The sequence below is a fragment of the Cajanus cajan genome, chromosome 9, assembly GCF_000230855.2.
Source record: "Cajanus cajan strain Asha chromosome 9, NIPB_CcT2T_4, whole genome shotgun sequence".
Taxonomy (NCBI): Eukaryota; Viridiplantae; Streptophyta; class Magnoliopsida; order Fabales; family Fabaceae; genus Cajanus; species Cajanus cajan.
The window spans coordinates 5,267,702-5,328,649 of NC_138525.1; the positions used below are offsets into that span (position 1 = coordinate 5,267,702).

The 60,948-nt window shown below is 31.9% G+C and overlaps 5 protein-coding genes across 12 annotated transcripts; 1 reads left to right on the forward strand and 4 right to left on the reverse strand.

Moving 5' to 3' along the window:
• Positions 1 to 9,423: 9,423 nt before the first annotated feature.
• Positions 9,424 to 11,534, reverse strand: LOC109789950 (uncharacterized). Of its 6 annotated transcripts, none has more exons than XM_083063877.1 (6): positions 11,376 to 11,534; positions 11,233 to 11,303; positions 11,070 to 11,147; positions 10,951 to 10,994; positions 10,244 to 10,283; positions 9,424 to 9,723 (listed from the first exon to the last, which is right to left on the reverse strand). In XM_083063877.1, the coding sequence occupies exons 1-5, from the start codon at positions 11,419 to 11,421 to the stop codon at positions 10,247 to 10,249; spliced, it is 276 nt and encodes a 91-aa protein (XP_082920003.1). In that variant the 5' UTR covers positions 11,422 to 11,534; the 3' UTR covers positions 9,424 to 9,723; positions 10,244 to 10,246. The 6 variants fall into 6 exon arrangements, 5 of the variants coding, with proteins under 5 accessions (XP_082920003.1, XP_082920001.1, XP_020204617.1 ...); XM_083063875.1 differs by having other exon boundaries at positions 11,067 to 11,147; XR_014429737.1 differs by having other exon boundaries at positions 9,629 to 9,979; positions 10,131 to 10,283; positions 11,067 to 11,147.
• A 1,906-nt stretch (positions 11,535 to 13,440) lies between these two features.
• On the reverse strand, positions 13,441 to 17,506 carry MAG1 (Calcineurin-like metallo-phosphoesterase superfamily protein). The gene is made up of 4 exons (XM_020354880.3): positions 17,384 to 17,506; positions 15,728 to 15,896; positions 14,636 to 14,773; positions 13,441 to 13,955 (listed from the first exon to the last, which is right to left on the reverse strand). Exons 2-4 carry the CDS (start codon positions 15,857 to 15,859, stop codon positions 13,653 to 13,655), a joined length of 573 nt encoding a protein of 190 aa, XP_020210469.1. The 5' UTR covers positions 15,860 to 15,896; positions 17,384 to 17,506; the 3' UTR covers positions 13,441 to 13,652.
• Positions 17,507 to 34,153: 16,647 nt separating this feature from the next.
• Positions 34,154 to 41,447, reverse strand: LOC109810384 (protein ACCELERATED CELL DEATH 6). 2 transcript variants are annotated; one of them, XM_083063253.1, is made up of 5 exons: positions 41,206 to 41,447; positions 39,973 to 40,090; positions 35,874 to 36,512; positions 35,225 to 35,778; positions 34,154 to 34,591 (listed from the first exon to the last, which is right to left on the reverse strand). In XM_083063253.1, the coding sequence occupies exons 1-5, from the start codon at positions 41,242 to 41,244 to the stop codon at positions 34,154 to 34,156; spliced, it is 1,788 nt and encodes a 595-aa protein (XP_082919379.1). In that variant the 5' UTR covers positions 41,245 to 41,447. The 2 variants fall into 2 exon arrangements, with proteins under 2 accessions (XP_082919379.1, XP_082919378.1); XM_083063252.1 differs by having other exon boundaries at positions 35,874 to 36,610; positions 41,206 to 41,443.
• Positions 41,448 to 47,161: 5,714 nt separating this feature from the next.
• Positions 47,162 to 55,479, forward strand: LOC109817071 (1-aminocyclopropane-1-carboxylate oxidase 4). 2 transcript variants are annotated; one of them, XM_083063146.1, is made up of 6 exons: positions 47,162 to 47,518; positions 47,600 to 47,826; positions 48,174 to 48,236; positions 49,274 to 49,391; positions 54,036 to 54,188; positions 54,259 to 55,478. In XM_083063146.1, the coding sequence occupies exons 1-6, from the start codon at positions 47,363 to 47,365 to the stop codon at positions 54,523 to 54,525; spliced, it is 984 nt and encodes a 327-aa protein (XP_082919272.1). In that variant the 5' UTR covers positions 47,162 to 47,362; the 3' UTR covers positions 54,526 to 55,478. The 2 variants fall into 2 exon arrangements, with proteins under 2 accessions (XP_082919272.1, XP_082919273.1); XM_083063147.1 differs by having other exon boundaries at positions 47,169 to 47,486; positions 54,259 to 55,479.
• Positions 55,480 to 55,651: 172 nt separating this feature from the next.
• LOC109795180 (uncharacterized) lies at positions 55,652 to 60,548 on the reverse strand. Its single transcript, XM_020354611.3, has 7 exons — positions 59,643 to 60,548; positions 59,397 to 59,546; positions 59,144 to 59,299; positions 57,598 to 57,768; positions 57,319 to 57,483; positions 56,632 to 57,074; positions 55,652 to 56,530 (listed from the first exon to the last, which is right to left on the reverse strand). The coding sequence occupies exons 1-7, from the start codon at positions 60,202 to 60,204 to the stop codon at positions 55,922 to 55,924; spliced, it is 2,256 nt and encodes a 751-aa protein (XP_020210200.1). The 5' UTR covers positions 60,205 to 60,548; the 3' UTR covers positions 55,652 to 55,921.
• Positions 60,549 to 60,948: the final 400 nt, after the last annotated feature.

Consider the following 60,948-nt stretch of genomic DNA (forward strand, 5'->3'; position numbering starts at 1 on the left):
ACAGCTACAGCTTTCCGATTCAGGATCTCCCAGTCTTTATCAGTTTTCCCCTCTGGCTTACTTTGCTGGGTGATTGGCTCATACAAATCCTTGCAATATAAATGGTCTTCCATCATCGGCTTCCAATATGAGAAATTATCAGCAGTTAGCTTGAACATATCTCAATCATGAGTGGTGGTACTCTCCATCTTGAATTATACAGGCTGAATAGTGTCCAACCACAAGAATAATCTTTTCTGATGTGGAAGATCAGATAAAACTGCAACCACAGAGCATACTAAGAATTTTCTTATGAGAATGACACCTTAGTCTTCAAGAGCTCTGAGAGCTCTGATACCACTGTTGGGAAATGGCATCATAATTTCCCTTCTCTGTTAACTCAAAATGGGCACTGAGCGGAAACGTAAAATTATCACACCAGAAATTTTAGCGTGGAAAACTTTTCTCAAGAAAAATCACGGGACCAGTAGGCCACTTAATCTTCCACTATAAAAATAATGGGAATACAAAATACAATAATATTGTATCCTCAATTTGTGGATGACACTCACAAATTGGCTCACTATTTTTCTCTCTTAGAGAAACTCTCTCTAAGGCTCTCTCTCTATTTCTTCAAACTATGAGTGGAAATGCTTCACTCTTGGATGATCAAGCCTCCTCTCAAGCCTCCTATATATAGGCTTCAAGAATGCATCATGGCCATTGGATATATGTGGCTAGAAAACACCACAACCATTGATTTGATACTTGGTCATTATTAAGCCACACCTACCACACCTACCACACTTATCACACCTACCACAATATTTTTCTATGGCTGGACCCATCAAAAAACAGTATTAAATGATGGATACAATTTCATACTTTGATGTACAGACGTGACAAAATAAAAATATAGGTATATAAAAAGTAACAATACAGTATTATTCTCTTATTTATTAAGACACAGTTTAAAACGAAATAATTTGATTGTCTAAACATTTTTTTAAATAAGTAGATTTTGTTTTTTTTTTTTTAAGAAGTAATTTCTATCAGTAAAAAAAAAGTAATTTCTATCTACTTTTTATAGAATTATTTAAAAAAAAAAAAAAGACGCTCGTTAAGAAATACTTGTATTTTTTTAGTTTAAACAATCAGACACAATGATCCTTTTTGTAAAGCACTACAATTTCTATAAAATATTATTTTATTTTCAAGTTTTGTTCTTATTAAAGATTATTAGAATGTGTGTTTTTGTTGTTGTTGGATATTCGAGAAGAAAATTTGTTGTAAATAAATTTCTCTTTCTCCTCTTAAACTCACCAATTGTTATTTATTTATTAATTTTATTAGTATTGATGCATAAGCTTTTATATGGTAAACTATGATTTTATTTTATAAATCCAATAAAATCAATTAACATGACTACTTATATTAATTTGTGTAACTTAATTAAAAATTTCATATAATAAGAATAAGAAGAAATGTAATTATTTACTTATGATTTAACATATAACATATATATAGAAATAAAATAAATTTGAAAATAAATATTAATATAGTATTCAATGTTTTGATTTATAATGTATATTAATAAACATATATATTTCTCAGATAATATTAATTATTGTATTTATTCAATAAAATTTAATAATAGTACTAAATATGATTTAAATTTAATATATTAATATTATATATTTATTAAACTTAATTATGAGTTTATAAATATATGAATAGCCATATTTTTTCTTTATACAATATTAATTATTTTATTTATTCAATATAATACAAAATAAAAGTTAATAATATTAATTATGATAATGTGAGCGTTTTCCTTTATGTGTATTGTCTTACTTATTTATGTTTACAATTATATATATTACATCATGATTCATGACTATTCGTAATATATAGAATAACTTAAGACACTAATATTATAATATTTTTAAAGACGACAAATTCTTAAATTAATGAGTATTTAATTTAGTTATATATATATATATATATATATATATATTATATATATATAACACTTTTTCAATGTCAATGATTTTTAAAGGAATGTCTGTTAATATAAAACTATTTTTTTTAAAAAAATTAAAGTTGAAATATATATGAATTAAACATGTTTAATTAGTAAGGAAAATCACTATAAGAAAAACGTAAATTTCCAACAGACATAATCTATCGGTAAAAAAGAATATTTATCAGCAAAAGGGGTGTCAAAAAAAATCTGTCGAGGCATTAAGTTGAAATATATATGAATTAAACCTTAGTTGATGTAGTATGTGGGTCATGTCGAGGCATACCGACTACAAGCGATCATTGTTGACCTGTATGTAGACAAAGTCAAGATATATGTGTATATAAAACGACTAAATTAGAGTAAGGTAAAAGGTTGGAGGTTAGAATCCCTAACTAAGTACTAGAAGGGCGTAGTATTTAGAGGATAATCAGAGGGATAATCCCATAAGTGACTTAGTTAAGTTATCCAATGTCATGGTAGGCTCACACCTAAGTTATTCTACTATAGCAAGGATACTAGACTTCCTAGTTTAAGTGGTGACATCCAAGAAACCATGTTATTAGGGATTGGTATCCCATTTAGTTGTTAATCTAGCTAGATTGAAAAGATTAAGTTGTTGGTTCGATAGGATCATCAAACCACTTAAACTGTTTACCTATGTTTTAGGAGATCTTCTAATTAAAATGTGTGACGAAACATATAGTTGTTTTGTTGTATATATGATATATTGATTAAGTTATGTTATCCATATGCAATGTTGACTTGTGATGAGTTGTGGTCGTGTTGAAAATGTTAGGTGTTGATATTGTGTTGAATTAAGTTGAGTTGTTGGTCATGTTGATTCTTTGATTACTAGTTTACCCTTGTATGTTTTTCATGTGATTGAAGTGCAATGGTCATACTTGATATGGGAGAAGAGCATGGATAGGTTATTCACTAGTGGAAAAAAGACTTTTAAAATCGGTTATTTTTTACTTTTAAAATCGGTTCTGTAACCGATTTTGAAAGAGTCGATTTTAAAAGTTAGACTTTTAAAATCGATTAAGCAACCGATTTTAAAAGTCAACTTTTAAGATCGGTTATTTTATAACCGATCTTAAAAGTCTGGTTGTGAAAAAAAATTAAACTGGAACGGGCCGTTCCAAAACTGGAACGGGCCGTTCCAGTCGGATTAAAAGGCCAAAAAAAATCACTTGGAGAACGCCCGTTCTCCTTGGAGTACGGCCCGTTCTCCAAGGAGTACGGGCCGTTCCAGCTTCAAAATTTTCCCAAACTGCACCTGCAACGAAAATTGAAACGAGAAAAGAATGAGACACAAAAAGAACATAAGCAGACGAAAATGAAAATGAAATTTACCTGGAGATTTTAGAAAATGAGAAAGATTAAAGAAAATGAGAATGAAGGGAAATATAAAAGATTTCTGACGATAATTTTAAAATCGGTTAATTAAGAACCGATTTTGTATACCACATTATAAAAGAACCGATCTTAAAAGTACTTTTAAGATCGGTTCTTTTATAACCGATCTTAAAAGTGCCACTTTTAAGATCGGTTCTCTCATAACCGATCTTAAAAGTGCTTTTAAGATCGGTTCTTTTGTAACCGATCTTAAAAGTACCACTTTTAAGATCGGTTCTTTTATAACCGATCTTAAAAGTATTTTTAAGATCGGTTAAATTTTAACCGATCTTAAAAGTGTTCATGTTATTTACGAAATTGCCACCGCATCACTTTTAAGATCGGTTACCTTATAACCGATCTGAAAACTTCGATTTTAAATCCAATTTTTGCACTAGTGATTGTTGGTTTTTTTAGGCCATATTGGGTGATGGCAGTTCTTTAGAGCTACTCAAGTGTAGTTGATTGTTAGTAGTCTCCCTTGACCAACAACTAGGACTTACTTGTTATACTATAGCCAAGATTACTGTGTATGTATATATATATATATATATATGTATATACACTTGTTGATAAACTTTTATTGTGTGTGTATATATATATGTATGTATGTATATATGTATGTATGTATATATGTATGTTAATTCAAAAGATAATCTTGGATCCTTTGAGTTTAGAGTTTTAATGCTAACAAACAAAACGTTTTTATAAGAGAAAATGTCTTCAAAAATATCTTCAAAAATACCTATCAGACAAAGTGTAAGATGCAAATTGTCTATAAGACAATGTAAATCAAATGAAGCATATAGTTTGTCTCAAATACATTAAATGCTTATTATTTATTAAGACTAACAATAAAGTTTGTATTACATGCTTCATTTCATAACAAATCAAAACTAGAAAGCCATGTTGGAACTCATAAATCTATTAAAGAGAAGAATCATGCTTTCCATTAGAACTAAGATCCCTGGAATCACAGATAAAAGTAGATAAGGTCACTGTTATAGCTACTTTATAGTGACATTGCTTCTACAAGCGCTATTTGGTATGGAAAGTTTGCTAAGTAGCCTCCTTAATCGAATAAGAAGTACCATTTGGTGAAATGTATTTCATGCTCGCAATCAATGAGTCAAATGGTTACCTATCATTACAACGAAAGATGATGAAGATAGATGAAACAAACTTGTGAGCTGAATTCAAAGTGTTGTAACGATCATCTTTTTCAAGCTACTATATTAGAATATTCAAAGCTCAAGAAAGAAGAGAGAACATATATATAGATACACTTGTACAAAAACATATACTCTTTGAAAATTACACTTGTGTATAAACTTTATTCTTTATTGTAAAAGCTTATTGTTCTAGATTGGTTGTATAACACCTATCTGAGAACATATACTCTTTGAAAATTACACTTGTGTATAAACTTTATTCTTTATTGTAAAAGCTTATTGTTCTAGATTGGTTGTATAACACCTATCTGAGATGAACACAATATTTGTGTAACCTTCATAATCATTGTTATAAGATTGAGCTTAGAGAGGCTTGTTTGAAAAAGAATACTTGTTTTGAGCTTGGAGAGACTTGTTTAAAAAAGAATCTTTGTTTTGAGTTTGAAGATGCTTGAAAAGAAAACTTGGTTGTTAAGCTTGAAAAGGCTTATTGTTAAAAGAATACTTGAGTAGTTACTTGAAGAGACAAGTCAAAGAAAACTTTGAGTTGAGCTAGAAGTGACTTATTGAAAGAATATTTGTATCTTTGTTTAAAAATAGTAGAACTCAATCTAGTTTAATTAAGAATTAGATATAATTTTGGTGGTTGAGACAAACTAATATAAAAATATCTAGTGTTTCATTTGACTGCTCGCCGCACTTCATGTGACTAGTATTATTATTTCACTATAAAAAACATGCGAGTTTTTTTATACACATTATTGAACCTCTTTCTAGTATTTATCTTTTTTCTACAATAAATATATATATATATATATATATATATTAACATATATATTTAGATTATGTAATTATGTGAATCTGTTAAATATAAATATCATGACGAGTCATTACATAAAGAATTATTAAAATGATCGATATTAAGCTTAAACAATATCAATAAAAATAACTAATGATATTACCATTATTTTGCCATGCATAATTAATTATATGTTTTAAGAGTTATATTATTGAAAGAGATGTGATTCTTAATTTCTTATTACAGTAGAAAATAAAAAATATTAAAACCAAATTAAAATTTAGTCTACAAAAAATGTCTCTGATAAATTATTTAAATAAATTATAATATTTGATTTTTTTTTTACTTTTCAATCATAATCTCAGTAAAACATTATCTCAGTTACTTACAATTGACTATATTTAATAAACAATACTTTCATTAAAAAATATTTTTAACATATTTTTACACTTTTAAAATATATTTTTTTTCATATTTGAATTATCTCGTGCAATCCACATGTATTAGGATATAACATTAAATCTAACATGCATGGTGCATGAGAAAAAAAATGCATGGTGCAACTACAAGTAAAATTATTATTATTTATTTAGAAGAAAAGGTTAAAAATTCACTTTCGTTCTCTCCACTTTTTTTTATTATAAACAAAAAATTTAATATTCCATCTTTGCGTGCTTGAAGTCAATTTTAATATAGTTTCTTTAAGTATATAAGTCTAACGTGTTTTCACAAAGAATATATTCAAGTATTCACGTTGTTTATTTTGTTGGGTACAGGAAATATATTCGTACTTCGTTTTTTGGTAAAGAATATATGCACACTATGAATGGTGATATTTAAATTAACAGAATCATCAAAAGCAAGAATAACATCTAGAAGTTGTAATGGATAACTTTATTGATGACTTTAAATTTTTTTTTTTATTGTTATGTGACTTTTAAAATAATTATTTTAAACATATATAAATTTATCATACATAACAATTTATAATTAAATAAAAATATATAAAAAAAATATTTTTAGTACATGTATTATTTATTCGTTGTTAAATAATCAGTGTGAATACTTAATTTTATCCAAACTACTCAATAAATAAAAGCATATAGTAAAATATTATGTATTATAGTATGGAAGAAATTATTTATTATTTATTGTAACACTGTAAATTTTTTTTATAATTATTGTTTTTTTGAAAATAATTATGTATGATGTTTTAAGGTGTGGTTGAGAGATTTTGGAAGTTAAAGAACTCTTGAAGAATTTTTAGGTATTTTAAAGGATTTTTTTAGGTAGAGGTTTAGTTTGACCTTGAGAGAAGAAATATATATAAATTTTTTTTGAAATTTGAGTCTCATAAACTCGTTTATCAATAAACCTATAAAGATAAATTAGAGAGAGAAACTTTGAAGTTCTGACTTCCTCATCTTCTACTTTCTAGACTTTTGGGGTGTATAGGATCATCATTGATCAATTGAGTTAGTGATTCAAGGATGTTGAAGCTAAGAATAAGTGATGGTGTAGAGTCTTAGTGTTCTTGTAGTTTGATTTAATTAAAATCCATGGGTAATATTCGTCAGAATTGTTTATGTTTCAGACGGACACATTCATAAATAAAAAAAACTGTCAGTAATGTCATTTTTCATACGGATATTTATCTGTGGAAAAAAGTTCATCGGTAATGAGTGTTTTTTTTTGTAGTGTTAACTGACGACATTTGAAAAACCAAAAGATAGGATTGATATCCCAATTTAGCTGTCAATCTAGCAAACGTGTAAGGCATGAAAATGATCGAATTGGTTCAATAGAGTCAGGCCACTTTGACTGTTCATCTTGGTGTATGAGATCTTCATAAGTGAAAGTATAATGACTCATTAGTTAAGGTGTATTCATATGATATGGTGTGATGTGTTTGTTGTTCATATGTTTTGGTGATTATGTTGTTAAATAACATGGTTGCAATGTAAGTTTAAATTGCTAGAGTTGTTTGCCTTTCAAACTTTGTTGATGTCATATTGAGTGTTTATGATGTGAACCATGGGATGCATGTTAGGTGGTTTGCATTTTGGCGTTTGTAGTATAGTGTATTTCATCTATACTTGTTTTATGTTGATTCTTTTGAAATCTAGCTAATCCTTACATGTTTCATGGTGATTGGATTGCAATGGTCATATTTACATGGAGGCAAAGCAAGGTTAGCTGGAGGTGGGCGAGAGCTTTGGTGAACCATGTTGTTGGTATTGTAACCCTTGGCTACTTCTATTTATTTTGTTGTTGCTACTTGACTAGCACCTTGGGTCATATAATATAGTTTTGGATTATTATATATACATATGTACTTGTTCATATTTTTAGTCTCTTTCACAAAACTCCATTTTGTGTGTATATATATGTGTGTGTATGTGTGTATAATTTATTACAATATTTTTCAGAATCTATAACTATGTGAACCTTAAGTAAGAATAGTATTTTTTGTTACTAGTAAATGATTCCGTTAAGTTTAAGGATCATGACATATTACATTTATCAAAATTATTTCTCTTGTATGGAAGAAGCAAAACAAACCAGGCAAGCAAGAGTTCAAATAATTTATAACTTGATTTTACCAAACACAATGTTAACTGTAATACATGTAAGATTTTAATTTTTTTTAGCCTAATTCATTAATCAATATATTTATCCTAAAAATTTCACTAAATTGACTATAACCATTCAAGATTCTCAAAACGTGACAAACGATACACACATATCCGCACCTGTAAAGATTATCCGTCGCACGCCAAACAGCACCCAACTCACCAAGTTCATTTTCCTTTCCATTGTGTGCTTTCTTTTCCTAGCGACAATAACAACACACTACTATAATCTCTTGCTGATATTCATAAGTAATGATATTTCTTTATATAAGATTCTCCTATTATTTCTTAATGAAGGTATCTATATATGATCAGAAATCCTATACTCACATGTGACAATCTATATAACGAAAAATTCATGTTCAATTTCTATCACGTAAAAACTTTTGAACTAGCTACGATCACAGTATGAAGAGTAGAATCAACCTCTAGTCTGTTGGGATAGGGAATATCCATAATACAACAAAAAAAAAAAATCCTTATAATAAGTTTCCTTATTTGAAATCACAATTTCAAAATTATATTAAAAATATACTTAAATATACCATAAGCTCCTAAAATATTACAAATTAATATTTGAAAAATAAATTTCAAATAAAATTATAATAAATTTTGTAACTTTTTAAAAAAAAAATCCATCTTAAAAATCCAGAAACCGCATTACAATTTTATAAAATACAAGAATCCTTGGTAAAATATAGATTTTGAAACAAACATATTAGTAGCTTTCCCACTAGAACAATAGTAAGATTAGAAGTATTTATTCATGCACTACCATAATCTAAACTTTTATGCAACCTAAAAAGAAGAGTGGACTTATATCTTATTTAAACTTATAACATAAACACTTGTGTAAGTATTTGAAGAAACTTGTAACATAAGTTGCAACATATCAATTTATCCATAAGTTATTTCCAATTTATCTCAATAATTTCTTTAAACTAATTTATGAAAATAACTTACAAGTTATATAAAAAGTGAATACAATTTAATTGCATTTGTTATTTGTTATATGATGATTACAAAAATAACTTCTAAGTAAGGGTTTGCATGATAAACATTTATTCAATAAGCGCTTAAATTGTTTACCCATATGTAAATCCTAGCACCCGTAAGGAGCCGAAGTCACAACTGAAATGCTAAATTCATTTTCCGGTCTTATGAGCAATTAGTATTAGGTAAATCTATACAAGTCTTTTCTAGTTTATTACTTTATTAATTTTCTTTTTGGGACAGGAGAAGGAGAGAACTTTACATACTGTGTATATTTGGATTATAGATTCAAAACGAATTCTTTATCTGGAAATCAAATATGTGAAAACTTGCTTAAAAACACATTAATTGGTATTTCAACATGATGTGGAGAATCCAACGTAAAACCAAATAAATATAAACTAAGCTTCAACAACCAACAGAAAACTTTCAATCTGCTTGGAACATCATTGGATAAAACATAATCTGCTACATTTGTTACAAGTCTGAAATACATAGCTAGATTCACAAATATAAAGTAGCTGGGCCGAGTGATTGTTGATTCAATTATTATAGTATAATTGTTAAGTAACAAACTTAGAATAGATGTTGTAAAAGCACAAACAAAAGTAGAGTCGAAGCCATCAGAAAAACAAGCTAGCCCAAGCTGCTATAAATGCAAAGCCGCCAAACGGAGCCAAGGTTGAATATTTTCTGTCTTCAAGCAACGCGACAGTATAACACCTAAAAATTCAACATTTCCTTCAATATCATAAAGATGAATACAGCTTAATGATCATACTAATTTTGACCAATATTTCCTAGCAAAAACCAGAGCATGCAGCTACACAATATTGTTACAGGCTAGTTTAGTTTATTGGACAAAGGTTGTATTATATGCAACAGCTGCAAATAACAAAGACCACATTGAACCATCTGACACCAGATACTTCAAAATTTGACACACCATGAAAAACCTCAGTATCATGTTTTTGGTCTCCTACAAAAATTCAAAGCATAAATTATTCTTCTGCTCAAGAATGAACAAGTTAAAAACCATCCAATCTGTTTATCAAATAAGAACACAAGCTACACAACTATTGAATACAAAGCATGAAATTAAATGCTTCAAACAATGGGAATTGGATTACCTCCCAAGAGGATATTGAAAGTCAGATTACAGATAATTATGCTAATATTTTTCCAAACTTCAATCCACAAATAATTCTCACACTGATCTGTGTATTTCTTGACTGAGACTCACCAATCACAAATAGGGAGCGGAGCATTGAAATCTCCTAGACCTGTTTTGCAAACAGCATTACCAATTCCATTCTTCAGTATGGGCAGTCAAAAACCCAGATTGCTAGTTTTGCATTTTTCTTTTCCCACTAAATTGACATGCCTTAAGAATCTAAGAACATACAACCATCACCAACATAACTTTGTTGAGGTTTATAGGTTCCTAAGTTCCTGTCATAATATTTAGCCCTGAGGTTAACCATCGCTTGATTAGCATCCCTAACTCTGAAATTGGCAATTTAATTTTCAGAGTTTGGACCAAGGTCTTGATTCAGTAAAGAGCAGTTATATCTGATTCCATCATTAACATGAATAACTTAGTTCTCCCTTCAGTTTCGAGGACAAAATTATGCAGCAGTACCCTTCCCATGTTGACCTATGGAAACAAGTCATTTGGTATCTTAACCAACCCCAAGATGCATAATTTTTTTCCAATGGAGGATTCCTTGAACTAATACTTCAGCCAATATCCATGATACCTAATTAGCTTTTATTTATGCCACCAAGATAATGAAATAAACTCTTCATCTTCATCATAAATGTTGCAATTGATATTATATATGCCCACATTTTTTAATTTTTCAATCCGCCCTCGCTCAAAAATAAATAAATAAAACTTTGGAATTAGTTCCAAAATAAGCATGACAAATAGTTAGAGATAGCACTTACGTCCCAGAGAAAGCCAAGATCCCAGTTGTTAGAAGGCCTCCAAACTGGGAAAAAAAGAAAATGACTTGAGTGAGCATATAACAATAAGAGGAGCAAAAAGGGGAATGGGAACTTACAACATTGGGGTTCTTTGTAATTGGGGCGGCGACTAAGGCAGCGGTGTGAACCAAATGGTAAAGCGATGCTGTGTGCCAAACCTTAAATAATAAAAGAAGGTTAATTTATGATATGAATTATGAAGTGAGAAGAGAAGGCATTAAAAATTAAGCTGGAGAAGGGTACATCTTTGTAAGCAGGGTTTTGGGGCTTGAAGACGTGGGCACCATAGGTTCCCAATCCAAGTGCTGCCACTCCTGTTCAAGTTTCAAGACAAGTGTATGAATTAAGATGAAAGAGTGAAGACAACTGCGACTAAGGGATTGTACCTGAAATCGCTGCAACTTTGTGCCAAACCTGAGGATTCATCCACATTTTCGGCTTTACACTGCAAACCAAACCCAACCAAACCAAACTACAGTTATGTACAAGGAAATAGATATCTTGATCTCTAAGAATGGTTGGTTAGTGCAAATTAATCTATCAAATTAAAGAATATTAAATAAGTACATAAATTTATCTTTTAATTTTTTTGTTATTAGTTAATAACAACGTAATATACTTCTAGAAATATCGTACTAGCAATAAATGATTTGTAAAACTATATCACTTCATTAATAAATGATGATATCAATTACTAGTATTTGTAAAACTTTAAATTTATAAACACTGAAATTTTGATCCTATAAATGAAAAAGAAAAATATTAGTTACACTCTTTCTAGCATTTTTCTTTTTATAAATGACTGAAAATTATTAAAAATAATCTATTTATCAATCAATAATAAATAGATTATTAGAAAATATGGCAAGAATTTCTCAAACGAAAGTATAAGGATTGAAAAAGGAAAGGGAAAAAAAGGTGGAAGAAACATCTATCTCACATTTGGTTGTTTACTGTGTGTTCGGTGTAGATAATTCAGGGGTGGGAGAGAAGTGAAGAGACAAGAGGTTACCGTTGTTAGTAAAAGGCAATTTTTTTGTTTTTCTACATAAGCAATTTGAAAAGAGAATAATAAAAAAAAATTAGACAAATTTTTTATAAATTAAAATTAACTTATTACATAAGTCATTTTTATAGAATGTTCTCTCAAATTAATTTATTTAAACTTTTTATTTCTAATTCATGTATATGCTAATTTTACTTTATAAAAAAGTTTATTTCAACATTTTTTCTCATTTTCTTACTTATAAGTATTTCTTGAAAAACTTATTATAGCACGTGCTTAAAAATGGATTTTTTAAATTTTAAATAAGGTCCACATTAAAATTCCTAAAAGAATTGAGAAACAAATTCAGTTTTCCTATTTCATTTCATTAATTTAAATTAATATATAAAATAATTTTATAATTATCTGACAATTTAAATTAATGAAACAAAGTATTAAATGATTATTAAATTTTTTAAAAAATTTACAAATAATTTAATAGTTTTTTTTGAAGCAAATATAATTTAATAGTTAGATAATTAAAATTTAGTATAAAACATAAGTTATTAAACAAAATAAATCTAAATAATTACTTCTAAAGTAAACGGATTCCTTCTTATTCATACACACACACACATATATAGGAGGGTTTAAACGATACCGTTGTAACTTTTACTAAGTGTTACACTGCTTAATAACTTTATATTAAATATGAATTTTGTAAATCCAACCGTTAGATTGAAAGTTCTTTACTCTTAGATCATATATACAAAATTTTATATTAATCTAAAATAATTTGATACTTCATTCTTATAAAACAAAATTGACGTAATATATTTATTTCAAAATATAGTCAAATATGAATACTTTGATTGCCCTCAAGTTGTTATTCGATTTTAACAAAATTTGATATACACATATAAAGTGATATGAATTTTCAATCTAACGGTTGGATTTACAAAATTCACATTTATATTGAACAGTGTAACACTTAATAAAAATTACATCAGTATCGTTTGAACCCTCCTTATATATATATATATATATATATGTATATTCACTTACTCAAAATAATTTTTGATAAAATTTCTTTATTAAATAATTTATTATCTATGTTAAATTAACAATTCAATTGATAAATTAAGAATTCTTATTAAATAAATTAAGGCAACAAATTCTTACAAAACTTAATAACTATTTAATATTTCGTTAATTATTTGATACTTTGAAAAGTCTTCATGTATTTCAGAACTGTTTCTTTACGAGATATATACCTTAACCATTGTTTAATACTTTTTTCTAACTTCAAAATTATAGATTATTATCAATTTTTCTTGTAATGTTAAAATTTTCCTTCTCTCTCTAAAGTTTAGTAACTTAATTACCAAATTAATTCCTTCCATATTACCATTTAACGTTATAATTTTCTCTTTGCTGCATATCATCGCCAATCAAGCAATCACTGGTAAATGGAATCCACAGCCGTTGCTGATCAATCAGTCATTAAGTTTGGCTCAGATCACATATTAACCAAATCTAAGAATCCTATGATATGGCCAAATACAAGTGTACAAAGCAAAATAAAACTAAAAACAGTACACCCTCGACAAAGTTTGAGGAAAAAAACTAAACAACCAAATAAGAGAAAGACAAGATACCAGGACCAAAACCCTAGTGTTTAATGAGCAGAGTGGCTTGTGGTTGTTTTCTTAAAATCAATCTTGTCAACCTTAACCTCTCCATCAATGAGTTCATATACATAAACCACAACACGCAGACCATCGATGTCCATGAGGACAAAACTTGGGTTCACGTCATAGGTGATGCTGCTGTAGGCACCTGTTGCAGAACCTGGATTTATAACCACACCCCCCTCGTGTTTGTAAGCTGTAAATTGATGGGTGTGACCTGTGACAAGGATGTCTACATCAAGCTGCCTCTGTAGCATTGCCAGTGAGTCTAGGTCTCCCCATGGAATAACCTTCACAATCATTATCACATATCAACGCATAATATAGCACAACCAATAACTGATCCATAAAAATCCAATCATTGGAGGAATATGGTTGAATGGAAAAAGTTGCAGCTGGAACAATAAAATAAAACAGATGAAAATTGCAGCGGTTAAACACCATCAAGCAAGATGAGAAAGAGAATTAAAAAACCTATACAAGCGCAACCTGAAGTAGCAAAATGAAATAAAACATTCAGCTCGGATTAAAGCTGTTAGCTGTAGCAAGGTAATGTACAGGAATGACTTGCTAATTCAATTCAACCCACAAACTTTTTATTGTTGCCTAAAATCATAGACCTTTGATTAGAAAACCCGAAGTGCAGCACCCAATAACTGCCAAGAAAATCCTAAACTGTTAATATCTAGAACTAGAAGGGGTCAGGGATATGGCCTTTGGTGGCATGTTGTAAGGTAATTAACTTCGTGTGACAGATTTTGATGGTGTGTGAAACTTTTTTGTGGGTTGTAACTGAAATTTAAAAACCTTCTAATTAATCCCAAATAAGTACCTAGTCATTGATCTTAGCCATTCATTTTTCTACTAATATATCAAAAGTAATTTCCTTACGATCCATCCATGTTTCCAGTTTTCTTAGGTCCATTTAAGAAAAAGCAGGGCAACTAATATCAAAGAATCAAAATCTGACCTGATGACCATGGCACAGTCCCAGCTTAAATTGGCCAATGGTTAGTGTTTTGGTCTCCGGATATTTGGTCTCTTCATCATACTCACCACGAGTTATATGCAAGTCTGGACAAAGAGTCTTTAAGTAGTCATGAATTTCCTGAACATAAATGATAAATGAAGTAAAATTTGGTTATACATTCAACCATTAAATACATATCTAATTGCATATCATGCAAGTTAAAGAGAATAAAATATACAACATGTAAAAAAATAGAACCATAACAAATGTACAGAATTACTTTTAGTAGATGCAGATAGATTATTGATGCAATAAAAAGGGGTAAATAATGCATGAACAGAAATTGTGCTACAGGAATGTGGCAGTATCCATGCCACCAATGGAAGAATATTAAAGCAACATAAATCATTATTTGATCCCCCTTCAGTTGTCATCAATAACACAGTTTCACTGATCTTAATGGACTTGGTATCTGGTTTTATATGCATACAAAAATGTTTTTGGTTACAGAAAAATAAAAAAAGTTTCTTAATATCAACAAGAAAACTGGGTGGGGGGAGACATAGAACAGTCTTTTGACTTGCCCTTTGGAAATGGTAAATAATGCATGTTGCACAAGAATTAAGGAGCATCCCACCAGACTCCAGCATGGCTTCACCACTGGCCACAGGAACCATGACAAACCTTCCATACAGGCACCAAGGATTACCCAATTTTACTAATTGTTCAATAGTCATCGATTTTCTACCTAAGAAACATGTACAATGACAAAGACACAGGACACAATACAGACACAATGACAAAATAAAATTTGATGTGCCCTACAGCTAATTGTTCTAATACACACTGATGAGAGATAACCTTTCTGAATAAACTCAAATCTTACAACTACAAGATTTGAAGAGAAAAACATTTCATTTGTCAAAAGATAAAGAGAAAGATAAAAAAATTCAGACCTTCATATCTGTCCCCTGTTCCTTCATAATATAGAAATTGAAAACTATAAAGTAGAGACAACTGATTTTATTCCAATGCGGCATGGCAACAGTCAAAACTTAATCAGAAATAATTATTTCAATGAGATGGACATACCTTGATACATAAATTTCCAGTACAAATTATGTGCTGGATCTTGCCAGGGACAAGCATGGATTTAAACTTTGCAGGAAGATCTGGTGCCCTGTGGGGTATGTGCAAATCCCCCAGGGCCAAAACCAGCACCATCCTCAACAATCAAAAACTGAAAGTTGACTTAGGGAACCTGCAGAAACAATGTATTGCCCATAAACAAAAGAACAGTGACAAACAGCTAAAACAATTTGTCCAAAATAATTTATATAAAAATGTATAAAACAGGATATATAGTTATATACAGTAACATGTTCTATGATCAGATAAAAGTGAGTTTGTCAACATATAACTTGCTTAGAAAAGGGGATGAAAATTACATTCATAACTCTCTCAAATCTCCTATAAATCAACAATCCTGTTTGTATTATTATATTTCATTATTATGACCCAATTACCAACCACTTGACCTATGTCTAGGGCACTAGGTATCCCATCTTTCATGGAAAAATAAAATTTACTGAAGAGAAGAGGAACATGTACAAGAACAGAGGATAAGATATCATCTTAAAAGAGAACAAAAGCAAACAGGCCTATAACAACCCCCCAAGAAGGTAATTAACAAAGCAAAGCTCACGGGTCTGCATGCATATAATGGAACCACTAGAGAATATCCACTAGCTGAACACCATAAAGCAGCTAAGAAGAATACTTTATCCCAAAGTTGAGGTAGTATCAAAGAATTATCTTTGAAAATTCTGGCACTCCTCTCAGCCTTAAGAACCAAATAACAACACACTGTGCACCCGCAAAAAAAGTCCTCGTTTTACTACTCTCAAAACCTCCAAAGCAACACGAGTACCCGATCCCTGGCCCCAAATTTTGCAAATTGTTATTTTATAATGCCAAAATGTTGAATTGCAACTTAATATCATTCAAGTCTTGCATATCATGTTCTGAAAAAATAGGGATTCTTAATGTGAGAAGTATTTACTACCTTAATCTTAAAAGGTATTTGCAGCTTTTTATGTATGATTTACATGATAGAAATTTTTAATCCAAATATAGAATTAGTGAGAAAATTATCCAATAAAAACGTAATCTGTGAAAGATTACTAGTGTTAATTATCCCTATTCCATAATATACACATACACCATTAATATTAGGATTCCCGGTCACTACCACTTTCTTGCTTGAAAAGAAAAAAGAATCTGACCCTCAGCATGCTTTCGTTGGAAAGAGCAAGGCAGTTGGTGATTTCTGAAAAGTCTGACAGTGTATTACTTGTACAGCAAGAAGCTGAACTTGAGAGACGAGATAGAAAACATTTCCCCCAATTTTACAATATTTCCGTTTGACCAATTTTCCATTCACCTATGAAACCCGTATATGATACTCACAAATCCACCTTCGTTTACACAGCAGCTATGTCTCAATTTGATTTCACTCCCAATTTCATTTTGTAACGAAAAGCGAGGAGCAAACCAATTACACCCAAACAAGCTGGACAGCTATTATTCATTTCTGGGGTTAGATTTATGAAGAATCTCCATGATCCAAAAAATAATAATAATAATTATGTCAATGAAACGCAGGTAAGTGTGAAAAATGGATCGGAGTAAAAGAAAGGCATGAGATCCAGAGTCATAGGAAGCGAAGAGGTGATTGAGAGAGAGAACCTGAGAAGAAGACGCCACGGTGAGATCGAGAGAGAGAGAGAGAGAGGACTCCACCCAAGTTGGCCGCTACAATCAAAAGGGGAACCCCAACTCCAACACCCACTCCTGCACCAAAATACACAATTTCAACGTATTAATTATTAATTTAATTATAATAATCTCTCTCATCATTATATAAATAACATATCCTTTATTATAAGCACTTTTAAATTTTAACTTAAATAAATTATTTTCTTCCATATTTTTTCTTCTACAACTTCTTAAAACTACATTTTTTTTACTAATAACTTTTCATTTTTTATTTTGAAATTATAATAATTATTCATAAAAATAATTATGAAACAAGTCATGTAGCAGTAGGAATTTTTAAAAAAATCTAAATTTTAGAGAAAAAAATAAGTTACTATTGTAACGTCTAAAATATACATATTAATCTTAGTGTTTATAGATAGTTATATATATATATATATATATATATATATAGATTGAGAACACAAATGAGTAATAAGAGAAATTTTCAGACTTACATACACATAACTAACTTTCAAAGATCTTAAAATATTTACGATAAATATGTACATAATTATAAACTACTCATATATTATATATTATTATTCTACTATTATTGGGAGTACACACATTACCTATTACATATATATATATATATATATATATATATATATATATATATATATTGTTATTTTACATTGTTACTACGATAGTATTTATATTGGTGGTGGAAATAAGTTCACAATAAGATTTATATGATTTGCTGGTGGTAAAAAGAAAGTCACTAGAATAGGTCCATCTATGATGGTAGGATTTTCTTGATCGGGAAAGAAAAAGAACGAAGACAGACTGATGCCTTGGAACGTGACAGAGTTGGAAATAGCATCTATTCCCCAATTGCCCCCGGGAAAGGCGGCAATGATCACTACTGTAAAAGGACCTGGAATTGTTGGGAGATCTATCTATTTTATGATATATTAAATTTTTCAAAACAAGAAATAAGGAGTGAGAACACTTATTAAATAAATATAATTAATTAAATAAGGAACAAGATTATTTATATAAAAAAATTAAATAATAAAATTTGAATCATTTTAGTAGTGACTAGTCAGGATAAATGAGCATTATTGTAATATCAATCAAATATCAACAGAATATTTTTTTCATTAATGCTTACTCATTTAAATCTCCAAGGTTAAACCTCCAGCTACAAATAATTCAAATTTTATCTTCTATGACCATAGAACAATATTTATTTTCATAAGTCCATGAAAAATAACAAGACAAGTCCAAGATATCACAATTATATCATAGTAGATTATAAATATATTTATAATAATTATATTTACGTGAAAAGAGTATATTAAGAATACCAATAATATAAATAAATATAACAATCATTATAAAATAATTCAACAATATAAAATATAAACACATTAACAATTATTATAGATAAAAATAAAGAAACAAAGTTCTCCTCCCCTTACCTTAAAGTTGTTTTTATCTTTCTTTCTCTTCTTTCTTTCACCTTTCTCTTTATCTCTCTTTCTCCATATGACTGTTCCACTCTAATTTGTTTTTCCGTTTCTGTTGAGCTGTTGAGGGCGCTATTTATAGGCGTGTTTTTGGTTCCGTAAGTGATTGCATAATTTTATCTTGTTGCCTATGTGTAGATACATACTGACGTGGACGTGGCCATTGACCCACGTTTCTTTGCTGGCCCATATACGCGACTCAGTGTACTATAGAAAAGATATATATATATTTTTTCCTCAAAAAGAATATAAGGCCGGAGTTGAACCCAGGACCCAGTACACGAAATCCTTAAGCACAAGGAGTTAAACCACTAAACCATTTTATAGTGTTTACTGTAATGATTACTTTAGTTAGAATGAAATGGTAATTTAATTGTAATTAACCAAGTTTCACCTTCGTTGCACAATTTGGTTGCTTATAGATAGATCTGAATTCAATTTTTCCTTTAGAGAAGATTCTTGAATTGATATGCCTTATCCGTGCATTTATTGCATTGGATTTTTTTTTTTGAAAACCATTATAAATTTCGGGAAAAATAAAAATTTTGTAATATACATATGAATTTATGTTTTTATATATATATAATCCAAATGTTTATTAAATATATATATATATAATTTATAATTAGAATATTAAAATAACATAATTTGTTGAATATAATTAAATATTGATTATTTTCATTTTAATTTCTGAAAATTTTGATAATAAAATTTTAATGTATTAAAATTATAAAATATCAAACTTATTTTCTATTTGTTCTTAAAAAAAAATTGACTACTATTTTAAGAATAAAATATCATATTCAAATTTTAAGATGTTACAATTCTCCCCTACTTACAGAAATTTCGTCATTGAAATTTTTATTGCTTAAAATAGAAAAAGATAATTTTTCCTAATTTTTTCTTCCAGTTCTCAAGTAGCGTCTCCAGTAATATCATTCCAAATGACATTTACTAGTGAAATCTGTTTGCCTCTCAACTGCTTGATCCTCCTGTCTGTGATCTGTACAGGCATTGTTTCAAATGTAAGGTTATCTTTTAACTGTACTGTTTCAGGCATTATTACATGAGATGGATCATAAATATATTTTCTTAATTGAGACACATGAAAAACATTGTGAAGATTAGAAAGAAAAGGAGGTAGAGAAATTTGGTAAGCAACAGGACCTATTTTTCTGAGGATTTGATAAGGACCAATAAATCGAGGTGTGAGTTTCTTTGATTTCATTACCCTACCAATTCTAGTTGTTGGTGTAACTTTCAAAAATACATGATCACCTTCCTGAAATTCGAGAGGTCATCTTCTTTTATCAGCATAACTTTTTTGTCTACTTTGAGTCATTCTCAATTTTTCCTGAATCATTTTGATTTTTTCCGTGGTTTGTTGTACCAATTCAGGGCCCAAGATTAAATTTTCTCCTATCTCAAACCAACACAAAGGAGTTCTACACCTTCTCCCATATAGAGCTTCATAGGGTGCCATACCTATGCTAAAATGAAAAATATTGTTATACGTGAATTCAATCAGAGGCAGATATTGATCCCAACTACCAAAATCCTCTAGTAGACAAACTCTCAATAAATCTTCTAAGGATTGAATGGTCCTTTCTGATTATCCATCTGTTTGAGGATGATATGCAGAGCTAAGGCGAAGCTTGGTTCCTAATGCTTGATGTAAACTTCCCCAAAATTTAGAAGTAAATCTAGGATCCCTATCAGATATTATACTAGATGGTACACCATGCAACTGTACAATCTCTCTTATATATAGTTCAGTCAATTTTTCTAGGGAATACCTAATGTTGATGGTTAAGAAATAAGCAGATTTTGTTAATCTATCCACAATAACCCATATGGAATCAAACTTATGAATTGTTCGTGGTAAACCAACTACAAAATCCATTGCTATACTGTCCCATTTCCATTCATGTATATCTAAGGGTTGTAACATCCCTGCTGGCTTTTGGTGTTCTATCTTGGCTTTCTGACAAATCAAACATGTAGCCACATATTGTGCTATTTCCTTTTTCATTTTGGGCCACCAAAACATTCTTTTGAGATCTTGATACATCTTTGTTGCCCTAGGGTGTATACTCAACTTGCTCTTATGTGCCTCACCTAAAATTATTTTCTTAATTTCAGAATCATTAGGCACACATATCCTATCATTAAATCTTAAAACTCCTCTTTGATCTATACTAAACTTTTCACCATCTTTTTTACCCAACAACCTCTTTTTCTTTTGAATGGATTTATCAACTACCTGAGCCTCACCAATTTGTCCATGTAAGTCACTAGCAATTCGAACTGCATACAATTGTATTCTATTCTGACTTATTGTAGTTGATAAACTCATGTCTCTAAATTTTTCTATCAATTCCATCTCATGAATCATTAGTGAAGAGATATGTAACGATTTTCTACTCAGTGCATCAGCCACAACATTGGCTTTCCTTGGGTGGTAATGTAATTCAAAATCATAATCTTTCAAAAATTTCATCCACCTTCTTTGTCTCATATTCAGTTCCTTTTGATCAAACAAATATTTTAAACTTTTATGATCACTAAAAACATCAAATTTACCACCATACACATAATGTCTCCATATTTTGAGTGCAAAAACAATGGCAGCAAGTTCTAGATCATGGGTTGGGTAATTCTTTTCATGAGCTCTCAACTGTCTAGAAGCATATGCTACTACCCTTCTATCTTGCATAAGAACACACCCTAAACCCATCTTCGAGGCATCACAAAATATGACAAATTGTCCATTAGGATTGGGTAAGGTTAAAACTGGTGTAGTGGTTAATCCTTTCTTAAGCTCTTGAAAACTATTTTCACATTTTTCTGTCCACTCAAAGGGTTGTCCTTTCTTGGTGAGTTGAGTTAAAGGCATATCTATTTTAGAAAATCCCTCAATGAATCTCCTGTAATATCCTGCCAAACCCAAAAAACTACGAATTTCTGTTACCGTCTTTGGAAGTTCCCATAGTAGAACTGATTCTACTTTAGACGGATCCACAGACACTCCGTCCTTGGAGATCACATGACCTAAAAACTTAACCTCCTCTAACCAAAATTCACATTTAGAAAGTTTGGCATACAGTTGTTTATCTTTCAGGATTTGGAGAACAGTTTGAAGGTGTTTTTCATGTTCTTCATGAGTTCGAGAATATATGAGGATATCGTCTATAAAGACCACCACAAAATGGTCTAAATATGGACAAAAAATCCTATTCATATAATCCATGAACACTGCAGGAGCATTGGTTACTCCAAAAGGCATCACTTGATATTCATAATGACCATACCTTGTTCTAAATACAGTTTTCTGTATGTCTTCTACTTTCACTTTGATTTGATGGTATCCTGATCTTAAATCTATCTTAGAAAATACAGTGGCTCCTCTCAATTGATCCATCAAATCATCTATCCTAGGAAGAGGGTATTTATTCTTTATGGTAAACTCATTTAATTGCCGATAGTCCACACACAGCCTAAAGCTTCCATCTTTCTTTTTAACTAATAAAACAGGAGCCCCCCAAGGTGATACACTAGGGCGTATGAATTGTTTTTCAAGTAACTCTTCTATTTTTTTTTTCAACTCTGCCAATTCAGAAGGTGACATCCTATAAGGTGCCATTGAAATTGGTCCAGTTACAGGCACTAAATCAATCGAAAATTCAATCTCTCTGTCAGGTGGCAAACCAGGAATTTCATTAGGAAAAACTTCAGGAAAGTTTTGAACAGCAGCTATGTTTTTCAAGTTGACTTCCTCTTTAGCTTCCATAGAGGATAAGATTAAATATCCTTGAACTTTACCCCAAGAAAACTTGTTTATTGGTTTGGACAATGAAATTAATAGGTCCATAGAATCAGAAAACATTACAAACCTTTCTGCACAATTGAGAAAGACATGGTTGGAAGATAACCAGTCTATACCTAAAATCACATCTAATTGTGATAAAGGTAAGCAGATCAAATTTACAAGAAATTTTTTATCACCAATAAAAATAGGACAGTCTGAACAAACTTTATTGGCAATTACAGATTTGTTTATAGGGGTTGAAACAATTAGATTAGACTCTAAAGAAGATATTGGTAATTGGAGGTGTTGAACACAATCTTTAGAGGTAAAAGAATGAGTTGCGCCTGAATCATACAGTACGTTTAAAGTTTTGCCTTTAATGAAACATTTACCTTGTATTAGATCGTTGTTTTGAGCAGCTTCAGTTCCGGTCATGGTATAAACTCTTCCAATTGTAGGAAGTCTTGGTTTGGGTCCAGAAGTATTCGCGTGCGCCTTTGGTTGTCCACACTCAGAAAACACATGACCAGGCTTTCCACACTTGAAACAAACAGGTCCTTTGAGATGACAGTCCTTAGTATAATGACCCTGTCCACACTTAAGACACTTAGCTTGATTATTCATGGGTCCTCTGGAATTTCCTGCAAATTGAGAAGATTGGGATTTCCATTGTGGTCGATCATAAGGTTTTCCTTCATTATTCCTTTTTTTATTAAATTGAGGGCCAAAGGATTTTGGTCTATTATCCTTATTATGATCAAAACCTTCCAGAAAGCGACACTTGTGTATTAATGTGGGAAAATCAGAGATTTCTAATATTCCTACTGCCTTTCTTAATTCTGGTCTAAGTCCATCTTCAAATTTAATGCACTTCATTCTCTCATCAAGGTGATAAAAGAAAGCAGAGTATTTCCCCAATTCCTCAAACTTAGAAGCATATTCTCCCACTGTCATGTTTCCTTATTTTAACTGCATATATTCTATTTCTTTAGCCCTCCTAACATCATTAGGAAAATATTTTTCAAAAAATTTAGCTATAAATACTTCCCATGTAATAGTTATTCCTCCTCCTTCTAATAGTCTTCTAGTACTATCCCACCAATATTCTGCTTCTCCTACTAACATAAATATTGCATAGTTCACTTTTTGGTTATCAGGACAGTTCATAGCTCAAAATATTTTTTCTATTTCTTTAATCCATAATTCAGCCTTTTCAGGATTATATCCTCCGTCAAATTGGGAAGGTTTATTGCTTCTAAATTCTACCAGTCCCTGTGACTCCCCCATTCCTTCCGGTCATTGATTCCTTAACAAGGCGGCAACCATGTCCCTAATAGCTTGCACAGCCTCAGTCAGTTCTGTATTTCTCCTTCCTGCCATCTGAAATTTATAGATTAGTTTATTATACTAGAAACATGGTTAGCACATTTCCCCAAGTTACACATGGAACGTTGCTCTGATACCACTTAATTGTAACGTCTAAAATATACATATTAATCTTAGTGTTTATAGATAGTTTTATATATATATATATATATATATATATATATATATATATATATAGATTGAGAACACAAATGAGTAATAAGAGAAATTTTCAAACTTACATACACATAACTAACTTTCAAAGATCTTAAAATATTTACAATAAATATGTACATAATTATAAACTACTCATATATTATACATTATTATTCTACTATTATTGGGAGTACACACATTACCTATTATATATATATATATATATATATATATATATATATTTTTTTTTGTTATTTTACACTGCTACTACGATAGTATTTACATTAGTGGTGGAAATAAGTTCACAATAGGATTTATATGATTTGCAGGTGGTAAAAATAAAGTCACTAGAATAGGTCTATCTATGATGGTAAGATTTTCTTGATCGGGAAAGAAAAAGAACGAAGACAGTCCGATGCCTTGGAACGTGACAGAGTTGGAAATAGCATCTATTCCCCAATTGCCCCCGGGGAAGACGGTAGTGATCACTACTGTAAAAGGACCTGGGATTGTTGGGAGATCTATCTATTTTATGATATATTAAATTTTTCAAAACAAGAAATAAGGAGTGAGAACACTTATTAAATAAATATAATTAATTAAATAAGAAACAAGATTATTTATATAAAAAATTAAATAATAAAATTTGAATCATTTTAGTAGTGACTAGTCAGGATAAATGAGCATTATTGTAATATCAATCAAATATCAACAAGAATATTTTTTCCATTAATGCTTACTCATTTAAATTCCCAAGGTTAAACCTCCAGCTACAAATAATTTAAATTTTATCTTCTATGGCCATAGAACAATATTTATTTTCATAAGTCCATGAAAAATAACAACAAGACAAGTTCAAGATATCACAATTATATCATAGTAGATTATAAATATATTTATAATAATTATATTTACGTGAAAAGAGTATATTAAGAATACCAATAATATAAATAAATATAACAATCATTATAAAATAATTAAACAATATAAAATATAAACACATTAACAATTATTATAGATAAAAATAAACACGGGTTAAGAAAATAAATGAGGTTAGGGGCACCTCCCTAGATAAATGTATCAAGAAAATAACATAAATAAATAATATAGTAGTAAATAAAATTTTAAAGAAACAAAGTTCTCCTCCCCCTTACCTTAAAGTTGTTTTTATCTTTCTTTATCTTCTTTCTTTCACCTTTCTCTTTATCTCTCTTTCTCCCTGGCTGTTCCACTCTAATTTGTTTTTCCGTTTCTGTTGAGCTGTTGAGGGCACTATTTATAGGCGTGTTTTTGGTTCTGTAAGTGATTGCACAGTTCTTGATTATTACTGCTTTGTAGATAAGTTATCCCTTATCAGTAGAGCTGTCAAAATGGGCTCAGCCCGGTGAGCCAACCCGGCCCACCACGGGTTCGAGCCGGGTTGGGCTAAATTTTTTTTGCAAATTTCAGTGTGGGCCAATTTTAAACCCGACCCACTAACAACCCGGCTCACCCGGGTTCAACCCGTGGTGAGCCGGGCTGACCCACCAGCCCATAAAAAAAAAAAAAATCTGCTATTGGGTTGGGCCAAATAAAACTTCATAGACCATCATAGGTTCTCAATTTTATGTATTTTTTCTTCAAATTATGTAATTAGTGTAGGAATTTATTTACTTTTCTCTAGAAAAGCTTATGTGCATACTATTTTTGCAGGATTAGGCATTAAATTTGATTACATTTTTTTAAATTAGGTGATTTTTTCAAATTAGGTGAGCCAACCCGTTTAGCCCACCAACCGGTGGTGGGCCGGGCCGGGCTCAATTTTTTCCAGCTCACCAATAAACGAGCTGGGTTGGGTTGGCCCACCAAAGGCTCAACCCGTGGTGGGCCGGGCCGGGCCGGACCGGGTTACCCGTTTTGACAGCTCTACTTATCAGGGAAGATTCTTTGCTGCCCATATGTATATACATACTGACGTGGACATGGCCATTGACCCACGTTTCTTTGCTGGCCCATATACGCGACTATGGAAAAGATATATATATTTTTTTCCTCAAAAAGAATATAAGGCCCTGGTAGGAGTTGAACTCAGGACCCAGTAATCCTTAAGCACAACTAGTTAAACCATTGAACCATTTTATAGTGTTTACCGTAATGATTACTTTAGTTAGAATGAAATGGTAATTTAATTGTAATTAACCAAGTTTCACCTTCGTTGCACAATTTGGTTGCTTATAGATAGATCTGAATTCAATTTTGCCTTCAGAGAAGATTCTTGAATTGATATGCCTTATCCGTGCATTTATTGCATTGGATTTTTTTTTTTGAAAACCATTATAAATTCCGGGAAAAATAAAAAAAATAACATAATTTGTTGAATATAATTAAAATGTTTATTATATATATATATAATTTATAATTAGAGTATTAAAATAACATAATTTGTTGAATATAATTAAATATTGATTATTTTCATTTTAATTTCTGAAAATTTTGATAATAAAATTTTAATGTATTAAAATTATAAAATATCAAACTTATTTTCTATTTGTTCTTAAAAAAAAATTGACTACTATTTTAAGAATAAAATATCATATTCAAATTTTAAGATGTTACAACTATCATGAAAATATATTAAATTTTTTTTTTTCAAACTTCTTCCTATTACAACAGCTCATTTGCAAGAATATATTTTATTAACCGATAAAATATGGGGAAAATTTAGCAATTAAACTTAGAAATATTGGTTTTTTTACACATATTGGAAATATTGTTATTTTATTAAAAAATAAACATAGCTATTTGTTACCGTGAGTAATTTAATTAGCTTTTAATTATTCTTTCAAGTAACATTTTTTTTATAACATTTGTTAACTCTTTAAAATTTAACCTTGTAATCTTTGAAATCGTAATTGGTTTCTCTTATGTAAATTTTCTGTTAGACAGACCTATTAAAAAATATGTAATAATATTTTAATATTTATTTTAATCTATTATCCACTTTAGTCAGGAAATTGGAAAAATAATAAAAAAATATAAGAATACGTTTCATTTATACTTATATTTTCACCTACACTGATTAGGATATATTCAACATAATCATTATTATTGTTTTAAACTTATATTAATTTACATTGTTTAATCAAAAGTTACAAGTATAAATAATGATTCAACAACTAAAGAATAATGTTTGATTTTTAATTTTGCATGAAATCATAACTATAAGTACTATTTTATTCCTAAAATAGGTTGTGTTAGTGGGAGATACACTTTTTAATTATTAAAAAATAAATTAAATTATTCAATTTAATTTGTATATATATATAGATGATTTTTTTGTTAAATTATTTACATCATTTTAAAATAGCCATCGATATAAATATGCTAAAATCAATTTCATAATTCTTTCATCTTCTCTCATGAATCATTTTCCTTAATTCTAAATGTTTTTCTTCAACAAGTGTTTACTATACAAAGTATAACTTCAATATAATAGCTTTAATTTATGCACAATTTAACTTCAAATTTAGATTTTTAAAAATTAGATTCATATATATTTTAAGGATTTATTTAGATTATACTTTGAATTATTCTAAATATCTTTTTAAAAGAATGCAATTTTTATTAATTATGTATTAATAATAACTTGTCTTAATAAATAGTATTTTGTGTAACATAATATCATATTGATATTAATTTTGGTGAAATACACCTTAATTGTAATTTATATTTTCTTATTATACAAATTATTAAGATTTTCATTAATATATCGGATATTGACTCGATATTATCATCATACACATTAACATTTATTAATTGAGTAAACTTACAAACATAATATAAGAGATTAAATATTTGTATTTTGAAACATACTAATAATTTTTTTTCACCTATTACTACTTTGTAGACGTGTAAATGAGTTGAATTAGATTAAATTTGACTTAATCTATAATCCAATCTAATAAAACATAATTAGTTTAAGTTGAATTAGATTTTTGTTTTTCTGTCCAACATCTTAACTCAACCCAACTTTAATTGGATTATGTTAATTAATTAGATTAATTTATTAAAATATTAATAAATTTTAAAACTTCGAAAACATTTGAAAAATAAAAAACAATTAGTACAAATATGACTTAAATAGTTTTTGTAATGTCTTTCATTTAAAATTATAGTTTTATTATATATTAATATATTTGATTCAATCGTTAACCCACTGATTCAATCAATAATAACTCATTAATTCAATACATTAACCTAGTTGAATACATATTTGAATTTCAAAGCATTGTTATTTAACTGAATTATGAAATAAGAGCTCATTCTTAATTAGACGAATCTATATCAGGGAAAACTAAGTCTCTTACAAAAATCGACTTCTAAAAAATAAAAAATCATTTTTCTGACAAAACCAACAACAATAAAATATTTAATTGGTTCTTTTAAAATAATAAAATCATATAAATAGTAGATAAAATACGTTACATTAAAAAAGGAAGAGTATTTGTGGTTCAGCCTTCATGGTATATAAAAGTGAAGTAAAACAACTTTTATTCGATAACATTTATTGGCGGCATGAAAAGAGAAACATTGAAAGAACTAAAAGTGGACATAGTTGTATGATTCATATCCGATCACAGTTCACAGCAGCAGCAATATTGTCCTACATGTTGTGGGTTTCATGATTGGTTCCAGATTCAGCCATCCATGCTAGGAAAAGAAAGGGGTAAAAGGAAAGGTATCGCAGGGGCTTCATGGTTGACTTTGAGGGGAGGAAAAAGAGGATGTATAAGAAAGATACAGCCACAACAAAAATCAGAGTGATAACCAGAAATGTGGTTGCCAACCAACCTTTTTTGCTAATAACAGTGTAGAGACCAGACATGAAAGCCAGAGAGAGTGAGATGAGAGACACTCCAAGAAGTGGCAATACCCAATCAAGAGCATATTCCAACAATTCAAGTGTTAGGTACAGCTGCGTACAGCTGCCACCACCTTTCGGTGGTTTTCTAATTTTATATTAGAAGCGGGTCCCACATAATAATAAAATAATATTAAAAGTTTAGGAGAAATTACGAAAATGCCATTGGGACTTTCCTATAAATAGGGAAGCTGAAAACCATAATTTTCATCCCAAATCTTCTTCTCTTCTCTCTTCCTCTCTTATACACCTTGAGATCTGTTCTCGGTAGTAGTAGTCTCCTAATAGAAAGGAGTAAGTTATAGAGAGAGAAGTGTTGTAATTTCCTCCCTTTCAGTAAATAATATTTTTACTGTGGTTATTTTCTCCCTTGTCTCTTTTTTACTCATCTCTTATTTTAGCTGTGAGTAACTATTAAGCCTACTCTGGACCTAACAGTGGTATCAGAGCCACTAGGTTGTTTATTATTCCGCTGTGGTGTACATTGGTATAGTATCGGAGAAAATTCTTAGTATGCTCTGTGGCTGCAGTATTGTCTGATCAGTCACATCAGAAAAGAATTATTCTTGTTACTGGATTTTATCATTGTTCCAGTAGGCGGTACTATTCTAGTGGAAGTTACTTAAGTCGGTTTAATAGAAGAAATTATGGCAGCAAAGTTTGAGATAGAGAAGTTCAACGGGAACAATTTTTCCCTGTGGAAATTGAAGATAAGAGCAATTTTGAGAAAAGACAACTGTCTTAAAGCAATTGAAGGCAGGCCATCAGATATTACTGATGAAAAGTGGAGAGAAATGGATGACAATGCTGTTGCCAATTTGCACTTAGCAATGGCTGATTCAGTTTTGTCGAGCATAGCAGAGAAGACAACTGCAAAGGAGATTTGGGACACGCTCGTAAAATTATACGAGGTCAAGTCACTTCACACCAGAATATTCTTAAAGAGGAAACTCTACACTCTTCGAATGAGTGAGTCCACAGCAGTGACGGACCACATCAACAATCTGAATACGCTATTTGCTCAGCTTTCAACAGCTGATTTCAACATAGTGGAAAATGAACGTGCGGAGCTTCTACTTCAGAGTTTACCAGATTCATATGATCAACTCATCATCAACATAACAAACAATAATGTTGTTGGTCGTCTATCCTTTGAGGATGTTGCCGGAGCTATTCTTGAAGAAGAGTCCAGGCGAAAGAATAAGGAAGACAGACTGGAAAGTTCAAAGCAAGCAGAAGCTTTGACGATGATGAGAGGAAGATCAATGGAACGTGGCTCCAGTGGGAGTCAAAATCATGGTAGATCAAAATCTCGAGGAAGGAAGAACCTCAAATGCTATAATTGTGGCATGAGAGGGCACATGAAGAAAGATTGTTGGCACAAGAAGAGTGGAGGAGGGAAGAATTCTGAAGCGTCAACCTCTCAAGGTTGTGTTGCTAGTACCCAAGAAGATGGAGAAATCTTGTACAGTGAAGCAATAAGTTCCAGAGGCGAAAAACAACTCCATGAATGTTGGATATTGGATTCAGGTGCAACCTGGCACATGACTCCAAATAGAGATTGGTTTTGCACTTATGAATCAATCTCAGGAGGATCCGTATTTATGGGAAATGATCATGCTTTGGAAATTGCTGGAGTTGGTACTATCAAATTAAAAATGTATGATGGTACTGTTCGTACAATTCAAGGGGTACGACATGTGAAGGGCTTGAAAAAGAATCTATTGTCCATTGGGCAACTAGATGATCTCAAGTGCAAGATCCACGTTGAAGGTGGAATCTTGAAGGTAGTTAAAGGCAATTTGGTGGTGATGAAAGCTGAGAAGATCACATCAAATCTATACTTGCTTTTGGGAGAAACGTTGCAAGAAGCAGATGCATCAGTTGCAGCAATAAGTCAAGAAGAGGCAACGATGATGTGGCATCGTAGACTAGGACATATGTCAGAGCGAGGCCTGAAAATTCTTGCGGAACGTAATCTCTTGTCAGGGCTTAAAATGGTAACCTTACCATTTTGTGAGCACTGTGTGACAAGCAAGCAACATAGATTACAATTTGCCAAAGTAACTACAAGGAGCAAACACATACTTGACTTGATCCATTCTGATGTTTGGGAATCACCAGAAATTTCCATGGGAGGAGCAAAATATTTTGTATCATTTATTGATGATTATTCCCGGAGATTGTGGGTGTACCCAATCAAGAAGAAGTCAGATGTGTTCCCAGTATTCAAGGAATTTAAAGCACAGGTGGAACTTGATACTGGAAAAAGGATTAAGTGCTTGAGGACAGATAATGGAGGAGAATATATAGATGGTGATTTTCTGGCATTCTGCAAGCAAGAGGGTATCAAGAGGCAATTTACAGTTGCTCATACACCTCAGCAGAATGGGGTAGCAGAGCGGATGAATCGAACTCTCCTAGAAAGGACAAGAGCTATGTTGAGAACTGCAGGATTAGCCAAGTCTTTCTGGGCAGAAGCAGTAAGAACTGCTTGTTATTTGATCAATCGCTCACCATCAACAGCAATTGGTTTAAAGACACCAATGGAGATGTGGAGTGGAAAACCATCTAATTATTCTTCATTACATGTGTTTGGATGTCCTGTGTACGTGATGTACAACTCCCAAGAAAGAACAAAGCTGGACCCAAAATCCAGGAAATGTATATTCTTGGGTTATGCTGACAATGTTAAGGGGTATCGCTTGTGGGATCCCACTGCCCGCAAGGTTGTTGTTAGCAGGGATGTAGTGTTTGCAGAAACTGAACTGCAAAAGGAGCAGGAAAATGACAGCACTATCAAAGACACCAGTATAGTGGAGATAGGAGGAAAATCTAAAGAAGATGACACCTCTGAAGCAGAACAAGAGCACGATGAACAAGAACCAAATGAGGATAATGATGGAGATGTTCGACGAACAACACGTCAGACGAAGAAACCATCTTGGCATTTAGACTATGTTATGGCAAGTCATGATGCGTACTGTCTCTTAACTGAAGAAGGAGAACCATCAACCTTTCAAGAGGCGTTGAGGAGTTCTGATGTTTCTCAGTGGATGGCAGCAATGCATGAAGAAATAGAGGCCTTACATAGAAATAAAACATGGGAACTTGTTGATCTTCCAAAAGGTCGAAAAGCCATTGGTTGCAAATGGGTCTATAAGATCAAACGTGATGGCAATGATCAAGTGGAGAGATATCGTGCAAGATTGGTGGTTAAGGGATATGCTCAGAAAGAGGGCATTGATTTTAACGAGATATTCTCGCCAGTTGTTCGATTAACCACAATCAGAGTTGTTCTGGCTATGTGTGCTGCATTTAATTTACATCTTGATCAACTTGATGTAAAGACTGCGTTTCTTCATGGGGAACTCCAAGAAGAAATATATATGCTCCAACCAGAAGGCTTTAAAGAACAAGGAAAAGAAAAACTTGGTTTGTAGGTTGACCAAATCTCTGTACGGTTTAAAGCAGGCGCCAAGGTGTTGGTATAAGAGATTTGATTCCTTCATTATTAGCCTTGGTTACAACAGACTGAGTTCAGACCATTGTACGTACTACAATAGGTTTGATGACAATGATTTCATCATCTTGCTGTTGTATGTGGATGACATGTTGGTGGTAGGCCCCAACAAAGATCAGATCCAAGAATTAAAGGCACAATTGGCTAGGGAGTTTGATATGAAGGACTTGGGACCAGCAAACAAGATTTTAGGGATGCAAATTCACCGAGATAAAAAGGATAGGAAGATTTGGCTTTCTCAGAGGAATTATTTACTGAAAGTCTTGCGGCGCTTCAACATGCAAGACTGTAAGCCAATTTCTACCCCACTTCCTGTCAATTACAAATTATCCTCAAGTATGAGTCCTAGCAATGAAGCAGAGAGGATGGAAATGTCTCGAGTGCCATATGCATCAGCGGTGGGAAGCCTTATGTATGCCATGATTTGTACGAGACCAGACATTGCACAAGCAGTGGGAGCGGTCAGTAGGTTTATGGCAGATCCTGGTAGAGAGCATTGGAGTATTGTAAAGAGGATCCTTAGATATATCAAAGGAACCTCAGATGTTGCATTATGTTTTGAAGGATCGGAGTTTGTTGTCAGAGGCTATGTTGATTCAGATTTTGCAGGAGATCTGGATAAACGAAAATCTACTACTGGTTATGTGTTTACACTTGCTGGAGGAGCAGTGAGCTGGTTGTCTAAGTTACAGACTGTTGTAGCTCTATCTACTACAGAAGCTGAATACATGGCAGCTACGCAAGCATGCAAGGAAGCAATTTGGATTCAAAGGTTACTGGAAGAACTCGGGCACAAGCAGGAGAAAATTACTGTGTATTGTGACAGTCAGAGTGCCTTGCACATTGCAAGGAATCCAGCCTTTCATTCCAGGACAAAGCACATAGGAATTCAATATCACTTTGTTCGTGAAGTAGTAGAAGAAGGAAAAGTGGATATGCAGAAGATCCATACAAAAGACAACATAGCAGACGTAATGACAAAGCCTGTCAACACTGACAAGTTTACATGGTGTCGATCCTTATTTGGCCTATTGGAAACATAAGCAACATGAAGTATCAATAAAGAAGAAATGGTGTGAAGATATGATTAACTTAATCATAATCTTCAAGTGGGAGAAATGTTAGGTACAGCTGCGTACAGCTGCCACCACCTTTCGGTGGTTTTCTAATTTTATATTAGAAGCGGGTCCCACATAATAATAAAATAATATTAAAAGTTTAGGAGAAATTACGAAAATGCCATTGGGACTTTCCTATAAATAGGGAAGCTGAAAACCATAATTTTCATCCCAAATCTTCTTCTCTTCTCTCTTCCTCTCTTATACACCTTGAGATCTGTTCTCGGTAGTAGTAGTCTCCTAATAGAAAGGAGTAAGTTATAGAGAGAGAAGTGTTGTAATTTCCTCCCTTTCAGTAAATAATATTTTTACTGTGGTTATTTTCTCCCTTGTCTCTTTTTTACTCATCTCTTATTTTAGCTGTGAGTAACTATTAAGCCTACTCTGGACCTAACATCAAGTACTCCTAGTCGTGTCCAAACCAGGATGACGGTAGCACTAATGGAACTAAACAAAGATATTGTGATGCTGAAAATAAAAAAGTGGAACATGGTATGATTTATGTTATGAGCTGCACCATCAGCTTCACCAGGCACTGCTAAACATGCTGCCACTGAAGCCGTAACTATTAGTGTTGAAACCACTTGCAGTGTCTCCACTCTGTCTTTATACGGATCCGTCTCCGAACCACAATTTACTATTATTTTTGCCTCAGAAACTCCATCTTTACCCTTTGTCTCGGATTTACTTACATATTTACCATTTTCAACTTTTGTATCGGAGTCACTTCCAGGGAGTTCTTTCCTAGAATTTCTCTTGGCACCAGCAGATTTCAATGCAATATATGTGAGTCGCTGCGTATGGTATATATATATATCTTTGTGTTATATAATCCAGACAATCAATATATAAAAAAGAAGAAAAAAAAGAAACCAATTAATAGTGAAATGTTTTTTTATATCCATGTTATTATTACATACTGATTTTATTAAAAAATTTAACTAATCACTTTTAGTGATGTCTCCTCCAATTATATTTTTTTTAAAATAAAAAATTCAAATTTGAAAATTTATTTAAGAAATTGAATAATACCATTTGAATTAATAACTTGATTACAATAGTGTATTATGTAAGAGAAGAGTATGCAGTATCTCATTCAAATCATTTATTTATACCTTAATTTTTGCATTATTTATGTTATTAGAAAAGTTTTTAAAATTCTCCTAATGTTATAAAAATGCTCATAATTAGTTGAATTAAGATACAGTATATAGGTGAGTGAAGGTCATAGCTAAGGAAGACGGGCTACTCTTTTCTTGTGCTAACATTGTGTTATGTATGACTACAAAAAACAACAAAAATAATATGTAGGCATGTTATCTCATTATTGTTGAATAAGAGAGGGTGTTGGGTTGATTAACTTAACAAGATTAGAAGTGAAAATGAATTCCCTGAAGTGCATTTACAATGTATATATATATACTTGCCTGTCGAATGGATGGATTTTTTTTTTCCTGCGATTGATAAACTTGATAACCTTCATTTACTATGTCGAGAGCTGTTTGCTTGTGTTGGTTAACGGCACGAAGATTCACTCTCTCATTCCATGTGAGATCATAGACAATTCTGGGATGCCACCATTTGGAGGCCAAATGCAAAGGTGTATTTCCTTCCACATCCTTTTGATTTATCATCCCTATATTAGCTCGAGTTTTAAGGATGTATTGCACCACCTCATACTTTCCACTTTTTGCTGCAATATGAAGAATGTTACGGCCATTTTTGTCGAGCATCTCAGTGGGATCTGAACAGTATTTTAACAACTCCTCAAGTACTTGCACGTTTCCTCCATGTGCTGCTAGATGAAGGGGTAAGAATTCATGCTTGTCCTTTCGATTCGTGCATGACTTACACTGCTTAATTAAATAAACAACACCGTCAAGGAAACCTGTAAATACAGCGTAATGAAGAGCAACCCTTTCATTTTCGTCCGGCAAATGTATCCATTCTTGCTTTTTGGTCAGTATGGTCTCAAGCATATCTGTCACGTACATAATATTAATTACCAATTATATCTTTGGATTCTTATTTATACTATGATTAATGAATTAATAAACTAAAGATGCAATCAATTACCTTTATCACGTTTCATGATTATCGCCATAAAGGGTGATATTCCTTGTGGCATCACATCCTTGTGGCACTTATTCAAGATTTGGATAACGGTATCCTTATGACCTGTCTCAACTGCCAAATACAACACTGATTGATTTGCCTTGTTTGTTTTAGTTAACGCAAACTCATAACAAGACTCGGACACTGATTCTCCTCTGTATGACTCAAGAACTTGGAAAATGTTGGGCCCTTTGCACTTGCTACACATCATGGCCTCGTGTAACATAGTGTTCCCTTGATTATTCTCCAACCTGATCAAATCTTTTAAACCTTGTGCATTATTTCTTTTTTTAAATTGTAACCACTGGTCAGCTATCTCGGGTCTTTGAAAATCAGAATAAGCTTCCAAAAGCTTTTGAATGGTTAAGGTACGACCAGCCCTTGCAGCAACATGTAGGGCAGTGTCTTCGTTTTTGTTACTCAAGAACAAAAGCTCAGGGGCTTTTTTAACGACCAAATCCACAACTTCATTGTTGCCAATACGAGCCGCCACATGTAGCATGGTGTTTCTCAATACAGGGGTTCTAGCTTGCGTTAAATCGGAGAAATGTGAATCTTGTGAATTACTCAATACACCTCCCTTCGCCATGTGATCCATTTCTGCAAGCAAATCAATATTATCCTTTTTGTCATGTGATGACACACGGATCTCACCAATAATTGTGTCCTCTGGCTTTAAGCCTTCCTTTAATTCAGCCCTAAAATTTTAATTCAGGTTTGGTCATAAAAAAGTTCAGACTTTACAACACATATAGCAAAATAAAATAGTCATGTAAGACGAGATTCATATAGAATTGTGAAATTAAATTGTAACCTGTAGAAGAAAAAAAAAAGTAATGCATAAAATTGACTCAATAAGCAACTACTTGAGCATTTTTATTTTTCCATGTGACATGTATCCGAAAGATTTTTTTCATACAGGCCGGGATCAAAAAATACTTGAGCAAGTATATATCTGCGTATGAAATGTTTTGCATTATATAATATTTTTATCTACTTTTTTTTACACATCTCAAACTTTACCCACAAAATCAAAGAAAGTGTAACCTTTTGTTGTCCGATATTATTATAAGAAACATTTTTATATTAGAAAATGATCCATGAACGTTACAAAATTATTTGACACATGGAAGGAGGAAGAGATAAAATAAAACGAAATACGCGTATAATAGATTATATTTACATAGATGATGTTATAGGATAAATAGATGGAAGTTATAAGTATTAATTAATAAAGCATTTGGAAAGATAAAAATAATTATTACTGTGCATAATAGAATTGTATATTATCATAAAAATAATTGTATATTATCATCTAGTTGCATATTACAATGTATAATATAATTGTTGATTTTTATAATAATTATTTTCAAATTTATATTTAGGAAAAAATTTAAATATTTGACAATACAAAAAATTATACAGAAATTACATTAAAAATTAAACTCTTAGTATTTATAGATAAAATATAATTATAATATTGTATAACTTTTTAATCATATATTTCTTCAATTAACTTATCCATTATATAATTGTAACAATATATGATTAATTTATTTATGCATTATATATTAATTTTCATACATTAAAAAAAAATTGGTAGAGGCCATACGCAATTAATTGAGAAATTGAATTTAACGAGGAGTTAAAAGAATTTATCGATTTCTGTAAAAAAAATAGAATTTATTAATTTTAAAATAATTTAAATTAATACATCAACTCTTATATATTAAATACGAGTCTTTATTTTATTTGAGAATTTTTTTAAAGATTTTTTTTAACGAGAGGATTTGTTGGCATTTTTATAACTTGTTTTTTTTTTATTTTAATTTTTATTTATCATAACTATTTATTTATTAAATATTAATATTTTAAAATATATTATCAATAAATAAAAATTATTTTTATAATAAAAATTATTTATAATAAATCTAAAATATAATTTATGTGTTTAAAAATATTTTTATATATTTATCTTAAATATAATATTTTATATATTATTTATTATAAATTTTGATTATATTATATATAATAAACATGGTTACACATTATAAAGTCTAAAATATTAATATATTAATATATTAATCAATCTGAATCTTTAATAAAAATGTAAGTAAAAATCTACTCACACGGACTATTATTACTAATATTATAGAGTAAAAAATAAATTTAAATAATAAAAATGTGTTGTGTTTATAAAATAATTAATCTTATCACTAATTGAATATTATTTATTGTCGCTTTATTTTAGTATGAGTAATGCACATCCATATTTATTATATATAATTAAAATTTGTATTATTTTTTAAGTAATTTTTTGTTATTTTTATTTTTAAATAAATATGTAAAGACATAAAATGTTTATCATATTTTAAAATTGATTATGTAATTTCTTTTTTTTTATTATCTTTACTATTATATTTTCTTTAATTATTTCACTCACTATGTAACATTTATTTTATATTTATTTTTCTCTTTTGTGTATTAAAGCATGTCCATTTTTTTTTTCTTTCTTTTTCTCTATATATATATATATATAAAATAGAGATCTATTTACTTCACTCAATAATTCAATAATACTTCTTTTACATAATGATAAGAAGTTTAATTTCTTCCTCTTCCTTAGTCGAAGCTTTGTGTTCATCTACTAATCGTTTTTCTAGAATAATCATGATTCAAAAATTTTATTATTTGGTCAAAAAAGTCAAGACTCTGTAACTTATGTATAGCAACAAAAAAGATGCATCTAAAGAAAAAATGTGAGATTGATATAAAGTTGTGATATTTAAAAGAAGAGCTACTTGAATTGTAAAATATAGAAAGAAAATAAATAATGCATCAAACTGGCTCACTTCACATCCAATGCTTGCCTTGCATCGATGCCCAACCATTTAAATTCGTACTCTTCTCACTATTAAAATTTATTTTATTACATGCATTTTTTCTTGTAAATTTTTTATAAAAATTCGCAAGAAACGTTGTTTCTATAAATGTTTTTATAAAATTTTATCTGCAAGTAATACCTTCGTGGATAATATATTTTTTTGAATTTTAAAATTCGCAGGAAATTTTCCTACAAAATTTCTTACAAAAAAAAATTTGCAGGAAAGTTTCCTGCAAAAAAAATTCATAGGAAAATTTCTTGCGAATTTTTTCGCAAGAAATTCTACAGGAATATTTCTTACAAAAAAAATTAAAGAAATTACTATAAATTCTATCAATAATTCTTTAGCTTTTAAATGCTCATAATGAATTCATAGAAATATTTGTTTCCAATTTCTATGCCTCCAACATGTGATACATAATCTTTTAAATTCTAAGATTGTAGATTATAAGCTTAACACTCAACCATACAAATCAACTTGTAAGGTAAGTGTTGTCCCAACTTATATACTCTTTAATTGTTTTATTTTCAATCAATATGGGACTTGAAGTTTTTTTAAAATATTAAACTTATAAATTTAAATATTTTTTATTTTTCTTGCGGATTAAAATTTGCAAGAAAATCCGCAGGAAAAGTTACCTGCAAATTTTTTCTACCATTTAGTAAATATTACTTGCGAATTTATTTTTGCAAGAAAATCTGCAAGAAACAAAATAAATTTTTACAATATTTTTTGCAAATTTTTACCATGAAAAAAATTTCTATGATTATTAAAAATGTAGCAAAATTTGTAAGAAATATCTGTCAATTATTTTTTGCAAAAAATTTCTGCGAATATTTTTTGCAGGAAATTTCGCAAAAAATTTCTGCGAATATTTTTTTACAGAAAAATTCGCAAAAAATTTCTAGAAATATTTTTTTTAAGAAAATTTGCAGGAAAATAATATTTTTCTAGTAGTGTCCTCTTCTTCATCTTCGGCACCCATCTTTTTTCTAGAATAATCATATTCTAAATTTTATTATTTGATCCAAAAAAAAAGTTTAGGTTTTATATATAACAACGAATAAAAATATTTTAATGTAAGGTGAGATTCATGTAGAGTTATGATATTTAAAATAAGAGTTGCTTAAAATGTAAATATAAAAAAAAAATAATAATGCATCAAAATAGCTCACTCCATATCCAACGCTTGCTTTGGAGTAATGCCGAACCATTTAAGTTCTTCCTCTTCTTCCTCCTCTTCATTTTCAGTTGAAAGCTCTTTACTTGATGATCCACCCATATATCTTTTTTCTAGAATAATCATGCATATTCTAAATTTTATTATTTGATCCAAAAAAAAGTTCAGGTTTTATAACATATATATAACAACAAATAAAAATATTTTAATGTAAGATGAGATTCATGTAGAGTTATGATAAAATATAGAAGAAAAAAAAAAGTAATGCATCAAAATGACTCAAACAAATATTTAAGCACATTTTGTATTCTATTATGAGTATGTTTTAGTTTATTGAATTAAAAATTAATCATTCTTGTGCAACATTGTAACCACTACTAGCTTAAAAGGTTTTTGCACAATTCAAAAATTGAAAAAAGTGATGTTTATTTGTACACTCAAATAAAGAAAACACCTCATTAACACTTTTAATTTGTCTTTATCTCTCTTCTTTTTACATATGTCATCAATTATATCAATTACTTATACATCTAAAAAATTATATCAATTACTTTACTTTCTTCTAAACACCTCATGCATGTGCAAAATTATGTTCTAAGCATAAAATAATCAAACAATTTGTGTAAGTATATATCTCCGTTGGAAATAATTTCTATTGGATAATTATATCTATCTCTTATTTTTGTTAAAACATCTCAAAATTAATTTACCTCCAAAATCAAATAAAGTATAACATTTTGTTATCCGATTTTATTATGAAAATCATTTTTATATTAGAAATTGATTTATTAATATCACAAATTTATTTGACACCTAGAAGGAGAAAGAGATAAAAAGAAAAAGAAGTACATTTTTAATAGATGGAAATAATCAATATCAATAAAGTATTTTGAATATTGTGTATTATATTAGAAACTCGTCACATTTTTTGTAAAAAATTGTGTAGCCAGCCTCAGACTTCTTTAATGGATGTGAAAGTTTCATCACATGCTAGGTTACTCAAGATTTGAGTTCGTTTATCAACATAGTATTAGTATTGAGAGATTTACAACATTCATTCATATGGGTTTACAATGCTCATGCTCAATCAAAGACTGCATTGATAATATATTAAATGTAAATGTTAACTTGTGTATTTTTATTTGAATAGTAGATATATAGAATAAAAATAATGGTATATTAGTTGGAGAAATGTAGATTGAAAAGAAATAAAAAGCATTGAACTGACCTGAAGGCTGAAGCAGACGGTTGATGTTGGATGTTTCATGAGACATCCATATATGTATCTATATATAGGAGTGTATGTGATTCTTTAGTTCTTTACGTGCGCAGTGTTATTTATCTATTTCGTAACAGATGAAAAAGTGTAAAAGCAGGCTTTGCTATCCTTTTGTTCTATTTAAGCTTCTCACTCCTGCAATTTAAGAACTATTCCTTATCACTTATCACTATTTCTGTCATGCAAACGATTTCCACGTTTAATCACCATAATACAAAATATTTTAATCATATGCGTCCGCTAATCATTAAATATTTTAAATATAAATTCAAAACTTTTCATAAATAAATTTATCTCAATTCAAGTTTTTCAAGAAATAAATAAATAAATATATATATATATATATATATATATATATATATATATATATATAGGGAGGATTTGAACTCAGATCTTCATTATTATTTTAATCTTATGATCTTCCTTCCAAATCACTCGGACTACTTATCATTTCAAAGAACATATACTATGACACCCTCTAATTTATATACATATATTATTTATTACTTGAATTTAATTTGTGATAAAATTTAGATAGTAAAATTTAGAATTTTTAGAAATTTTATTTAAATTAAATTTTTAAATATTATCTAAAAATGAAAAATTGAAATAGTTTTATTAAGACACAAAATATAAGTTATTTTGCACAAAGAAACACAAGTTAAAAATAATTTAAATGTATAAGAATATTAAAATTATAATTTAAATATAAAATTATGCTTAGAATATGATTTTATATTTAACAAAAAATTAATAATTTTTAAAACTCTTTAAATATTTATTTAATTGCTTTAACTTATAAAGCACAAATAAAAATATTAAATGAATTCCCAGAGGGAAAATAAAAACTGCAACAGCGGAAGCACACACAACAAGAGAAACAAATTAAAGAAAACAAACTCAAGAATTAACGTGGTTCAGCACTTCTTGCCTACATCCACAAACAAATTTTTACTAACAATTTTTACAAGGACAAAATTGCAAAACCTCTCACACAAGTTTTCTGGAAAAACTTGGAAACCTTACACTTGCACACAACTACCCAAGTCCCCAATACACCCATTGGAACCTATGTTGTTGTGGTGATTAAACACAAACCCTCACCCTTTATTTATAGTAGTAATCTACCACTACCCTTCTTCAAACTACCCAATGTGGGACTTTGAAAGATACCCACACACTTTGGCACAACACAAACTATCCGATGTGGGACTTTGGAGGATACCCTCACACTTTGGGCACAACATTCCTCCCTTCAAAACTACCCAATGTGGGACTTTGGAGGATACCCACACACTTTGGGCACAACATTCCTCCCTTCAAGACTCTCCAATGTGGGACTTTGGAGGATACCCACTCTTTGGGCACAACATTCCTCCCTTCATCCAAAGTCTCACATTAACCCATCATCATTCACAAGTTTTCTGGCAAAGCTTGGAAACCCTCCTTCACATGTTTTTCTGGCGAAACTTGGAAACCCACTTTCTCTTCATAAGTTTTATGGGTAAAACTTGAAAACCCCTTCCCACAAGTTTTCCGGCGAAACTTGGAAACCCTCTTTCTCTTCACAAGTTTTATGGGTAAAACTTGAAAACCCCTTCCCACAAGTTTTCTGGCTAAACTTGGAAACCCACCTCCATATGACCTCCTCGGTACACTAAAAACTGCAACAGCGGAAGCACACACAACAAGAGAAACAAATTAAAGAAAACAAACTCAAGAATTAACGTGGTTCAGCACTTCTTGCCTACATCCACAATCAAATTTTTACTAACAATTTTTACAAGGACAAAATTGCAAAACCTCTCACACAAGTTTTCTGGAAAAACTTGGAAACCTTACACTTGCACACAACTACCCAAGTCCCCAATACACCCATTGGAACCTATGTTGTTGTGGTGATTAAACACAAACCCTCACCCTTTATTTATAGTAGTAATCTACCACTACCCTTCTTCAAACTACCCAATGTGGGACTTTGAAAGATACCCACACACTTTGGCACAACACAAACTATCCGATGTGGGACTTTGGAGGATACCCTCACACTTTGGGCACAACATTCCTCCCTTCAAAACTACCAATGTGGGACTTTGGAGGATACCCACACACTTTGGGCACAACATTCCTCCCTTCAAGACTCTCCAATGTGGGACTTTGGAGGATACCCACTCTTTGGGCACAACACATATATGTATCTATATATAGGAGTGTATGTGATTCTTTAGTTCTTTACGTGCGCAGTGTTATTTATCTATTTCGTAACAGATGAAAAAGTGTAAAAGCAGGCTTTGCTATCCTTTTGTTCTATTTAAGCTTCTCACTCCTGCAATTTAAGAACTATTCCTTATCACTTATCACTATTTCTGTCATGCAAACGATTTCCACGTTTAATCACCACAATACAAAATATTTTAATCATATGCGTCCGCTAATCATTAAATATTTTAAATATAAATTCAAAACTTTTCATAAATAAATTTATCTCAATTCAAGTTTTTCAAGAAATAAATAAATAAATAAATATATATATATATATATATATATATATATATATATATAGGGAGGATTTGAACTCAGATCTTCATTATTATTTTAATCTTAAGATCTTCCTTCCAAATCACTCGGACTACTTATCATTTCAAAGAACATATACTATGACACCCTCTAATTTATATACATATATTATTTATTACTTGAATTTAATTTGTGATAAAATTTAGATAGTAAAATTTAGAATTTTTAGAAATTTTATTTAAATTAAATTTTTAAATATTATCTAAAAATGAAAAATTGAAATAGTTTTATTAAGACACAAAATATAAGTTATTTTGCACAAAGAAACACAAGTTAAAAATAATTTAAATGTATAAGAATATTAAAATTATAATTTAAATATAAAATTATGCTTAGAATATGATTTTATATTTAACAAAAAATTAATAATTTTTAAAACTCTTTAAATATTTATTTAATTGCTTTAACTTATAAAGCACAAATAAAAATATTAAATGAATTCCAAAAGATTATAAAAAATTTCTGATTGTACAAACTATAGTAGTAATAATAAAAATAAAAATAAATAAAAAGAAACCAAGTTACACTGATTTTCATTAGAAACTTTTGGAAAGGAATGTAACAAGTAATTAGTTGGAGATAAAATCAAAAAAGAATAACTATTGTTTTTACGGGTAAAAAAAATAGAGTAATTATTTTTTAAAAAAAGAAAACACGAAGAGGAGACATGACACACCATCAACCACACCATTGTTTTCCTTCTTCATAAAAAAACTTTTTTTTTCCTCAAATCGATCTCCATCTCACATCAACAAAGTGTTAAAACAACCCATATTCATGAAGGTCTTCGAGGATCCTCTTAAAGATTCATGTAAAACACTTAACCTATTCATTCTTTACTCTCTCATGCTTTACGTAAGGTAAGGGGAGAGAATTTTGATTCTTAATCAGAAATTTGAGTTCAAAATATTATATATTTTAAAATATTTCAAAAAATTAATTAATTTATAATAATTATTTTTTTAAAATTTAACTAATATTAATTTTAATGAGATATAATAACATCATTATTATAGTTTTAATTAATTTTAATAATTAAATATTTTAAAATTAATTAATTTTAATTATCATAATTAATTATAATTAGAATGAGCCCTCTCCTATAAATATTGAAGCATTGCAAAGAACATGAAGAGCAAGTTGTTGCGAGCGTCATAGGTGGAGGAGAATAAGATTGTGATCATCACAGTGGATGAAAACAAGGTTATAATACCTAAGCGAAGAAATTCGATATATCTATTTAATTAAATATTGAAAGGGTTCAATTGCTTTTGGTATGCTCATGCTAGTATTTTAATTAAAGAACATGCGAAGAATTTTTTTTAAGAATTTTCCTTTAATAAGAAGGTTTGTAGATATTTTTTTAACTTTTTATTTAATTTAACTTTTATTTATAATAATTAATTATAAATTAAATTTTAACATTTTAAAATAAATTATCACTAAAAAATATTTTTTATAATAAATTATTTATCATAAATATAAAATATAATTTATATATATATTAAAATATTTATTTAAATAATTTTTAAGTATTCAAACATAGTATTATTATATGATTTATTATAAATTTTAATTATATATAATAAACATGTTTATATATGCTAAAATATGGATGTATATATATAATATTATATATATAATATTAACATGTTTAAATTAAACATTAGTAATTAATTTATAAAATATATAATAATATATCTATAATCTATATCTATATATAAAAAAGTAACTTTCTATTTTGGTATACATAATTTTTTGAAGTGTTTTATCTTTAAATTCTTAAATAGTAAAAAATAAGATTAAAAATTAATTATTGTTATAGATCTAAAACCTTAAGATTTACAAACTAAACATAATACAAGTTGACTCAACAAACCTTAATAATTTTTAAATAACTTTAACCAAGTATAAAATTATGGCTTAAATATGTTTTTAGTCCCTTAAATTTAGGGTAAATTTGTTTTTGGTCCCTCAAATTTAAAAATTTTTTTTTAGTCCTTGTAATTTCAAAAAATATTATTTTAGTCCTTATATTCAAATTTTATTAAGAAATTTATCAAACATTATTGTATAAAATCTACCTATTCGTGTCCCTATTAATGAAAATATCACATTAAATCCGGTTGTATTACATAAATGTCTTAATTAATCACTTTCAAATATGTTATTGGTGACCTAAGGGACTAAAACAAGATTTTTGAAAATTATAGGAACTAAAAAAAATAATTTTAAATTTGAGGGACCAAAAACAAATTTGTCTTAAATTTGAGGGACTAAAAACATATTTAAACCTAAAAATATAAAGTGCATCAATCTCACCAATAATTAATAAAAAAAAATATATTTTTTAATTTTCACTTCTCTTAAAAACACATTTATCTTTTAATAACTACAACTCTCCTTTATATAAAAATACTCTTGTTTATCATTTTTACACCCATTCCTTTCATAACCATAATTTGTCATTAAATAAAATCAACCTTAAGGTGTAAACAGAACAATTTAAACTAAGTTCACATCTAGTCTTTACTTATTCAACTCTCACATTAATCTTATTTTATTCTTATTATCTAACAGTTCTACACATGTTAAAATAAAATAATAATTTCTCTTGGTCCGCATATTCTTCTTCTTTCACTTTGTTTTCCTAACGTCTTATGTAGTCAAATTATTTGATCGTCGATTGCTTTATTTTCACACGAGTCAAAAATAACGTCCAAAATATGTTTACCAGTCTCAGTCGCAGGCCCCTGTTCCGCATAGTTAAAAGACAATATTCGAGTTTCATGTTGGACTTAAGAGACTTAATTCAATTTTTTTGTGCTAAGAAGAAAGTGTGATAAATTTGAAGACTCAAGAGACCGCAATGAGTATGACATTCTGACTAAAATCAATGTCTTCCCTTCGCACGGCTCTCAAAAACTTGCTTCACGTAAAACAGCAATCTCCATCCCATCATTTATCTTTCTTTGGTCAAGTGCCCAAAGCAAAAGAAAAAGACAACTAGTTTACATAATCATATAATCTTGATTCCTTTTTTAACATTTGTATAAATAATTATTTTCAAAACAAATAATTGTCCAGTGATAATTTTTAATTAATGGCATCCAGTTACTAAAAATTGTTAAATGGAGGTAAATTTCGTAGGTACCAAATATAATAATACCATGAAAAATATATTGTTACATAAGCATTTGGTAAATATCGAATAAGCACTTTACACTATTTCATTAATAATTAATAATCATGGCATAAATGTTGTTAAGATTTTTGAACTTTATTTGCTTTGTGGTACTGTCAAAGAAATCAGATGCTCAAACACTATGAACAATTCAAGGGAAAATGCACCGAAGACGAAATCAAAGTAGAAAATTCAACAAAGCAAAATGATCACGTGGCATGCATTTCATGATTCAGGAGGAAAATTTTTTTTTCTCGTTGTCTTCACTGAACTCTATGCATTCCTATAAATGGCACACACATAGCATTCCAATTTGCATAACAAAAGAAAGAAAAAGTGCGAGAGATGGAGAACTTTCCCGTGATCAACTTGGAGAATCTCAACGGTGAAGAGAGGAAAGCCACATTGGAGCAGATTGAAGAGGCTTGCCGGAACTGGGGATTTTTTGACCCACAAACTAACTCACTAAGTTTTGTCATACTCTATCAGATATATGTTTATGTATTTGCAAGTTTACAACTCAAAATCTTCTCCATGTTGTTTATTTTAACTAAATTAATTATGTTGCTTTCCAAATTGTAGTTGGTGAATCATGGAATACCCCATGAACTTTTGGATACGTTGGAAAGGTTAACAAAAGAGCATTATAGGAAATGCATGGAGAAGAGGTTCAAGGAGGCAGTGGCAAGTAAGGGGTTAGAGGATTTCCAAGCTGAACAAAAGGACATGGATTGGGAGAGTACCTTCTTCTTGCGCCATCTCCCAACCTCCAACATCTCTCAAATCCCAGATCTCAGCCAAGAGTACCGGTAAGATAAACTCAACTATGAGACAAATGTCGGAGATCATCTCACATGTACCAGTAAAATGGTCATAATTGTATATATATAAGTGAGGTGTAAATGAACGGAGAACAGTTCTTACCTAATAAGTTTTACAGAGGCCAAAAACCCACTTTCTAAAAATTGCATATACATGACATATATATTATTATATTATTAATTGCATGTATGAAGATTTAGAACAGCAGAAGTAATTAACAAAGCAAAGCTGCATCTAATTGTATGCATTGAGTGACAAATTTGATAATGTGATACATACCATTGTCTGATGTCTACACATGACATGGTCTGAATTAGATGGGTTAATGATGCAGGGAGGCAATGAGAGAATTTGCACAGAAATTGGAGAAACTTGCAGAAGAGTTGTTAGACCTGTTATGTGTGTAGGGCCCGCTAGTCCACCCGTTCCTCCACCATAGTATGATATTGTCCGCTTTGGGCCCAAGCCTGCACGGTTTTGTTTTTGGACTCCTTCCCAAAAGGCCTCATACTATGTGGAATGGTGGACACTTATAAAATAGCCAATGTTCCTTCATTTTACCGATGTGGGACTTGGGATGAATCCCAACAAACCTCCCCTCAGACCAAGGACCACATGTCTCGTGATCTCCTCCCCTCAAGCGATAATCCGTCACCATGTGACCATCTTGTACCGCCGTTAACTCTACGGGACACGCCGCCTGAACACCACAATATCAGGAAGACTTTCGACACAAGGCACCAAGTTCGAATCTCCATCGCGAGGCACAACACTGAGGGTCTTCCCGCATCAAACCCAGACGAACCGTTGGCTCTGATACCACTTGTAGGGCCCGCTAGTCCACCCGTTCCTCCACCATAGTATGATATTGTCCGCTTTGGGCCCAAGCCCGCACGGTTTTGTTTTTGGACTCCTTCCCAAAAGGCCTCATACTATGTGGAATGGTGGACACTTATAAAGTAGCCAATGTTCCTTCATTTTACCGATGTGGGACTTGGGATGAATCCCAACAAACCTCCCCTCAGACCAAGGACCACATGTCTCGTGATCTCCTCCCCTCAAGCGATAATCCGTCACCATGTGACCATCTTGTACCGCCGTTAACTCTACAGGACACGCCGCCTGAACACCACAATATCAGGAAGACTTTCGACACAAGGCACCAAGTTCGAATCTCCATCGCGAGGCACAACACTGAGGGTCTTCCCGCATCAAACCCAAACGAACCGTTGGCTCTGATACCACTTGTAGGGCCCGCTAGTCTACCCGTTCCTCCACCATAGTATGATATTGTCCGCTTTGGGCCCAAGCCCGCACGGTTTTATTTTTGGACTCCTTCCCAAAAGGCCTCATACTATGTGGAATGGTGGACACTTATAAACTAGCCAATGTTCCTTCATTTTACCGATGTGGGACTTGGGATGAATCCCAACAATGTGAAAATATTGGATTAGAGAAAGGGTACTTGAAGAAGGCGTTTTATGGATCAAGGGGTCCAAATTTTGGTACAAAGGTGGCAAACTACCCTCCGTGTCCAAAGCCAGAGTTGGTGAAGGGTTGTTAAGTCTCAATTTTACCTCTTTTTGGATGAGACTTATACAAGATTTAATGATCAAATTCTTCCATTCTTTGTATCATTGCATTTTAATTGTTCTCATTTTGGTTTCTTTTGTATATGCAGGTATTCAAGTAGAGAATTGAGGAAAAAAGGGTTAAAGGAGTGGAAAACCTAAGAAGCTAAGGAGCAGAGAAGAGGCTCTGCGCCGGGCTCAATATAATCTGCGCTGGGCGTAACAAAAACAGAGTATTTCATCTCTGCCAGGAATTAAGCCGGGCGCAAAAGGAATTAAGCAGGGCGCATTAAGCCGGGCGCAAAGGAATTAAGCCGGGCTCATTAAGCCGGGCGCAAAAGGAATTGCGCCGGGCTTGTGCTGAGACAGAGAGTGCTTGACTTCTCTGGAAGAACTTGCGCCGGGCGCGAAGAATTGTGTGCCGGGCGCGGAACCCTAATCTGATCTCCCAGGCTCGTATTTAAAGCCATTTTCGGGGTTCTTTTCCCCCATTCGCCCAGGGGCGCCTCCAGGAGCTCTGCAGGAGGGATTCTCAGGCTTCGGAAACCTCCCACGGTGGATCATTCCTTCGGTTCTTCCTTTCCTTTTCCATCTCTATTTTAGTTTTCCCCTCTTTGTTTTGAGAGGTTCTATCCATTGTATTGGGGTTTTGATGTAACCAACAAACTCTATTGTAATCCCTTTGTGTTTAATCATATATATGTTTTGTTTCATTCCTTGTTGTGTATGATTCTATGCTTAATGCTTGCTTTGGCTTGATCACCCTTTGCATGATTTAAGGTTTCATTGAGTATTGGGAAATATCCTTGAAACTAGTTTTGAACATATGCCTAGTGGGAATTGTACCTAGGGATAGGGCTTGACCCATTAGTAGTCTTAAAACCCTAACCGGTAATGCGGGTGGAGGTATTGAGTACTCAAGGGATTGATATTCAATATTTTGCACCTAGGCTCTTTCTCTAAGGAATTAGGTCTGAGTAAATTTATGGTTGACTGAACAATGAATGTAACAAGAGACATAGGATTCACTAGTGTTTCTTTGGTGAAATCAAACCCCCACAACTTCAAGTGTCCATTTTGCCATTTCTCACCCCATTTCATTTCTAATCCATTTATTTGTGTTTTAACAATTCCAGTAGTTTTGTTCTTAAATTCACATTCATATTTATTGGGATTGTTCTCAAGTCACAAGTAGCCAATGAATGCTTAGTTTACCTTCTAATCCCTGTGGATACGATATTTTTACTACTTGTACGGCCGGTACACTTGCCGTGTTTGAGTCCGTTGAGGGAAGTAACCTAATCTATAATTATAAATAAAAGTACTTCAACGGAATTCTCAACAAGTTTTTGGCGCCGTTGCCGGGGATTAGAATGGCAAATTGAGTATTTATAGCTATTTGTGACTTGCTTGTTTATATGTAAATATGTTTTGTGTTATATGTTGTTTGTGTTATGTATTATTTGTGTTATTTGTTAAGTGTGTGAATCATGTTTGAAATGAGTAAATATAGGCTATACTTTGTTTGGAGTGTGAGATATGAGGTAATTCTGGTTCTGGTTGGTTACAAGGCTCCCTTCAAAGCAAATTTAGGCAAAATGTAACCATTTCAGAGTACCACGCCCGGCACGAGTTTGTGCTGCGCCCGGCGCGGTATCAGAATTTGAACCTCGTTGGCCTTTTACTGATATGGCGCCTGGCGCGAGTTTGTGATGCGCCCGGCGCGAGCACTCTCCTGAACCTATATTTCTCTGTTTTCAAGCATGTTTCTTTGTGGTTAATTTTGGTCTAAGGTTGTTCTTCATTTTTGATATAATTGTATGGTCATCATTGTATACTATGCTCACCATGTTCTTCATGATTATACTCTTTCACAACTTCTGGTTACTAGGACTTGCAGGCATATACTGGTTGGCCTGGGGACCAGGCTTCTAAATGTGGGGGAGTGGAGCTGCTGATGCAGATGCGGTTGAGCACTTACTGAGGAAGATGACCAAATTTGATGGAAATAGATGAAGCTCACCTTAGTTCACCTCTGTTTGCAATTTATTTTTCTGTTGTTATTTTCAGTATTTTAATTGTTTTTGGATTACTCTGGTTGGTACATCTTTTTGAATATCCTGCTAGAGCATGGTTTTAATCTTGTTGAATACTTGTTTTGTATGTGATCAATTTTGGATTGAGGTTTGCTTGATGTTTATGGTGTGTGTACTTTAGACATTTTCAAGTCATATTTGAGCTTTAGTTCATGATTAGTTGCATACGGGTTTCAATGTTGATCATAGACTGAGTTGAGTGTGATAATCTGTGGATGCCAACCGAGTGAGGTCTGAGCCTAAATACTGATGAGAGAAACTACACTTATGTTGCATGATAGACTTTGCTTGAGTTTCCCGGGTGGTTTGCTAGTGTAGTGCAATTACATGATCAAGGCATTTCTATATTTTGATAACCATCTAAGCCAAAAAGCCATATTTATTTTTCTTTTGACCCATATCTTCCTAAGCTTAAACACTCAACCTTCCACTTATCCCAACTTTGAAAAATTAACCATAAACCTTTGTTTTGGTTAAGAGAGTATATTGATGACATCAAATAAGTTTGGGGGAGTTGAAGAATGAAGAAATTTGAGAAAGAAGAAGTATGTGGTCGGAAAAAAAAAAAATGAAATAAGATGCAAAAGTGTACAGATGCATCATATAAAGGCTAATGGCTGGAATTGGTCGAGGGCCTGTGCTAAAATGATACATTGGGGTATGGAGAAAGAAATTATTGAAGAAATTTCAAGTACTCTCTTAAGCTATAGCACCCTTATTCCTTGAAAAACCATGAAACCGCTATGCTTGACCTAATTACCTTAAATTGCCCTAATAAAGCCCTTGTGATAAGTGCCTGCATGTGTATTACCATTGGTTTCATTTGGAAACGAAGAGCAAAGTTGAATCCTGTGGCGTGAGTAGTAGATATGAGAGAAACACTCACCCCTATACACTAGTGTGCATATGAGAGAAACACTTTCCTAGTGAGGATGCATTCATAGATAGTCATTAGCTTTTCTCAGTTCTTTGATCTCTTTTGAAACTTTTGTTTGCACATTGTCATGTTCCATTGCAATAATTGTGGCTGAAAATTCGTTTAAGGTTCATGCTTGTGAAATGAAATTGTAAGTGAACCAAGAATAAGGAATTTGACACACATGCATTGCTTGTTATCTGCTTGATTAATTACCTTTTGCTTGAGGACAAGCAAGGTTCTAAGTTTGGGGGAGTTGTTAAGTCTCAATTTTACCTCTTTTTGGATGAGACTTATACAAGATTTAATGATCAAATTCTTCCATTCTTTGTATCATTGCATTTTAATTGTTCTCATTTTGGTTTCTTTTGTATATGCAGGTATTCAAGTAGAGAATTGAGGAAAAAAGGGTTAAAGGAGTGGAAAACCTAAGAAGCTAAGGAGCAGAGAAGAGGCTCTGCGCCGGGCTCAATATAATCTGCGCTGGGCGTAACAAAAACAGAGTATTTCATCTCTGCCAGGAATTAAGCCGGGCGCAAAAGGAATTAAGCCGGGCGCATTAAGCCGGGCGCAAAGGAATTAAGCCGGGCTCATTAAGCCGGGCGCAAAAGGAATTGCGCCGGGCTTGTGCTGAGACAGAGAGTGCTTGACTTCTCTGGAAGAACTTGCGCCGGGCGCGAAGAATTGTGTGCCGGGCGCGGAACCCTAATCTGATCTCCCAGGCTCGTATTTAAAGCCATTTTCGGGGTTCTTTTCCCCCATTCGCCCAGGGGCGCCTCCAGGAGCTCTGCAGGAGGGATTCTCAGGCTTCGGAAACCTCCCACGGTGGATCATTCCTTCGGTTCTTCCTTTCCTTTTCCATCTCTATTTTAGTTTTCCCCTCTTTGTTTTGAGAGGTTCTATCCATTGTATTGGGGTTTTGATGTAACCAACAAACTCTATTGTAATCCCTTTGTGTTTAATCATATATATGTTTTGTTTCATTCCTTGTTGTGTATGATTCTATGCTTAATGCTTGCTTTGGCTTGATCACCCTTTGCATGATTTAAGGTTTCATTGAGTATTGGGAAATATCCTTGAAACTAGTTTTGAACATATGCCTAGTGGGAATTGTACCTAGGGATAGGGCTTGACCCACTAGTAGTCTTAAAACCCTAACCGGTAATGCGGGTGGAGGTATTGAGTACTCAAGGGATTGATATTCAATATTTTGCACCTAGGCTCTTTCTCTAAGGAATTAGGTCTGAGTAAATTTATGGTTGACTGAACAATGAATGTAACAAGAGACATAGGATTCACTAGTGTTTCTTTGGTGAAATCAAACCCCCACAACTTCAAGTGTCCATTTTGCCATTTCTCACCCCATTTCATTTCTAATCCATTTATTTGTGTTTTAACAATTCCAGTAGTTTTGTTCTTAAATTCACATTCATATTTATTGGGATTGTTCTCAAGTCACAAGTAGCCAATGAATGCTTAGTTTACCTTCTAATCCCTGTGGATACGATATTTTTACTACTTGTACGGCCGGTACACTTGCCGTGTTTGAGTCCGTTGAGGGAAGTAACCTAATCTATAATTATAAATAAAAGTACTTCAACGGAATTCTCAACAAGGGTCTTCGGGCTCATACTGATGCAGGTGGGATTATCCTTCTCTTGCAAGATGATAAGGTCAGTGGCCTTCAGCTTCTCAAAGATGACCAATGGGTCGATGTACCTCCAATGCGCCATTCCATTGTTGTTAACCTTGGTGACCAAATTGAGGTATGTATGTTTTTCTTTCACTAAATTATTCTTTTGTTGTTATAAAAATTCTCATCCAACATTCTTATAGGTAATCACCAATGGGAAATACAAGAGTGTGGAGCATCGTGTGATTGCTCGAACTGATGGGACCAGAATGTCCGTAGCCTCATTCTACAACCCTGCTAGTGATGCTGTTATCTACCCTGCACCAGCATTGTTGGAGAGAGAGGCAAAGGAGAATGACCAAGTATACCCAAAATTTGTGTTTGAGGATTACATGAGGCTCTATGCTAAACTAAAGTTCCAGCCAAAGGAGCCAAGATTTGAAGCCATGAAGACAGTGAACTCATTTTAGATTTCTTCCAAGTTCCCAACTCCATCACCCCTTAACTGGAGCTATACCTATATCGTATACTGCCCCTACCCCCAAGTAATTGTTGGGATTCATCCCAAGTCCCACATCGGTAAAATGAAGGAACATTGGCTAGTTTATAAGTGTCCACCATTCCACATAGTATGAGGCCTTTTGGGAAGGAGCCCAAAAACAAAAACCGTGCGGGCTTGGGCCCAAAGCGGACAATATCATACTATGGTGGAGGAACGGGTGGACTAGCGGGCCCTACAAGTGGTATCAGAGCCAACGGTTCGTCTGGGTTTGATGCGGGAAGACCCTCAGTGTTGTGCCTCGCGATGGAGATTCGAACTTGGTGCCTTGTGTCGAAAGTCTTCCTGATATTGTGGTGTTCAGGCGGCGTGTCCCGTAGAGTTAACGGCGGTACAAGATGGTGACGGATTATCGCTTGAGGGGAGGAGATCACGAGACATGTGGTCCTTGGTCTAAGGGGAGGTTTGTTGGGATTCATCCCAAGTCCCACATCGGTAAAATGAAGGAACATTGGCTAGTTTATAAGTGTCCACCATTCCACATAGTATGAGGCCTTTTGGGAAGGAGCCCAAAAACAAAAACCGTGCGGGCTTGGGCCCAAAGCGGACAATATCATACTATGGTGGAGGAACGGGTGGACTAGCGGACCCTACAGTAATTTTATTCATTTGGAACAAATATTTGTTTTCTAATTATTCAATTTCATATTAGAACTCACGATTTGATTACTTTCATTTTAATAAATAATGAAATCATACTAATAATAAGTATGGTTTTTCCACCTCTACTCTCATATATTTGTTGGGTCTTGCTGATTTCTAGTATTTTTTGTTTATTTCCTTATTTTGGAAAATAAAAACTGAGGTTCCAAATTGGTTGCTGCTGATGACCAAAGACTGTTTGTAGCAATTAATGGTCTAACAAATGGAATACAATTTTACAAATTCTTGCTTAAACAAGAAAATCTTGTTGTTGCAGACCAACCCAGCCATAATTTGATATGTGAATTGTGAACGCGACACAAAAATTAAGTAGGCAGCACAATATTAATTTTAAAGTTGAAATCAAGATTATTCGAGACATTACACCAAGAAAGTCCAAAAACTTAATTTCTTAATCGCAAACTTTAGCCAACACAATGAGGCTACAGTTCATAATCTCTTATCTTAATAGCTCACGGCACATGATTATTACGTGTATAAATGAACACCACATTAGCTGTTTTGATATTTACCCCGAGAACATGCTCACACCTTTCTACTCAAACACAATCCTAACACAAAGGAAAATCGACAAACCAAAAAGGGTTTGCATGACATTTACATGAATACAATACCACACTGAATCAATGATATGATAGATGCTTCTATAACCTGTCTCCTTTATCACTTGCCCGTGGCACCTTAGTTATAATGGCCGTGAGAAGATCGAAGTATAGTGGAAATTGTGCCACAGCATAGAAAGTCACAGGAAAACAAGTGGCTGCATAAATGGGGTACAGGACCATCTTGTATCTGTGACTAAGCAGAAAAAAATGGCCAGTGCAAAAAGACACAAACATTGCACCAATGGATACGAAAAGAGAACTCAAGCCAAGAAGAAGTTTGAGTGGCAAATCTCTGCGAAAATCTTTGGCTTGCTTTCGAGATGTGAGTATGGTAAGGAACATTATGAGTCCAGTGACAGAGAAGCAAAGTCCAACAAGAGAAGCAATAGCAAATACATCGAATGCAGGCTTGCCCTCTAAGTTAGGCCTACCTTCTTCGTTAGTTCCACCAGGGACACTACTAGCTGTAGCAAAGGAAACACCAGCAACTAGTGCAGCCACCACAGAACATGATTCAGATGTATCCTTAAGCCAATCACCACTTTCCTTTATAAGTTCTTTATGTGTTTCCTCGAAGATTTCCCCTGCGGTTTTGGCCTCTTTGTCGCTTCTAAACAAAAAATGTTGTGGCACAAGGCTTTTAATATACTGTTCCAAGGTAAAATAATAGCATCAACATTAGTATAAATGTAACAACACTTTATGTTAAACAATAAGATAATTAATTACATGTGTTTGTGGATTGATACCTGAAACCACTTAATATCCCACATCATTTGCAAGGCAGAACCAGCTATCTGCCAAGGCTTATCCCCACCTGGAGCATATGCTGCTAAGTGCAACATGGTGTTCTCATCCTCATCTACTGCTAGAATTAAGTTATTCCACACTTCTGGTTTTGACTGCATTTTCATTCTCAAACACTCAACAACAAGAGGTTGTCTGCTCACCACTGCCACAAGCAACACGTTTTCTTTCTTTGAGTTGGTGTTATGGATGACACTTGGAATTCGATGTAAAATTTCATTCACCATTTCAACTATGCCATTTCTTGCAGCAACTAAAAATGGTGTCTCCTTGCCATTTTGATCAGTTTCATTCTTAATTGTGTCACTTCGGGTAAAGGTTCGTGTATTATCATCCGCCTCTGGTTCTCTTTCTTCTTCCAACCACCCCAATTCACTGGTTTCACCTGTCAAACAAGGAAAGAGGTGAATGTTCCTCTTCTTCATATACATTGAACATGCACACATAACAAACAAAATTGAGGTTATATAGAAAGGAGAAATATGACTATTGAAGTTGTGTCTCTTCTCTTTTCATAAAAATTAAATAGGTAGAAGCATATCGAAGTTTTTATACATTATAAAAGAGCGAGACAAATCACAAAATTTTGACATAAATACGAAGATACATTTTGCGTCATATTTACATACCTTGTTTCCATTGACTATAAACATTATACATATCTGCTTCAACTTCCATATCGGTTGGTACACCTCCACTTCCGGTGAATGCTGCATAAGGTCTTTTCATTAGTGCCCTCAAGAGTTGACCACTCCATTGATGCCTCTTCTTTGTTTTCTTTACTTCCTTTAATTCTTATAAAGCAGGTGCAATGAAATCGGAGCAATCGTGTTAACTAAACCATTTTGTCAAAGACCAACATTTCTCAAGTAGCTAGCAATAGATAAAGAGACATGGAGAATACATACCCACTCCTGAAAGGCCAAGAGTATGTACATATGCAGTCCTCACAAATTGTTGAAATGTTTCATAATTTGGTGGCAAAAATCCAACCTGACGAGTTCCAAATGCAAATCTACTCTGTTTATTCATTGGTGGGTTTTCTGTGTCAACCTGATTCTTTTCCACGGGCAGTTTGCCTGACCAAAACAAAGATGTGAAAGAAATAGATTGAGTTTTGAGAAACTAGTCCCTAAAAAAACATGAAAAAAAAAAAAAAAACACTACAAGTTCAAAATAATATCCATTACTCTAATTGTTGTCCTCTCCAACATTCTCCCAACAATTCAAAATCTACAACAATCATAATATAATTACAAGCCACGAGATCTAAGGGCAGGCATAGCGAAACTAGGATGGCAACCCAATTTTTATTTTTTAAAAAAGTATACTTTTACTTTTTAAAATATTTTTTACATCACTTTTTTTTTCTAACAAGATCACTAATCTTTTCATACTACATGCCCTTATCAGTTATCACAAACTCATCTACCTTTGTCTATGCACAGTCTTATGTGTCTAGTAAGAGAAATGCATGAGTTTAAAGGAATCAAATGACATACTTTTATTCGTTTGATTAGAAGGGAATATTATAATCATGACAACGTGAATCGAGTATAAGTTTTTGCGACTCTATCTCAACTCTCTCTCATTAGATTTATTCCGGTGATTAGATATATTTTTATTTGAATTTGAGTAAGTAATTTTTTTGGTTCAGGAATATGATTACAGTAGTATTCCAAAATTAACAATTAAGAATTAATTTACATTCAGATGACACTATTTTTACTAATTAAACATTATTTTAATACAAACAAAAATTGAATCTAAGAGTATTATGTCAACCTCCATGTCTTAAGATAGAACTTACAACCACTAGTATAATTTGTGGAGCACTTATATTTATGAAATATTCAATTTTGATTTTCTATTAATACAAAATATAAAGGATTCTAGTAAGATAGTAAAGATAAAAATGAAAAAAAAAAATTTTAAAATACATCTTTGTATTGTGAATAATTATTTTGATCTTTTATCTTATTAAAGATTTGTTTTTCTCCATTAACTTTTAAATTTGAGTTAATTTTGTCTATTTAAAACAATAATTATTTTTTATTTTAAGGTATAATTTTGAATTATTTTTAACTAATTTAAGATGTAAAATCTTGTCTCATTATATTTGTTTACACAAAAATTAATCTTCGAACTAAAAATTATCATAAATTGAAAAATCTTATATGAGTTGATTATTTTTGTCATCCTGAATTATTTAAATTGTTGTTATTAGTATAGCTAAATTAATGGTTTTATGTTGATGTATTGAATTAGTTAAAAGAAATTTATACCGAGGATGAAAAGGAGGTTTGGCGTATGAAAAAAGGGTCTTTCGGTCAAGTTGAATTGTTGTCCCTTTTGCAGAAGCAATATGCATGCATATTAAGTATTAATAAAGAAAAGAATAAAGTGATAAAAAAAAGAAGACTGGGGGGATAGCATGAGCAGGCGTTGACGTACCAAATAGAGCAGCAACACTTGACGATCCAGTAAAGAAGTCACATAATGTGGCATAGTTCTTTGGATAATTCACTTTATCCGATTTTGGTTGCTTCTCCATCTTGGCCAAATTCGCCTTCATCTGTTTTTCAGCATCCAGTGGTTCTACAAGTATACCTTTGAGGTTTGATAGATCGATACAATTAGTTTTTACCTGCCTATAGCTATTGATACATCTATACACTATGTATATATACTACATATTATTACTTACAGTGATACAGTATTCGCTTCCACCATGAAAGCTTGCTAGCACTTTTGAAAGCCGAGGGCCGAGTGGCAAGCACTTTGAGAGGAGTGAATCCTTCTTTATTCTTATGAGTACTCAGGAAGTCATAATAATGCACTATGATGACAGCCAAATCTGCAAAATATATGTTACTTGATATGAATGAAAATGTAGGTAGCATCAATAGCAGTAGCAGTAGCAGGAAATGAATATATATATATATATATATACCGAAATATTCTCTCCTGATAGCACAGTGGAGAATGGTATCGCCATTGTCTCGGACGAGATCTTGCAAGGGTGCGGTGTGGGTGGAAACGTGAGAGAGATAGGCAAAGGCCTGCTTCTTCCAGTTGATAGCAGCAAGAAAGAGAGGGGTCTCCCCGTGTTTGTTTTTCCGACTGGCCAAATACACCCTCTCATTGTTCATTCCTATGATCCAATTGCATATCTTGGCGAACCCCCTCGACGCCGCAACGTGCAGAGGAGTGTCCCCGCGATCGTTCCCCACTTCCAGAGCCTTGATCCTCACGCTGTGTTGCTGCAGCTGCACCGTGATGATCGCATTCACCAGCTCTTGAACCACTCCCTCCTCGTCCAAATCCACTGCCACGTGGAGCGCAGTGCCCACGCCCTCGTTGATTATTGCGCTGTGAGCTTCTGGCCTTGTGTAGTACATTTCCTTCACCTTCTCCCATTTTCCCTCCAATGTGTACTCCGCCAGATACTCCGTTACTTTTTCCTCTGATCCTATCTTCTCCTCCATGTTTCCAGGCTTCATACTATAACTCATGCACTCCCATGCATCTTATATACTTACCCATGCTTCAACTTCACCTCCTATATCTCACTTTTCTACCTCTCACGGGAAGAATAATTTTACTTACTCTCCATGCTACCTACCTCTTTTCCATCCATATCAAAACTCAAAACTATATATATAAATATTCAACCTTCTTCTATATCATTTTTATCCCAACGCTATTTTTCTCTTTCTTTCCACCCTCACCAAAGAAGAACAAAACCTTACTTGTTTCAATTCGCTAGCTATATATCATGTCGGCCAAAAGTACAATTTTCGTTATCTTCTTCCTTTTTCCGATCGGTTCATTCGTAGCTGTCATCACCTTTATTTTTTTATTTCGCCTTTTCACTGTAACTGAACAAGTTTAGGGAAAAGCGGATAAACATGATATGTTCTGCAACATTGAGATGGATTAGACTAATAGTTAACTAATGGTGTCTTTGGAATTTTGTCAGGAATTTCCAAAAGTTATGATAAGATAAAGAATAAATAAATGGCGTATATGTAGGTGGAAAAGAGAGAAATGGAGTGTATCATTAAAAAAAATGACTAATTTACAACTTAAAATGCGTTGATGGAGAAAAAAAATATATAGAAAAAGAAAGAAAAATAATAAATATGATAAATGATATATAAAAAAAATGAATAATAAGGTGAAAACATAATAGAAGAACAATAAAATTTATTTACAAAGTAGCTAAGATTAAGAAAAATATTAATGATATTCTCTCT

Excerpts from the sequence above, each read along its gene's own strand:
- LOC109789950 (XM_020349021.3), bottom strand. The coding sequence starts at position 11,421 with ATGTGGATGAATCCTCAGGTTTGGCACAAAGTTGCAGCGATTTCAG. Across the intron at positions 11,304-11,375 it reads CAAAGTTGCAGCGATTTCAG|GAGTGGCAGCACTTGGATTG; the intron begins GTACAATCCCTT and ends AAACTTGAACAG. Across the intron at positions 11,148-11,232 it reads AAAACCCTGCTTACAAAGAT|GTTTGGCACACAGCATCGCT; the intron begins GTACCCTTCTCC and ends TTATTATTTAAG.
- MAG1 (XM_020354880.3), bottom strand. The coding sequence starts at position 15,859 with ATGGTGCTGGTTTTGGCCCTGGGGGATTTGCACATACCCCACAGGGCA. Across the intron at positions 14,774-15,727 it reads CTGGAAATTTATGTATCAAG|GAAATTCATGACTACTTAAA; the intron begins GTATGTCCATCT and ends ATTTATGTTCAG. Across the intron at positions 13,956-14,635 it reads GACTGTGCCATGGTCATCAG|GTTATTCCATGGGGAGACCT; the intron begins GTCAGATTTTGA and ends ATGATTGTGAAG.
- LOC109810384 (XM_083063252.1), bottom strand. The coding sequence starts at position 41,251 with ATGTCTCATGAAACATCCAACATCAACCGTCTGCTTCAGCCTTCAG. Across the intron at positions 35,779-35,873 it reads AATCATGAAACGTGATAAAG|ATATGCTTGAGACCATACTG; the intron begins GTAATTGATTGC and ends TGTACGTGACAG. Across the intron at positions 34,592-35,224 it reads AAAATCCATCCATTCGACAG|CGACTCACATATATTGCATT; the intron begins GCAAGTATATAT and ends TACCATACGCAG.
- LOC109817071 (XM_083063146.1), top strand. The coding sequence starts at position 47,363 with ATGGAGAACTTTCCCGTGATCAACTTGGAGAATCTCAACGGTGAAGAG. Across the intron at positions 47,827-48,173 it reads GATCTCAGCCAAGAGTACCG|GGAGGCAATGAGAGAATTTG; the intron begins GTAAGATAAACT and ends TTAATGATGCAG. Across the intron at positions 54,189-54,258 it reads ACCTTGGTGACCAAATTGAG|GTAATCACCAATGGGAAATA; the intron begins GTATGTATGTTT and ends ACATTCTTATAG.
- LOC109795180 (XM_020354611.3), bottom strand. The coding sequence starts at position 60,204 with ATGAGTTATAGTATGAAGCCTGGAAACATGGAGGAGAAGATAGGATCA. Across the intron at positions 57,484-57,597 it reads TCTTGGCCTTTCAGGAGTGG|AATTAAAGGAAGTAAAGAAA; the intron begins GTATGTATTCTC and ends CTGCTTTATAAG. Across the intron at positions 56,531-56,631 it reads GGGATATTAAGTGGTTTCAG|TATATTAAAAGCCTTGTGCC; the intron begins GTATCAATCCAC and ends ACCTTGGAACAG.